Source organism: Tachysurus fulvidraco, chromosome 5 (assembly GCF_022655615.1).
Source record: "Tachysurus fulvidraco isolate hzauxx_2018 chromosome 5, HZAU_PFXX_2.0, whole genome shotgun sequence".
Taxonomy (NCBI): domain Eukaryota; kingdom Metazoa; phylum Chordata; class Actinopteri; order Siluriformes; family Bagridae; genus Tachysurus; species Tachysurus fulvidraco.
Window position 1 is genome coordinate 12,192,498 of NC_062522.1, and position 55,392 is coordinate 12,247,889.

Genomic DNA, 55,392 nt, shown 5'->3' on the forward strand with positions numbered 1-55,392 from the left:
TCAAGGCAGGATACACCCTGGACGGAGTGCCAACCCATCGCAGGGCACATACACTCTCATTCACTCACACACTCACACACTATGGACAATTTTCCAGAGATGCCAATCAACCTACCATGCATGTCTTTGGACCGGGGGAGGAAACCAGAGTACCCGGAGGAAACCCCCGAGACACGGGGAGAACATGCAAACTCCACACACACAAGGCGGAGGTGGGAATCGAACCCCCAACCCTGGAGGTGTGAGGCGAACGTGCTAACCACTAAGCTATGCTAACCTATATTTTATATATATATATATATATATATATATATATATATATATATATATATATATATATATATATATATATATAGTTTCTTTGTATTGCAAAAATATTTGGTGATGTGAAAAAATGTTTTTGTCATTAAGGTCTCAGTTTAAGTTAATTAAACTAGAACACAAGACAGTTTCTGAGATAGAGATAGAGAAAGAGAAACAAATATAGAGATAGAGAAAGAGAGACAAATATAGAGAGAAAGTGAGAGAGAGAGAGAGAGAGAGAGAGAGAGAGAGAGAGAGAGAGAGAGAGAGAGAGAGAGAGAGAGAGAGAGAGAGAGAGTCAGATGATGACCTCTGATGGCTTTTTGGTTTAAATAGTTGGCTGAGGGTTCGGTTAAGGAGCCTGTGTGCTGTATTCTGTTGCCTCAGGCAGTGTTTACCTTATCAGGATGGAATGTAAGGAAAATTACTCTAAGAATGATTCATTGTGCAGCTCTTCCATACTGGCCATAAAATAACATCACATTTTTAACACGGTTATTATTGCAGATGCTTATTCTTCCTACGCCATAACTCTTTGCATAATCATTGATCAATCACATTGTTCATAAGAAATGTTAAATGACTAAGTACCATCGCCTGGAGCAAACTGAGATCATTCCAGTTCCAAATTCAGAATTTAGAAGATAACTATATTAATTTTAAATGAGTACACCATCGGGCCTGATGTGTTCAACACCGAATACATCTAAATGATGTGGTCCACGTCTATATTACGTGGCACATGAAAAGAGACTTTCTTCTGAAATATAGACAACAGATATTTCCTGTTAATCAGCCAACTTATTTGTAGACATTCGCACACCTGAGCTCATTTCCTCAACTTTCCTCAACAGAAAAGGAAAATAGCAGACAAATGACGTGTATACAAATAGGAACACAATTCCTTTTTTTATTTATTATTATAGTCTTATTGACCAAACAGAATATAGTCCTTCATGCTTTCTGTTGGCTCACAACACTGGAGTTCATCAATTCACAGGTCAAAGGTTATGTCAGAACTTATCAGAAACTGTTATCAAAAACAAATGTCATTCACATTACGTATCCTTTCCCCTTTTAGGTCAATTTAGGTACATTTGTTCTGACTGTTGCTCGATCTGAGAAAGAAGAAAAGCAGAGTGTTCTGAAAAAAGTGAGTTCCATACTAGCACTGAATCAGAATCATTACTAGGGCCTCCATGGAGACTCACCCAAACACACAACAACACAAACAGATGAAGTAAGATATATATGAGGAAATAAAAGAAACAAAGCAAAAGTTGAGTTCATTAAAAAAGTTGTTTACACAAGAAACAAAGGTTAGTCTGCTCAGCAGGATCCCATCTTCCTATCCTATTATTCCTATCATCCGTTTTTTGGCTTAAATCGTTACCCATGGGCAAGTCAAAGATAAAATTGTTGTGCAGATAAAAGAATAGTTTACCGTGTAATTCTAACATAGAATAATGCACAGATGTTGTGAGGCTCAGAAGACAACAGTGTACGAGCTTCTCACCTCAGTATTAGCCAAAGGCCTTTTTTTGGGGGAAAAATTTTCCTAATACACTTTCCGAATGTCATCAAGTGAAGAACCATTTTATTGTGAAACATTTCTGTATCACGCCCCAAGCATGCTGTTGTGAAATTCAGTTGCATGCCTGGAACACGGTCACTCCTTGTTTTAAGGCCCACCTCTGTTTTAACAACTGAGCTGGCAGCTCACCCTGTGCTTTCTTTCAAAGATTAAAAAAAAAAAAAAAAGCTTAAGAAGAACTTTGAATGTATGCTTGAGAAGCCCTCCTTCAGGGCACAGCAATTCCTGAGCTTGGGTAACGAAATGCTTCCAAGTTCCACTGAGATCCACATTAATACACTGGCTTCTGTAACACACATATTTAAGAAAGAAAAATAAATACATAGTCCTTCTCCCTGCAGCTGGTTTATTGTATAATTTATAGAAGAAAGAAAATAAACTTTTGAAATGGACAATAATAAGATTTAAAGCACAGGTTCATAGTCCCAGATCCAACTTTAAACACTGCCGAATTAACATACAAACATAAGGTCTGCTTTATAATTATCTATTTTGGGGAAAAATTGGACAGTTGTGAAAATTGTGAAAAATCCCTTACAACTCAGCACAACCCTGTGTCCATATACCTCCACCTGGTTTCTACCCACCTCCCAAAGCATACTAGTAGGTGAACTAATGACTCTAAATAAATTGCCCAGAGGTGTGAATGAGCAATTTACAAAATTGTCTGTGTGTGTGTCTGTGTGATGGACTGGCATCTAATCCTGGGTGTGTTCCTTCCCAACACCCAGCATTTCAGGGATAGGTCATGAATCTACTGAGAACCACTGAGAATCCAAAAAGAAGTGTTAAAAAGAAATAGAAAAAAGAAAAACTAAATAGAATACAAATCCGAGAATGCGAGAGAAACAAAAGCACACAGATAACAAGGAGAACCTGCATTTAGTGCAAAAAAAAAAGACATTTTCCATATACTTATTTTCCCAATTATAACAAATTATAATTATTCAATTATAAGCAATTTCACCAAAGAATGAAGAGGAATGTGGTTTAAAGTTGATCTGACTCACTTCCCTGGAATCTATTTTATTACATTTACAACATTTGGCAGATGCTCTTATCCAGAGTGACTTACATTATCTAATATTTTTTTAAATATATATACACAACTAAGCAATTGAGGGTTAGGGGCCTTGCTCAGGGGCCCAACGATGGCAGCTTGGTGGACCTGGGATCAAATTTTCAACTGGTAGCCTAACACCTTAACCACTAGGCTACCACATGCCCCACATGTGGAATGTAGCATTATAAACATGAAGCAGATAAGAACATCAAGTAGTAACCTTAGTTAATTAGCTCGGCCAGGAACGTAGTGTATGCGTCTATAACGGCATTGTACATTAGAACACTAACAAGGTATTCTATTTAAATCAATCAAAATTTGTTTTGTTTAATAAAATGAACATTCATAGCCATCTTTCTTACCACAGGTATTTCCTCCGAAGATTGATGCTAGGAATTGATAACAAAAGAGTCAATTCTCCGGTCCCAGGCATTAGGAATCAAGAGTCGACTACAACAGTTATGGTTCTGTATACTACCAGAATAGAGTAATTTTTATATAAATATAGTACTTACTGAAGGAACTGAATAATAAATGAATTAATAAAAGACTTATAAGTTTAAAAATAGCCTTTTAGTATCAGTGGCCAGCTCCACCCATACTGTACATTCAACTGTTAAGGTCACAAGAATAATCCATCAGAATAATAGGTTTAAATTCAACAAAATGTTTTGATGTGTTTGAAGTGTTACATTATGCTGCATATATTCTTATTATTATTTACAGTGAGATCACACAAAGAACATGCTTTCGCTATTAACCTTTAGGACGCTGTACACCTTCAGCTTGTAAACTGATACTGTGGGAGGCTGCTGACAATATAGAGGCTTGTACAAAATCTGCTAGCAGTGTTCACATTAACAGTGGGCCATTGTGTAGATTCTCAAAATCAGATGAACAAGAGCTTAACGCATAACATGCAGCAGGCCAACCATTTCATATACTTCAATTCTTTTCAATTTTTATTCTTTTCAGATGCAAAACAAGGATAGCAGTCCTTCCTTTCGCACCCATAGAAAGTGCAAATAAACACAGGTAGATAAAAAGAATGCACATTATTACCCAGAGCTTGTATATATATATATATATATATATATATATATATATATATATATATATATATATATATATATATATATATATAAATGGAGCACTACATCCATAGAATTATCAGCTGATAATGACGGCTGTACATTTGTCATTAGAAAAACAGCTCAAATTTTATAAAGGTTAACAGTATATTGTCCAAATGATTTCCAATGATATGTAAAACAAAACCGATTGCTGAATTCACTGCATATATGTCACTGTTTTAACTCTGGATTGAACAACACTATGGGATGGTGTGCACACAGGCAGTGATAGCATCGTGGGATGCATTTTAGGATATCTGAGTGACTCTATAAAGACAGTGGAATGTAGCATCAGTTTCTGCATCAGCTGTACTCAGGGATTTGGGTTTAATCTGTTCACTTTTGTGAAGGAAAAACAAGCAGAACTGCATTTACAAAACCCAGGAAAAATTCCAGGGCATTGCTTGACTGTTAAAACTCCTACCATCAGGCTAATATGACATACACCTTCATGCTTCAGGGAGCCTGTAAGGAGTATTGCATTATTGAAGGGGCAGCAAATAGCAGGACTGATGACAGAATTGTTACAGAGTAAATGAAAAGAGAAAGAGACTCAAAGTCAGGTGCTAAATGATCTGCTGTATGAGAAGCTCCTCAATGTACAGTCATGACGGATTCACGTGGTATATGCCGCAGAGGGTAAAAAACACATTCTCACAATGTATTCCGTTTGTTTCTATACATTTATTCCTCTTATTCTTAAGTTCTGTTCGCTATGATGTTCAAACCTTCACGAAAACTCTGTGGTCATGTAAATATAGTTGAATTCTTCAGGAAACCTCCATGACAATTGCCAGGATGCAATCTCAGGAGCACAAACGCTGCCTCCCCCAAATGCACCTACTGCACCTAAGCAGACTTCTCCTAAAAAGACATTGGGGTAGTAAAAAAAAAAAAAATCTAGTACAACAATATTCTTTATTTTGAAAATCAAATCAATGTAGTTTTATAAGCATTTATTTAGAGCAAAGACAATATTTCCCCCCGATACATTTTTTCATAGACATTACACTTAAAACATAAAACTTACAATTTCCTTATTAAAAAGAACATTCTGACAAAATATACTGTATTGTCAAACATTCTAACAGAGAAAGCTAAACCATATTATAGTGGAAGTTATCAAATTGATTTGCTCTGTCGACATCTTTGGAGTTGCTTAGCTTGGAAAAATGTATAAAAACAGAATGAACATTATTAAGAACAGTTAAAAAATAATATTTTTAGAACTGACTTTTACATCGCTAAAAGCGTTAAGGAATTGAACTGGAATTTCCATTCAGAAACCGACGTTGCCTCTTGCTAAGCAGTAGCCCAGTTTGTTCTGGTTGCCAAGGGTTGACATGATGCCTACGTAGGCCTCGATGAGGATGGGCTGGCTCAGAATCATCACACCGTTGGCTTTCCCTGGGAGAGGATTTAGACTGTGGGCTTTCTGTGCTGCAGCAGCCAACTGATCCTTAAAACTCTGAAGCTATGAGGAGAAAGCAGATATCTGAAGTCATTAGGTTGTGTCTGACCTGAGACTTATCAAACGTAGCAAGGCAGCAATAACGTGATAGTGAGACGATTCAATTGCTAAATTTCAAACATCTTCAAACAGAATTTTAATACTATTATTTCTTGTAATGTATGAAATGATCCCAATTAAAATCATGGCCAAGAAAACTATGATAACATGTTCTCCATGTCTCATTATATAATGACACCTCTAAACACAGACCTCATGAAGAAAACTGGGACATGCAATGTTATGCCTGGAGAAAAAGCATTTAAAAGTGATGAAGTGGAACTGGGTTAAACAAGATAACATTGAATGCTGATTGTTCAGAGGTAAAATATCTTTTAAAAGATTGCTTGCTTAATCACAAATATTTCATCTTGTGTTAGAAGCTTTTTGTCGTCCTATGCTGTCCTCCTACTGTAGGGTTGGCTTTTGGATCAAACTCTGAAATTTAATTCAAATAACTTTAGCATTCATCACAGTGGCCCTCATTTACGTCTCACATTATGCATTCTAAGACTGTCTAATACACAAATAAATAATTGTTCTATTGTGACCAAACCCAGCTAAAAACACCTAGCTGTCTTTAGATGGTTGATGCTCTCTGCCTCATTTACCTCCCTCTTTCTCTCCGTGCTGCTCACCACCATGGGCGTGGTGGAATGTGAGGAATGGTATTGGGGCTGAAAGCTTTGACACCCTGCCTCTACAAATGAGCGGTTATGTGATCTGTGCAGTCACCTGCAAGGACACTGCAACTCCACCCATGTCCACCGTGACCTGCTAAAAGCTGCATCAGCTCTACAGGGCTTCACAGTCATGAGAAAGTCTGGCTCAAGGGTGTTTTTTATAGTTATGAAGATTTCTGCTTCATAAAGTGGTTGTAGTTGAACTGCTCAGAGAAAGAATACTGAAGAACCCTTAAAAGGTAGTTTCCTGTGCACTTTAAACACTGAAAAGGAAGCATCTAGACACTGAGTAAAGGTGAAATTGATGCAAATGTGCAGCAGATGTGTGTTTGTGTGCATATGTGTTGTGTTTATACTGATCCACAGGTTCTCTTTGCACTGAGGGACCCATTTAACTGTAAATAAACATCTACGCCCACAGATATAAGGCTCATCATTTAAATGTGGTACAGTAGAAATTTTTAGTCAAAACACAATTCAGACACAAACCCAGTTTTTTGGTTAAGTTAGATGTTAGACTGGTAATGAGGGTGTGTTGTGATTTCCACCATAGTAAACAATGCACAGGGTTAATACCCCTGACTAGGGTTCACGGACCATTTTACAAAGGTGCAATGTCAAAGGCTTAATTAATTTCTGAAACTATCATCATCAATATCACCATCATCATCATAATCCGTAATCATCATCAATAATGATAATGGTACTGAATGTTCTTTTAAAAGAAAAACAATAAGCTTTAATCACAATCCATAGAGCATCCATACACACATTAAGCGATTAAAATGTGGATATGGCTATGTTTATCTACCCATGCTATGCCCACAGTTTCTTGTAGGCTTCTGACATTAAATGATGTTAACAGAAGTCTCCTCACCTCACAGATTTTGGACACAGTCTCATTAGCATTGTGAACTGGGTGGTATGTCAGAGTAGTGTAGGGGTAGTCAGTGGCAAAAGGGTTCCAGCGTGATGTTACTGACGGCTCTCGGAGCTTGTCCCAAAACACACGCAGTCCCTCGCCCTCTCGCCTGAAACGATAAAACACAAATAGACAAATACATATTAATCAATTTATTTTATTTTATATTAACCACATAACCACTAGCAGCAGTGTGAATGTCTATCTCAGACTAAGGGAGTAAAGTGACAGATGATCATTCCCTTATCTCCTTCTCACCTCCATGTGAACATGATACGGAGGAATCTTGTGATCGCGGTCAGAGCTACAGTCGTCTCATATTCTAAAGCTGGGGATAGAATTTGCCATTCTGTTCTACTTCATGCACATTTTTCTGTACAGTAGCCATTTTTCATGTCTCACATTAACATTACTGTCCTGTAGGAGCTAGTCACAATGCATTGTCCCTTGTCCATCCACAGGCTTTTATCTGCAGTCCTGGCTGCTCTATCACATACTGTACGTATACCAGCCACAGTTTCTGAGTGGTTCAGTGCCAGTGCAGAATACATTTTTAATTCACACCACAATCTTTACTTTCTTCTCAATTCTTCTTCCATCATGTGGGACCCATGATCTGTGCTTCTAAACCCAACATTTTCCTTACCTATGACATCACGATGACTCGTGTGGCTGTGACTAGCAGTTGTGGTTATGTTAGCATGCTAAAATGCTATTTCTTTTACATGCAATGAAAAATGCAAGCTCCATTGTGTCAGCTCAGCTCCTGCCAGCTCCATGCTGTCTGCTTCAGGCTAATGAGATGATGGATCATGTGCAAGTTGGGTTTGGTCAGATCACTGTGCCCAAAAGAAAACCTGCATGCAAGCCACATGGGTACAGAGAAAACATGCAGAGAAACTCCAAACATTAACCTGAGTTAAGAATCTATCCTAACCTGGAGCCATGGGGCAGCAACGCTACCTTACATATTCTTCATCTTCTTATTCTATTTATATAATTATTGCTACTATGATAACCGTTATCATCCATCACAATGGACAGCCTATATAGAATCCTACAAAAAGGGCAAGCCCTTTTTTTATTTCATTTAATTTTGGCAGAACTACAATATAATGTTTAAAGTAAACACTAGTTTATGAAACACAATGCAAAAAATCCAAGTGCCCATCATTAGGAAGGCATTATCACGTTAGCCGCGCACTGATTCACACGCACTTGTGTTTTCAAATAGGTAAGCTTGACCTCTCGAACCCCTCTGTTCTCTTCCAACAAAGCTCAGTCACTGCCAAAATCAGCACCATTCCTCTTTAGGGCACCTCCTTTATGCATGAGCCAATCTAATGTTTACTAAGCTTAAAGGCAATTCCCAGTGTTCATCAGATTTTCTTTCACCCCCCCTTCTTTTCTTTTTGCCATTTTAAGTAAATAGATTTTAATGAAACGCCCAGGGGCCATGTCTTTATTTTCCAGGCTGATGAAACCCCAGAAGACAAGTGTGTGCCTGGCAGCAAACACTGAGCTTTAAACCTACTCCACATTCAGGCTTTGAAATGATCTTGGCATCCTTCCATTTTCACTAAGATCTTTCACAATGCTCTATTTACAGTCTGCCCATCAATCTCAGTTGGGGAGGCACTGATTTCAGTACATGGCTTTAGGATGCACTCCAGGATCGTTTACTGCGCTTATCTGACATGCTAATGCATTTGAAATGAATGTCTTTATAGCCTTATTACAAATACCGAAAAGGAAACGATCAGACACAACTGTGATAGAGAAGGTTTCCCTATACTGCATTTAAACTGCAGATATTCTGGAAAACAAGATGTTGAAGTGCATAACATGGATTACCGTAACTGCCAATAGAAACAATATATTTACCCTGATTCAGTGCATAAGTCATATTAAATGTAGGTATATTTATGATGCACATTTTTAATGTCTCTACAATGAACCAGTAATCAGAATAAAACAAAAAAAGTAGAACTAAGGACACAGAAAACTAGATAACAAAACAATCAAAACAATTCAGAGATGTAGCTATGACAAAACAGGAATACGCTGCCCTCTTTGCTGAGGTAAAACCTTTGCTACAGAACTTAACATATAAGTATGTAAATACACTCTGCTAGATGATAATATGGATGTTGGTCCGTCAGTGTTATGGACAACATAAAAATGAAAAATGTTAGCAATTGTGCTAAGAGAAAAACACGCTGGCTTGTGGGACGAGATGTAAAAAAAAAAAAAAAAAAAAAAAGAAGAGAAAAATCATGTATGTTTTAGGAAATACAGTGCTTTCAGAACATATACAGGACTTTTGTGTACCGATTTTGTTTACCTATTGTGTTTCGGGTTTCATCTATTTCCATCCTGTGGATCCTCGGTACAACGTGTATTCCGTCATGTTTTTTTTCGTCACTTGTTTTTAGCAAATCTTCGGTCAATAAATAAAGGGTTGTTTAGCTTTGCTCTGTGATTCATGTTTGGCTCAACCAACCAATAATTAGCAACCAACTTCTACAGAACACTAACTTTCTCCTGAATTTGTGTGAAGTCATAACTGACTCTTACAGGAAAGGTCTTGACTTGTCTCTACATGCACACAAAAAACCCTCACATGCAAATAAAGCCTTTTTGCTAGTTATTCTTATCAAAATGAAAGTAGTCATGCTGTGAAGCAGGCACAGTTGTCCTCCCACCTCTCCAACCCCTTCTGGCACTAAGCATTACACCTCTGCTGTGTTTTGAGGAAACTGACGTGCCCTTCGGCTTCAACTAAACCGCGCAGTGTTAGCGCTACAAAGCGCTCGCGAGCGGCTGCAGGAGCTCTCTGTTGTTTTTTTAAGCAGATCGATAGACACATTTGGCTACAGGGCTGTATCATCTCCTCCTCTCTAACCATCTCTCTTCTTCTACTCCGTGTCTCCTTCCTCTCCCTGTCACACAGTTTTTGCCCTTTTCCCACCCTGAGTCTGTGCTCATGTTTTAAACTGATGAGTGTAAAAGCTAACATCATCAATCTCAGCTTTCACTGTCAGATATTTGTCTCTCTAAAGCCACCACACACACACACACACACACACACACACACACACACACACACACACACACACACACACACACACATTAATACACTGCATGCACTAAATCTCTCTACAGGTGTAACAATGATTCAGAACATCATTATTCAAATTGTTTGCTTAACATTTTTGCATATTTAATTCATATTTATTCCACTTCCTCTCCATTATTATTATTACTATTATTATTATTATTATTATTATTATTATTATTATTATTATTATTATTATTATTATAATAAAATGTAAATAATAATAATAATAATAATAATAATAATCATCATCATAATAATCATAATAATAGTAATACTACTACTACTACTACTACTACTACTACTACTACTACTACTAATAATAATAATAATAATAATAATAAGTATTATTATTATTTTATTATTTATATAATAATTCTATAAAATAATAATAAAAATTATTATTATTATTGTTTGTTTTTTGTTGTTGTGATTGCAATTGCAGATATTAACACAAAATCAAGTAAACTCCACAGAGGAGCATTTTAATGTGCAATTTTCCGCAGATTTGAGACAAGACATGTGGTGTGACTTTAATACAACACACATTCAGCCAAACCATATCCTATTGACGTGCATCAAACACGAATACAGCTATTATAGAAGGTTATTACAGTACAATGTCACCAATTCAAGTAGATTTCTGGAAGTTAACCTGCAAGTTGCATCGCAATATTTAAATAAATAAATAAATTCAAAATAAAGATCTTTTAAGTAACTGCATTTGTTCCTTATGGTAAAGTATATAACAGATACCTGCTACACACTGGACATATACACAGTACTGTGTTAAACAACTTAAAATGATTATAACTGATACATTCCTACAGAGGGTTCATTTATGTAGAAAATGAAAAATAACAACAACAACAACAACAACAAACCATTGCTATTATGTCTTTAATAGACTTCACAAAAAGACACATCTGCCTCACCTCTTAGCTATAGTAAAATGTTTGCACTTATGGTTAACAAGGGACTGGTTCATTAATTTCTCTCCCCTTCACTGATTCACACGCTCTTTTGTTTTGAGTGTACACACAAAGCGAGCACTGCACCGGCTGATAAATCAGGACACACATGAAGACAGATTCGCTTTTCCAAATGCAGCGGGAGTGTGTTTGCTTTGGGAGGAGTTCTGCATGCACCTTGTGTGTGTGTGTGTGTGTGTGTGTGTGTGTGTGTGTGTGTGTGTGTGTGTGTGTGTGTGTGCATATGTGTGTAAGTGAGTGTGAGTGTGTGAATCAGAGAGTGTGTGTGTATGAGTGTGTGAATGAGTGTGTGTGTGAGTGTGTGTGTGTGTGTCTGAGCGAGTGAGTGTGTGTGTATGAGTGTGTGTGTGTCACTAACACACACACACTCATACACACACACTCACACACGAGTGTGTGTGTATGAGTGTGTGTGTGTCACTGACACACACACACTCATACACACACACTCACACACACTCACTCACTAACACACACACACACACACACACACACACACACACACACACACACACACACACACACACACACACACACACTATACATTATAGGAGGCAGTAGTCCAGCTGCTTACACAATGTTTTCAGAGCATGGACAATGTGTTTGTGTCAGTGACTCCACCCAGATGAGCTTGACCATGAAAAATAAAGAAAAGGTGAGGCACAAAGGCTGCACTTGGCGAAAAGGGCCTTAAACAATAAGTGTGCACTGGAAACAGGGGTGTAACCCTGATGGGGGTAGGGGTTATATTTTCAGTGCCAAGGTTTGTTTGTGTATATAAATGTAGATGCAGTAAGTGTGTGCATGTGTGTGGATGTCATCCTGCATAATCATGTGCTAAACACATGTTTGTCTAGTGAGAACCACATGTCATACTGATGTGTGCAAGAGAGATATGTGTGTGTGTGTGTGTGTGTGTGTGTGTGTCTATGTGTGTTTGTCTGTGAGTGTGTGTGTCTGTGTGTGTGGAAAGATCTCCAGATGATTACAGGTAAGCTATCCGAACAGGGCCAGTTGAGACAAGCAAGAGAAGGCTGGGCTGCAGTCACCAATGCTCTTACACACTCACTGTTTATGGTACAAAGCTGAGCTTTCACTGATCACTACACACACACACACACACACACACACACACACACACACACACACACACACACACACACACACACACACACACACACACACACACACACACACACACTACATCTCACACCCATTCTGACTCTCCTACTCCATTATTCTAAAAGATTAACCAACACAAAAGGAAAAGTTGGCGGGAGTGATCAGGAAAAAAGAGCTTTCTTTACTGTATATGGATGAATTATGAGCTTCCACAAGACATGTACAGGATGCTTCATAAAATCATATATCAGAGGACAAAATATAAATACTCGAGCCATAAAACAGAAGTAATGCTCATTTCATTGCCCGCCTTCTAGCATAAACACACACACACACACACACACACACACACACACACACACACACACACACACACACACACACACACACACACGGCTCACATTCCCCAGCATATTTTTAACTAAGCTTCACCACAGTGTCTGAAAATTCCTGCAGTGGTTGAGTGCACTCTGTGAGGATGAGGACTAGTAAGTCAACACATTAGATAAATATCAGCGGCCCGCTTCAGCTGTCATGGCAAGTGGCTCACACATCGAAGCACACAAATCCCCCTGATTGCTCAACGCAGCTTCAGAGCCAGCTTACAACCCGGCCGTTACAGCATGCCGTACATGAGCCAACGGCTGTGCACCACTGTCCACACGTGTGAAGTAGGCGACGAGAGGACGTCTTACAGAAGAGGAAGACAGACTGGAGAAAGGGAAAACGGAGCATGGGGATAAGAGGATGCGTGCAAGAGAGAGAAAAACAACCAAAATGATCAGATACTTAATCAAAATCATTATGAAGTAAGACACACACGTTCACGAGAGTGTGCAGGGTGAGAGACATTTCATACAATACCTTTCATACAAGATCCCCATCACTGAACATCACTTATATATGCAGGTGTATATATTCTATACATTCATTCATTTATTCATTCAGGGTTGCAGTGGATTCCAGGAACACTAGCCCCAGGCAGATATACCATACTGGATGGATTCATGGAAAAGGGTGTGCGCGCGCACACACACACACACACACACACACACACACACACACACACACACACACACACACACACACACACAAACACACACTTGCATTATGTATATATGACATAGCCAGTCAATTTCCATGCACATTTGTGGGGGTTAGGAAGGAAGCTGGAGAACCCAGAGGAAATCTATAAAGACACAGAGGAACATGTACAACTTCCTGTAAACAGATCAATGAAATACGATGATACCATCACAGCACATACTGCAATGATACTTCCCTATATTTTTGCATATTAATATTTGATTAAATGAAAATGTATCGTCATTGCGCAGAGTACAAATACAGGCCCAATGAAATGCAGTAATATATTTCTTTACAATGAACAGCCTTTAAATAAATAAATTAAAATAAAAAAAAAACCTTTGGACTATAAACAGAATGTGTAAAGGATCTGTTTAAAAATATGTGAAACTGGAACTTTCCCCTACAGTGTAACCTTTGCTAGCATGTTGACCCCTGTGCACAACACAGATGTACTTCAACACCGTGAAATGTATGACAAGCAGCTGCTTGCTGAAAAGAAGTGCTTAACAAATCCAAACACAAGAACGCTTAATCCCTGCCATTCCGAATCAGGAAGTCAACGCATTCAACACTGTGGGATCGTGCTTCGCTTTTGTTGCTTTTGCTTACGCTCCACCTCTACACTTTGTGTTTGAACAGTACAGATTTACTGTATGGCTGAGAGAAGTCTCAAAAAAATCAGGACAATTGGGATAATACCACAGACTGGTGAAGCAGCTGTGGATGTCAAACCTATAATAACGTAAATGTACGTAAAGGAGGACTGGTGGTCAGTGTGCAGCTGAGCTGTGATAAAGGGAGTACAGATAGAAACGTGTGAAACATCCCCATCTGCTGGTACCACAAAGAATGACATCTGTTTACTATTCAAACCTATTTCAACATCATGCACATACAAACACCTACCACAACTCACCTAACTGCTGTGTCTAAGATTGTTGTTGTTGTTTTTTATTTTTATTTTTTAATTGATATCGGATGCATCACTCCAGCCGTATCCAAACAGGACGTTCGGAAATGAAATTCCTTAAATCACCGTTTAAATAAACACCGCCTCATTTTTGACATCTTAATACGTTTACCTCATGGAGTGAAGTGAAAAGTGATAAGTTCTGCGTTAGTACATTTACATTTACATAATTTCTGCATCATGCTAGCACACTTGGGTCTAATGCTAATTCAAGCGTGTTAGAATTAGCAATCAGGTGCAGTGGTACTATCATAGGTCCATCTTTTGCATCTTTAGTATGTATCTTTTTAATCTTTAAAGGTATATCAGCATATAAATTCCTTTAAAGATACACTATATTTACATTTCCAGATAGATATTTATATCTGAGAGTGCGCTGGTACTGAAGGCTAAAACAATCAGCCCTCGGTTCTTAAACTCAGCTCCAGGATTTGTGAAGCACAGCGAGTATGTCTGATAATTCTAAACTTTTCTTCCAGTAATGGGAAACTCACCACTCACCATTATCAGTCATTCATGCCATTAACAATTACTTTACACACATGTGCCACTAACGATTACTTCACATATCTAATTACAAGAAAAGAGTTTTACCTCTACAGCTCCTCTGCACAGCCACAATATTACCATACACATTTAAAAATATGAGGCTGAAATTTTAATCATTTTATATTCAGAAAACTCTGTACTGAGGCCTTTATTGTCGCCACATATACATTACAGCAGAATTCTTTTCTGAGGAGGTTAGGGCCAGAACGCAGGGCCAACTCCATTGCTCAACTGGTTGGTGCTGCTTTTGTGTAGTGTCTGTTGTGTAGTGTCTTGTATTTTTTGTTTGCACTGTCTTTTCTCTCACACTGTTTGCAGCAGGTTGCACAGATGCACTTTATGTGGCTAAGACTAACTTACTTAAGTCCTTCACTCTGTGTTGTTCTATGTAGCTCTGTCTTTGTTCTATGTAGCTCCGTGGTCCTGGAGAAATGGTGTCTCATTTCAATTTGTACTGCATCAGCTACATGTGTTTGAAATGACAATAAATGCTTCTTGACTTGACTTGAAAATTGCGTAACAGTGGCAGCTTGGCAGTGATGGGGCTTGAGCCCTGACCTTCTGATCAACAACGCAGAGCCTTAACCACTTCAACCATTCAAAAAGAGTCCTTGCTAGCAAAGGTTTTAGTTCCCTTGTTATAACAAATGGTTTAATATGAACATATTTAACAAGAATATAACATTAAACCTTATAGACAAAAAGAAACTTTTCTCAGGAATCACTAATTAAGCCTTTAATGACCATAATGCCATCGTTTTAATAAGGAAATTGATCTAAGTAGCTAATCAACTCAGAATAGCTCTTATACACACCCTATGAACTCATTGTCCCCAAATATGGAAGCTTAAAAAGTTGGTGCCACGGTGTAGCAGCTTCAAACCTTTAACTCAAGGTAGTATGTCAGTGGTGATTAGTCTTATAGCTAATATGTGGAGCTGAGTCAAAGTTTTTATTTATTCTGTGCTAACACAAGTTACCTGGCAGGTTCATTTCAAATTTCATGTTTATTTCCCCACTATTGTGCCACTAATGCACACAAACTGAAGTTTAATAGTTTCTACATGATGAAGTCATATTACAGTATAAATCGTTTAGAAATAAGTGTTTACGTGTAACTAACTGAAGCATACAGTATTATACTATAATAGTCAAAGTTTAATACATAAGCTAACGAGTCAGAGTGTTGTATTACAGCACGCATGGCATCACACGACCTGATGCCATCTGCATTTAAAAATGAGGGGGAAAAATGACATATACAAACATCTTTTACTTTCCCCAAAGCTTCCCTCTGAATGTAGCAAATGCAGTTTGAATTCCTTGTCAGGAATAAAAGACAACGCGAGTGATGTGCAGTGTACCTGAGTAATTATCTCGTCTAGACAGCTAGAGAGAAAAGCACTTAAAAAAAAAAAAAACACACACACATCTCCAGCTCCCGCAACTCATCCACACTCGACTCTCTCCACCTCACCGCACAGAAAATATTTTCTTAGAAACAACAGGGCTCACACCAAACCACAATGAACTACTTCTCCGGCTTATCAAAATGGCTCCAGGGCCTTGAAAGATTTGTAGCAAAGTCTCCAGTAGAAACCAAAAGCCACACAATGACTAGTGTACGATGGAGCTGTAACCCCAACTTAACCACAGCACATTGCAGTAAACAAATAACATTATGAACTGTAGCATTACGTTATTTCTTTCAGCTGTTTTAGTCACTCAAGAGTAGGTCTGCCTCTGTGAGTCATGGGAAGAGCTTATAACAAGAAGACAAGGAGCAAGAGTTTAGCTTCTAGAATTTTGTTACCCTCCTTCCCAAAATGCCGGAATGTGATTCACGGTCACCCAACATGGGCTGTTATAGAGTGAACATTTACACTCATCCACCCATTTCTCTCTGTCTCACACACTCAAACACACACACACACACACACACACACACACACACACACACACACACACACACACACACACACACACACACACACACTTACATGGGCTGTTATAGAGTGAACATTCACACTCATCCACCCATTTCTCTCTGTCTCACACACTCAAACACACACACACACACACACACACACACACACACACACACACACACACACACACACACACACACACACACACACACACAAACACAAACACACACACACACTTACATGGGCTGTTATAGAGTGAACATTCACACTCATCCACCCATTTCTCTCTGTCTCACACACTCAAACACACACACACACACACACACACACACACACACACACACACACACACACACACACACACACACACACACACACACACACACACACACTTACATGGGCTGTTATAGAGTGAACATTCACACTCATCCACCAATTTCTCTCTGTCTCACACACTCAAACACACACACACACACACACACACACACACACACACACACACACACACACACACACACACACACACACACACACACACACACACACACACGGGCTGTTATAGAGTGAACATTCACACTCATCCACCCATTTCTCTCTGTCTCACACACTCAAACACACTCAAACACACTCAAACACACTCAAACACACTCAAACACACTCACACACACTCACACACACACACACACACACACACACTTACATGAGTTGTTATAGAGTGAACATTCACACTCATTCACCCATTTCTCTCTGTCTCACACACTCAAAAACACACACACACATACACACTTACTCACTGACACACTCACACAATCAAACAAACATTCACTGATGACACACACACACACACACACACACACACACACACACACACACACACTCACTCACCCACACACACACACACACACACACACACACACACACACACACACACACACACACTCACTAACTCATGACACACACTCACACACACTTACTCACTGACACACTCACACACACTCACTCACCCACACACACATACACACACTCACTAATTCAAACACACAACCGCTCCCTATAAAACTATGCATGCTGGCTTCGTTATTAAACTCTACCTTAATATGAGTCAATCATTAAATAAAACATTTAATGGCCCACAGCTATAGAAATGATTCATTGCGCCACAAAATTTAAACAGGGTCACATCAGGTTGGAAACAACAACAAAAACAATTTAAAGACATTTAAAATAAAGAGATACCAACTCAGATACAAGCAAGAGGATGATAATTATTATTATTATTATTACTTTTTTAAATAGAAAGATGTCAGAAAAGTTCATAGGGCATCTGGGTGAGATTAAAGGTGCACATCATGACTGGGATCCTGCAAGCCATAACAAAAAAAGTCACATAAGCAGAGCATATTTACTTTCATGCGGGCACGAGGACATCAGATATGAACGTGTGGAACAAAGAAAGAGCACGTTCATTACCATGAACACACAGCGTTCATTCATCCATGTTTTATCTATCTGCTCAGGGTGGTGGTGCTGGTGGATTCATATCTAATTAAAGAAAAACAATCCCTTCACATTTAAAAAACCGAACCAGATATTTGGAGCATACGGTCATGCGAAAAAATTAGGGCACCCCATGAAAGCCTGTGCTTTTTAATAATGAAAAATACAGGGGCTTTTTATGATTAATTTAACAATAGTGGAAGACTTAAGTAATATAAGTAAACAACAAAAAAGTTATTTTCTCTGTAAATGATCTGTAAATGATCTGTAAATGATCTGTAAAATGTTGTTTAAAAAAAAATCTAATTTGTTGTGAGGAATAAGTAATGACACCCCCTCATTTATTTGTACTTAAAATGGATAAAATGACCTACAGGTGTATCACATCAGAAGCAAATTATTAGAACATTGTTCCAGAGCATTTTGAAGAAGGCTTGTCTTATTTATACCTCAGATATTTAGTTCGGTTTGCTCTTAATTGTTGAAGTGAGAGGTATCACCATGGTGAGATCCTAAGGGCTCTCTGAGGCCTTCAGAAAGAAGATTGTTGATAATAATGAGTCTGATAAGGGATATAAATGATCTCAAAAGAATTTGTAATCAGACATTCCACTGTCTGAAAATCATTTACAACTGGAGAACATTTAAAACAACTGCCAACATGGCCAGGTCGGGCCGTCCAAGCAAATTCACCCCAAGATCAGACCACAAGATTCTTAAAAAAGTCTCCAAATATATCTGTAATATCTGAATGTTTCATTCATTTTTGGGCATTTTTCATTTTCATTCATTTTTGGATTATTTGGACACCATAACAGAGGACATGTTTGGCATAAACCAAATACAGCATTTCAGCAAAAGAAGCTCAAACCAACTGTGAAACATGGAGGTAGAAGTGTTCTGGTTTGAGGATGCTTTGCTGCAGCAGGACCAGACCAGACCATCATCACAGAATGCATTATGAATTTTAAATTGTATAAGAAGGTGCTTGAGGAACATGTGAGAACATCTGTCAAAAAAAACTGAAGCTGAAGCTGGAACTGGACCTTACAACATGACAAAAACAAACCAGTAAATCCACCAAGGACAAGTAAAAGACAGTGAATTCTGGAATGGCCAAGTTAAAGCCCAGATCTAAATCCTATGAGATCCTGAGTGGTGAATTGAAATGGACTGTGCATTCAAGGAACCCCTCAAACACAAACTGTTACTGTATATTAGGCTACAAGAAACATCTCATTGAGGTTATCTCAGCCAAAAGGGGAAACACTAGCTATTACTGCACAGGGTGTCCTACTGTAACTTTTCCTCAGCTGAAATATTCAGTTTGTTGATTTCTTTTGTTTAACAAGTGAAAAAAGTGATTATTTGTTGTTTATGTGCAATTTCATAACTATCATCTACAGGTGCAAATTAAAACTAGATCAGAAACTGGCATGTTGACATTTCTTAATAAAGAACTGAATATTTAATGGGGTGTCCTAATCCTTTCATATGACTGCATTCTTTATTAGGACAACTGGCCATTCAATGTAATTATCCAATCATGTTGCAGCAGTGTAGTGCATAAAACTGTGCAGATAGAGGGCAAAAGCTTTAGATAACAGTCACATGACACCTGAGAAGGAGTAAAAATCTTATCTCAATGACTTTGAACATCAAAGTTGTTGCATGGCTGATTGGGTATATCAAATTTGCTGAACCCCTGTTATTTTTTATGCATAACAGTCTCTAGCGTTTACACAGAATGATGTAAACATTCCATCCATCCATCCATCTATCTATCCTTATTCCTTGACCTACTGAAACACTACCTGGTTTCCCGCAGAAAATCTGTTAGTTAAGGCGTTAGGGTTCGGCGGCGCTTGTTTGTGAGATAGACCACAGACTCTGTACTACATTTAACAATTATTTATTTAACACTAAATATAAAAATTAAATAACATATAATAATAAATAAGAAAGTGCAAAACAACATTCAAATTTTATCAGCTGGCTAGTTATCCTGTAGACCGGGCATCACCAAATGGCGGACCGCGGTCTGAATCCGGATCGAGTGATGGGTCTGCCCGGACCCGTTAAAATTCTAATATTATCATATTAAGCATCTCCTTAACATAATCTAATATTATAAGATTATATAAGCTCTTTGATATTAATAAAAAGATAAATCTTTCGTTCAATTACGACAGGAGCGTCATCAAAAGCCAAGCCATCTGTTCCATACTCCAGAGCAGAAGGTGGCAGTAATGCACCTAATTACGCTGGCAGGACAATTAAGATTCAACCAGCTGGCAGGACAGTTACATGTCCATTTCTCTCACTAGGAACGGAAAATGGAAAGGGAGTAAGGAGAGGTGGAAAGGAGAGAGGAAAAAGGGAGCTGCTCAAAGCTCTGCACTTTTCTTTTATTCAGTAAATTCTGCCCTCTTCTATTTTACCTGAAATGTTCTTTTGCCTAAGGTTCCTGTGCTATTAATGTAGTTAATGTTTAAAAAAGGGGCAGCTCAAAAGACTTTTGTTTAATTTTTATTACACTTATATTTTATTCAAAAGATTCTGAATGTTTTACATTACATGAAATATAGGCCCTAAGTTCAGGCTGCACAAAGCTGTGTTTGCACTTTTTATTTATTTTATTCAGAAGAAATTCAGTGTCTGTTGTCTGTTACTTGACATGTAGTAAAGACAACTACAGGATTGTTTTCCATTCAAGTGCCATACAAGTTCAGACTTGGAAAACACTTGAAATTTAACAATAAATTATATAGAAATGTGTGCGTTATTGATTTTATTAACATGAGGGTTCACTATTTTAAGTGACAATATAAGATTCAGACCTTTGCTGGGAGGAAATTTTAGCAACTGGACCTCTTTAAATTTTAATTGAATACCCCTGCTCTAGACAGTGACGGACCACGTCTTTCCCTCATTTCGGCTGTGTGGCAACCCTGGTAACCCTGTATGGATTGTAGCCAGCACTAAGGGTTAGTTCAATTCTGCTTTCTTTGGAAACGATTTCAGCATCATCAATGGGTCCAGGGGTAGTGTGAAGAGCGAGTAAATCAGAACGTGATTGGCTGGAGTAGACGGTGGGCGAAGTCCACCTATTTGTGGATTCTTGTGCACGTCTTGACGTTAGAAATGTTTCAAATTCACAAATGCACAGAACACAATCCACAAATGTGTGCAGTGATTCACAAATGCACAGAACGCGATACACAAATGAGCAGGAAGCAATTCGCAAATAAATACAATTTATAAATATTTTTTTATTTGCAAATCCCATTTTATTTATTTGTGAATTTCATTTCTTTTTGTGAAATTTGTAAAAATATTTGTGAAACTCTTTATATTTATTTGTGGATCATAGTGTATTTATTCAGAATAACGAAACAATTCTGACCCCATACGTCCGCGCTATTCTCCGAGATGCACTTGACGGCCTTTTGTGTAGCGGAATTTTTTATTTTTTTTTGGACAACCTAGTTAAGGCGGTAGGGCTTCCGATTTAGGCGGGCCGTCTTAACTGAAAAGCGCTGCGGGAAACCTGCACTATTTTGGAATAAAAACACTGTCAATAATAATCGTACGTAATTCAAAGAATTTGTGTGTAAATTTTTGGATCCCAAAATGTACGGCCACGACAGTTTACAGATACGAGAATTTGTGTGTTTGTTCAAATACAACTCCAAAATGTACGACTATGACAGTTTACACACACAACGCTTGTTTTCACAACACCTCTTTTTCACACACAAAAACGGTCTGCGAAACAACTGTCAAAAATACGTCATCACGTTCACAGGCATTACCATCCGAGGGAAGATGAATCGATTCCACGAAGTGCGTATGCGCCCGCCCTCTTTTGAACCACTGGCGAAATGGCGGATCAGCAGCCAAGCGCTCACTCATCGTCAGTGTTGTATAAAGTATTAGAAAGCAATACTTGAGTAAAAGTACAAGTATCATACTAGAAAAAGACTTTGGTAGAAGTGAAAGTCACCTTTTAGAATAGGCTACTACTCAAGTAAAGGCTTAAAGTATCTGATATTTAGTGTACTTAAGTATCAAAAGTCATTTTCTGATATTAAATGTACTTAAGTATTTGAAGTAAAAGTAAAATTTCAGTGATTTTCGGTAGGTATAAATTCAGGGACGGTTCTAGGGTTTCATCTTTAGGGGTTTTAGCCCTCAGTGAGAATTTAAAACAAGAAGAGTTTTGTATTATATATTATATGACTACATAGTAAGCCAAAAGTTATGGTATTATTAAATGGCAAAAGTGGACACCAAAATTTTATGCATGATGTAATGATGCCAGTCTTGAATCAAATCAGTTCATGTCTGTGTGTATTCTCTACAAACAGTGTGTCCAATGAATGCAGTCATTAATAAACAAATATTCACAAAGACCGAATCAATAAATGTTATTTTTATTTAGTATTGTATGGATTGTTTGCATTAACATTTTGTTTGTGCTACAACTCTGGTAATAAGAAAAGTGAAATTTCACTGCTTTTGGTTGCTGTATTTGCAGCTTTCCGATTAACGTTATACATTAAAGCCTCCAGCTCTGACTGCGCGTGCACGCTGCGCGTACCTGTGCTTCTCCGTACAGCGTGCGGAGCGTAATGCAATCTAGGAGTAGTGATTCACCAAACCTCTCTTATTGCAGTCACACACATTTCTTCTGATTCTATTTTGTAGTAACGAAGATGCTTAGTGGAAATATAACGGAGTAAAAGTATACATTTTATCTAGGAAATGTAGTGGAGTAAAAGTGAAAGTTGACATAAATTTAAATAGCGAAGTAAAGTACAGATACGTGACATTTCTACTTAAGTACAGTAACGAAGTGTTTTTACTCCGTTACATTACAACACTGCTCATCGTCTCAGGTAAGTTGTTTTTTCCTTCCAAATTCAGACATGTTTAAGGGTTAGTTATCACTAATAACAGAGAGGAGTAATATTACAGAGATAGGTTAACTATAGCGTGCAGTCTGTAGCATGATGAGATAGGCCTACATAAAAGAATTAGCAATTTTAAGTGTTAACTTACTAACAGCTGTGTACATGCACTGGAATACACAGGTCATGCAATATGTGTTCACTGCTTAAGTGTTAAAGTCATATTTTATTGTTTATCAGGTTCCATTAGGTGACATCTTGCACTCAGCCCTGAATCTGGTGTCGATGTTGACCGACACCTTAAGTGTTGGACAACAGAAAATGGCGAACCAGTCCAATATCAGTGGACAGTCAGCACAAGTAAGAAGGTCCAAGTCAAATGGGCAGTCAGTGCAGCAGGAAATGGCTAGATGTGAGGTGTGTGTCTTTTATGTAAGCCTATCTCATCACACTACAGACTGCAGTGATGACCTCCTAAACAGCTGTATTCTTTAAGCACCTAATGTAACCTTACTCTGAGAGCTAATCTTACTTACTATAGTTAACCTATATCTGTAATATTACTCCTCTCTGTTATTAGTGATAACTAAACCTTAACCATGTCCGAATTTGGAAGGAAAAAACTTACCCGAGACGATGAGTGAGCGCTTGGCTGCTGATCCGCCATTTCGGAGCCAGTGGTTTAAAAGAGGGCATGCGCATTTTGTGGAATCGATTCATCTTCCCTCAGATAGTAATGCCTGTGAACGTGATGACGTATTTTTGACAGTTGTTTCGCAGACCGTTTTCGTGTGTGAAAAAGAGGTGTTGTGAAAACAAGCGTTGTGTGTGTAAACTGTCATAGTCGTACATTTTGGAGTTGTATTTGAACAAACACACAAATTCTCGTATCTGTAAACTGTCGTGGCCGTACATTTTGGGATCCAACTCCGCAAAATTAAAATTTACACACAAATGCTTTGAATTACGTACGATTATTATTGACAGTGTTTTTATTCCATACACTATTAGGATGTACTCATTCATAGAGACACATCTGTAATTGATAGCACATCTGTATGTCTGTGGCCCCATCATTCACATGACAATCAACGTCACAGAGATCACACTTTTCCTAATTAGAATGTTTGATGTAAAAATTAACTGTAGCTCGATAGACAGATAGAGGTGGCAAGCTGAAGATACTGCGATTTGCATTGGGAGTGACAAAGATAGACAGGATTGGATATATGTTATATTAGTGGGACAGTGCAGGCAGGATGGCTTGGAGACAAAGTGAGAGAGAAGAGATTAAGAGGGTTTGGACATATACAGTACAAAGAAGGGATATGGGGTATATAGGAAGAAAAATGCTGAGGATGGGGCTGCTGGGCAAGAGGAGAAGAGTAAGGCCAGAGGGTGAGGGTTGTGGATGTGGTGAGGGAAAACATGCAGAGGAAGATGGTGTGATGGAGGAAGATGCAGAAGACAGGTTGTAATGGAGAAAAATGATCCGTGGTGTGCGAGCACTAAAGGGAGCAGCCGAAAGAAGCTCAAGAAGAAGAAGATAGATAGATAGATAGATAGATAGATAGATAGATAGATAGATAGATAGATAGATAGATAGATAGATAGATAGATACTGTAAATATAGACTTACAGGTTTAAAGATCCATGCTGACTAACATAGACTGCACTTTTCAGTAAGAATCAGAAAGCGGACACACTGGTAGCTTAATTACACATTTTTATGACAGATTGATAAATGATAAATGCATTATTGAGTACAATAAATAATTTATTCAAATATAGTTCTTGTCCTAGTGTACCTAGAATTCATCTGTAGCATCGCTAAGGGGAGCTAAAGGTCCAGTGTGGATAATATCAGAGAGTTATGATTACTGACATGATTGATCAGCGCAAAAGTGAGGATTTATCAGTCACACTGATTGGCCAGCTGTGAAATGTAGAGATGGGAGTGTCCAGATCATTACAGGAGATTTGTGTGAGTTTGGAGTATTGATTGTAGACCTGTCTGACAGCCGCATCCTTAAAGATTAGAGAGAAAGGTTTCGGGTATTTGTCATTGGTGCGTGCGCTTCGGTTTGTTAGAGGCTGTGGGAATGTGTCGTATATCTTCAGATATGTCTCAAATGTGCACTATTGACTTTTCAAAACATCTCACATCAATCACTTTGTTTTGAAGTAAACAGAAACCTCATGTCACTAAACGGCATCAATATCCATACATTTTGTCTCAACTCAAATGTATATATTCTAACCCTGACCTAATGGCTCCACCCCTTTTGAGCTCCTGTGGTGTAAAGTACACTGCACTTAACAGATCTGAAGTATACAGTGGTGCTTGAAGGTTTAGAAACCTTTAGAGGTTTCTAGATTTCTGCATAAATATGACCTAAAACATCAATTCATATCAGATGTTCAGATAAGACAAAGCTATTATACTTGGTCATACCAGGTACTTCAAGCAAAGTTTCCCCTACTCTGGCCACTCACCGATATCTAATATAGGATCATTTTCTTCATAAAATGAATGACAGAGTATAATACTTTGGTGTCATTGGTTTAATTGGGTTTCACGCTTGGGCTCTTAGTCAACTTTCAGGAATTGTATGAAAATCTGATGATGTTTATGTCATATTTATGAAGAATATAAAACTTTCAATCATCACTATATAATGTAAGACCTAGCTTTAAAGAAAAAGACTGAGACGGAAACAAGCAAATAGTAAATGAAAGAGCTAGAAAGTTATGAGAGATGAAAGGCAGGAAGGAAAGGAAGGAGGATAAAAGAGTGACTGCTTTGGCTTTTCTTCCTTGCAGCACTTTAGAGTGGTTTTCATTGCTGATTTTATTTATAATTGAATGTAATGTGTGAGGATAAAGGCCCTCTAGTAGCACCTATCTCTCTTAAGTGCTTTACGCTGCATTACACTTTGTTCATTGAATTAGCTTTGCTTGAGTTAGTGTCCCTTGTGCCTGCTTTAAAGAAATTTCCCATGAAAGGCTTACATTACTTTCTGCAACTAATCACATGCACTAGAGCGTGGCTGTGTATTCACCACACTTCTCCCTTATAACCTTCCTCCTTAATCATTTCCACATAATTCCCTTGCAGAAATAAGAGAAAAAACAACATTTGCCTCCTTATACAGTACTTTGCTGCCACTGTATAATGAAACAAGCCATTTTGCCGTCAGATGTAAAAGATTCACTGGGATATGCTTGATCTTGACCTCTCTTTTTGTTATGTCATGTGACATTGTGAAATGAACAAAAAAGCTTATTGCTATCAATTTAACTGGACAAACACATGCATGAATTTTCACAAACAAGTTTGTAGTTATATTTACTACAGTTATACAATTAAGACATAGACAACTTGCTAAAACTGTAGAATAAGTGTAATAAAAATAAACAAATTAAATGAATGCTGTGCAAAGTGATAATGGAAGACGTCTGGCTTCCAGATGGCCGTATTGTATTACTATACAAATACCTTTGTTCTTTTTTACAGATAACACCTTGAGTCAGAAGCCATTTCAGATTAACCCATTTCGTAACTTCTTGACATATTCTCAGGCTACATGTGATGGATAAGATATGCAGCTTGCAAGTGACTTTGTTATTTAGAAACACTGGCTTTTGAGCAAAGTGAGTTTTATTATCATTCCTCCATAAAACGTGCCTGAGTGCAAACATGTACAGTATAAAGTACATCAAGGGCTATTCAATTAGTTTGTCATGTAGGTTCATGAAAAACATCCCAAATAAGGGACTGGAGAGATCTGGGTTGCAATATGAGTGATGACACAACAAAAATATATATTTTATATATAATCATTTGGATTTTTGCACCATAGTCCTCCCAATTAATCTGTCTTTTTCACACTAGGCTACACGAAAGGCCGGAAGAAAATAATAGGCCGACAATTGAATAGCCCGGCAGTAGTTACTGTAGATACCCGATAGGACCATATGACAATATTGGATGGTTTAAATAGGGTGGCTGAAGAAAAGCTGAATAAAGTTGTGAAGTTGTGTAATAACAGATGATTAGAAACCAGTCAAATACAGTCTTACTGCATGACTTGGGAGGTTCTTCTCACCTCCCAAAAACATCCAAGTAGATGGATTGGCAACTTGGTGTGTGTGTGTGTGTGTGTGGGGGGGGGGGGGGGTGTTATCCTCTCTCCTACTCACTGTTCTTGGAATCTCACTCACTGTTACAGCAGCCAAGAGTAATTTTTTTTATATATTTGCATTTTATTACTCTTGGCTGCTGTAACAGTGAAATTTCCCCCATTGTGGGACGAATAAAGGTACATCTTATCTTATCTTGTCATCTTATGCTTTTAACTGGTATGTTTTTTTATTCCTTTGTTTATTCATTTGTTTATTCGTTCATTTATTCATCATTTATTCATTTGTACATTCATTCACTCATTCATTCATTCATTCATTCATTCATTCATTCACCTCACAAGGTTATCGATCCCGTTCAGAATTTTAATGTATTCCAAGAACAGTGAGTAGGAGACACCCACCCACCCACACACACACACCAAGTGGCCAATCCATCTACCTGGATGTTTTTGGGAGGTGAGAAGAAACCAGAGAACATGGAAGAAACACGAGAACAGACAAATCTCTACAGACAGTAACCTGAGCTCAGGATTAAACATGAGACTGTTAAAACCACTAGTGTACATCATTCATGTTAGTGTCTAGCAGAGGTTTTACATCTTTTAGTGAGGATGAAGAAAAATGGAAGAATTCCAAAATCAAAGCAATGACATTGAGTGCATTTAAAAATCAGCACGGTTCATGTTTCTGCTTAAGTGAAAACACATGAAAAAACACAGTAAAACAACACCAGTGATGAATATCATGCTCTTCAACACCCAATAAAGTACTCATAACACAAACTAGCAAAACTTTCCATAGCCAGATTCAATGCCAGGACATGAACTGTTGAATGATGCTGTCTGTTACTGGCAGTCATACGGCTTACAGTAATCAACACAAGTATTACTGAGTAATCCACCAAAGTATGTTTAGTAGAGCAGGACAGTTCATTGGTTTCCAAAAAGCCCTCCACATCTGTGCCACTGTGTTACCCTCAAATCACCTCTGCACATAATACACTTCCAAAACAGAAGTGTATAGAGAAACACAGTGTATAGAGAAACACAGCCCCAGTTTACTTTAGGATCAGATGCAAAAGGTGAGCAGAAGTTTATCAAATATGCAAGAGCAGAAAAAGTGTAAAAAAAGAGGTGTTTGAGCTTCTGTTTGTATTAGTACTTGAACAAGACCAGATGTGCTTCGTACAGCATGTGGTACTGTTCTAGTGCTTATCTAGCTTAGGTGTGTAAATATGGCAAGCGTTAAACCAACACGAAAATTGGCTGCTATGGCTGCTATGATGCACAAATTAGTTACTGTTTTAATGAATCCAATGAATTCGATTCTTACATCAGTGACCGCAGTCTTACACAACCAGACCTTACATCAGTGACCGCAGTCTCACACAACCAGACCTTCAAAATGACGGCAGATGTATGGACACCACAGTTGCTTTTATTGGCCAAGGACCACCCAAGAGGGTGTGTATATGTAATAATAATTATAATAATGATAATAATAATGTAAATGCATCTGACTGACATGTAAAGCATCCAATCACAGTTCGATTTGTTCAGCGGGCATGAAAATGTAAAATAAATGTTCCTACAAACAGACCGGCATGTAATCATAAACTGTTCATTTAGGAAAGTCATGCAAATTAATGAATCTATACCATGAACTTCAGATAATGAGCAAAATCCAGCATTTAGCTGATTCTCATTGCACTCATCACAGCTATAAACATGACAGATTCCTTCTTCCATGAGGGAAGCAGAGCGTCACGACGGCTTTGTTTCCAGGCGGACCATGCGGCAAACGTGCCTCCCAGACATCTTCTATAATCAAACTAATCAGATGATGACTTTTTGATGAATACATTTTATATGCCATAATCAGACTTTCATTCAACAGTTGATTGATGTGCGTGACGTCTGAGGCTGAATTGAGACTAATGACCATGTACCGTATGGTACATACTGTATGTAGAAGAAGCCTTTATTTTGTCGCAAAAACATAACAGCACAGTGGTAGCTTGGCAGTGCTGCCCTAACAAGAAATTTCGTTGAATGGACAGATAGATGCATCTCCTAGTAACCTAGTAACCCGAAAACATGAAGTCTCCACCATCTTCTGGGGTATAAAAACAATCCACTTCAATTGTTAATATAAAATACGCTAAGCCCCAGCACTGCTAAGCTGCGACTGTATAAAGGCTCCTATTTTGCGACAAAATAAAGGCTTCTTCTACATATGTACCGTACGGTACATATTCATTATCAGGGCATTACCATTCAGTACCATTATCAGGGCTCTTATCCCTCCTACTATTACTGACCCCTCTGTCTCTGTTCTGTGCTGTGTTGTTTTGGGTTGCTTCCAACCAGTAACGATTAGAGGATGTGGTGAGGCATATAAACCCCTCAGGTTCCCCCCGTGATACTGTTTCCCCCCATTGTTTAAAGAGGATTACCCTTGTATAGAGCAATTGTTCCTCAGTATTGTTAATAACAGCTTATCTTCTGGTGTAATTCCTATTTATTTTAAACATGCAGTAGTACAACCATACTGTATATTAAGAAACCTGGTCTAGACCACTCTTTACTAGCTAACTTTAGACCTATCTCCAGGCTGCCATTTCTTTCTGAGGTCTTAGAAAATATTGTCTATACACAACTGAAATCGTTTCTGGATGAAAATTACATCCTGGAGTCTGGCTTTAAAACACTGCATAGCACAGAGTCAGCCTTGTAAAGGGTTTTTAATGACATTCTCATTGCTTCTGATGCTGGTAATTTTGTCATCCTTGTCCTGCTGGACCTAACAGCTGTCTTTGATATAGCTGACCACCGCATTTTAATATCTCATCTAGTTCAACTTGTGGGTGTCCGTGCCCCTGTTTTAAAGTGGTTCAGTCCTACTTAACGAATAGGACTTTTTCTGTGGGTCTAGGTGGTCTAGAATCCTCCATTGCTCCCTTGTCCTACGGGGTTCCACAGGGCTCGGTTCTGGGGCAATTACTCTTTTCGCTTTATCTGCTTCCCCTGGGATCCATCCTTGGACACCATGGGATTTCCTTCCACTGTTATGCAGATGATACCCAAATCTACATACCGGTAAAGCAAAAGGAGGGTTCCTCTGTTGCACATCTCCTTTCATGTCTTGATGGCATTAAAGCTTGGATGGAAGTGAATATTCTCTATTTTAATTATAACCTGACAGAGGTGATGTTGTTTGGCCCAAGTGGCTCCGGTAAGTCCCCCCTGTTGACCTGGGTCCTTTGGAATCCTATGTTAGACCTGTGGTATCTAATTTAGCCTTTAAAATGGATGTTGATCTTAAATTGGATAGCAAAATTATGCATTGGTGAAGTCCAGCTTTTTTCACCGAAGGCGCCTGGCAAAAATAAAACCTCGTGTCCTGGCAACAATTTGAGAAGGTAATCCATGCCTTTATTACATCTCGACTGGATTACTGTAACACACTCTATATCGGTCTTAGCCAGTCTTCTCTGTCTCGCCTTCAATTAATCCAAAATTCTAGTGCGCATCTTTTGACTGGTTTGAAGGAAATATGACCATATAACACCAATTTTGGCCTCACTGGCTGTATTATAGGGTTCAGTTTAAAGTGCTTTTATTTATTTTATTTTTTTTAATCTTTAAATAGTCAGACCCCGACATACCTTACGGAACTGCTTCACCCCTACAGTCCTGCCCGTTCGCATAGGTCAGCTGATCAATAGCTTCTTGACACCAAAAGGTCAAAGTGGAAGCAAAGAGGAGACCGAACCTTCTCTGTTGCTGCTCCTAGGCTATGGAACTTGCCTCTGTACATCGACAGGCACCCACTGTTTCCTTATTTAAAAACACATTTCTATTCCCTGATTTTTGTTTAATTCTGAATTATTGCTGTTATTATTTTATTTTGTTACTATTTAATTCTTTGTATTTTATGATGTACAGAACTTTGTGTTCAGCTTTGTCTTTTTTTTGTTTTAAAAGTGCTTTATAAATAATAATAATAATAATAATAATAATTATTATTATTATTATTATTATTATTGTTATCCATTTCTTAATATTTAATAAAATATTTTTTTCTAGCTTTGAAGAAGAGACTAGAAGTAAATGTATAAATTGTGCATTGTGTTACACAAAGGGATAATCTACAGAACCGACAGAATCCACAGACGTTTTGTGTTTCTTGATCTAAAGCAAGTGGTGGTTTATAGTAGTCATATACAAGGGAAATATGGTATGATTGCTGACTTCAAAACAAGTGTGGAAAATAGGATCAGAATCAGAGCCTATTGTGTGTTCATGTCTTTTGTCTCTATATGATGTGACCCTAAGCTTAAAGCTTCAACCATAATGGAATCCTAATGCTAACAAGTTACTGATAAACATGTGATGGGGTCTAAAGAAGAAGGAGATGCTACATTGCAATCTGAGAAAGATACTCACGTGAGTAGGGAGCGAGGAGGGAAAATAAAAGCACCCTCGGTGATCCGATCAATGAGATTAAGTGGAATTCTCTGAATCTGCTCGCAGTTTAGCATGATGAAATCGTATTTGCTGATGAGGAGAGACCTCTCAGTGATCAACACCAATCGCTCTTTTTCATTGTTCCAGTGATCAATCCTGGGGAACAAAGAAACATACAGAATACATATTTAAGCTAATTCAGTAATAAATACATAAATAACTCTTGAGTACTCTCTTTAGTAATGTGATGTGATGGTCTTTACTGGTCTACATTCACACAACCAAAATTCATTCATTTTCTACCGCTTGTCCGAACTTCTTGGGTCACGGGGAGCCTGTGCCTATCTCAGGCATCATCGGGCATCAAGGCAGGATACACCCTGGACGGAATTCCAACCCATCGCAGGGCACACATTCACACACTTATTCACTCACGCAATCATACACTACGGACAATTTTCCAAAGATGCCAAATCAACCTACCATGCATGTCTCTGGCCGGGGGGAGGAAACCGGAGTACCCGGAGGAAACCCCCGAGGCACAGGGAGAACATGCAAACTCCACACACACAAGGCGGTGGCGGGAATCGAACCCCCAACCCTGGAGGTGTGAGGTGAAACGTGCTAACCACTAAGCCCCCACATCCAAAATTCTTCATCAAAATACAAAGACACTGAGGAAAAAAGTTAAATTAAAAAATGACAGATTAGGGATGAAGGTGTCGGTGACAGCACTGGGAGTATGAAACCCTGTGACAGATGAGTCGTGTTTCAATCTATTCAGATTTCTGGGATTACTTAGCATATATTTGCTGAACACATCTTCAGGGAACTTCGGGATAAATTCAGTGCAAACAGAGTAATTACATCTCAAACTGTGACACAAAGAAAACTAAGCCACTGCACATCAAGTCTGACTAAAATACACAGTTGAAAACAATGTTATTATAGGAAAGCACACAGATGACCACTGTGTGATTCTTAGAAATTAGGACCATCTGATGCTGTGGGTTTTCCCTGGGAATTTTAACATGACTGCTCAAGAGGTTTACATGAAACTGTAATTCAGCAGTCAGGGTGGTGTATTCTGACAGTAAGTTATTTTGAGGTAAGACAAATATACAAAACCTCTCAATTATGTACATACTCTAAAAGCTTCAATATTTCATGACATGCCTTCAGGAAAACCTCATCAAATATTTACGGTGCATTTTTAGTTCCCAGAACACAAAAGTAAGAGTTCAGAAGATGAAACACTGATACATAAACCCTGGATGTGACTGAACTTTGTGAAACAACGATAAAGTTAAAAGAAGAAAAAAAAATAGTGTGTTCTTGTCTCATTTCCTGGCTGTCACAGCTATAAGCCGGAGAAGAGAAAATAAAAGAGAAATTTAAAAGCTGTTTTCTAATGGAAATTAATTTCATCTTTTTTTACTGGGGTGTGTGTTACTCTAAAGGATGTCAGTGACTTGTTCTAGATCCAGATAGATGTACAATGAGAGGAAGAAAACGAGTGAGACACACATCCAAGTCTCATATTTGGCACCAGAGTCTGATTCACCCTGGATGGGACGCCGACCTGTTACAAGGCAGTCATTTATACCTTTAACAAAGCCAAACTATCTACCTTCATAGTTTTGGACAGTGAAAAGAAACTAGAGACCCGGGTGGAAATCTACATGAACATAGAAGAAGAATATGTGAAACTCCACACAGACAGTAACCAGAGCTCAGGGTAGAATCAGTGAACCTGTCAAAACCCTCTGTGTCAACATGTCACTCGATTTCCTCATATATTACTACAATATTTTATTTACTGTTTTTTAGTAAATTACTAAGGCATATCAAGTGATATCCCCTAATGTTATACAAACGATATCCCCTAACATCATACAAACGATGTTCCCTAATGGAAGTGGCCTCTTTTAGCAGCATAATGCTCCCTGACATACTGCAAACACTGTGTGGGAATGACTGGAGGAACATGACAGTGAACATGAGCTCAATTTGGAACATGAGTTCCAAATTCTCAAAGATCTCAATCCGTTCGAGCATCTGTGGGATGTGCTGGACAAACAAGTCTAACCCATGCTCCCAACTTACAGGATCTGTTGATAAAATCTTGATGCCAGATACCACAGCACACCTTCAGAGGTCTTGTGGAGTCCTTGCCTCGACGGGCCACAGCTGTTTTTCGGCTCAAGTAAGATGGTTTTAATGTTATGGCTGATAGGTGTGTGTGTGTATCTATTGGGCTGGGGAAAATGCAATATATTATTCATACTCATGTGGCAAGCTCTTAAAAGAATTTCCTGAAAGCTTGTGTCCAGTGATAGAAGCTGACATCCGCCTGCACATTTAGCAGAACCTCCCTCAGCAGCTCCGCTTTACTGTATATTTCTCTTTAATAATTTCCTGCACATCTGCGTTATGTACAGAAACGCATGACGGAATGATGAAATGTCAGCTGCAACCCTGCAGCTTGGAATATTGTGTAAGATAAGTTCAATATTACTGCTTGGCGAGTGTGTTAGTTTTGCATTGTCGCCACATTATATGACACAGTTTGTGTGTGGGCTTGGAGAAATGTGTCAGAGGTTATTGGGTAAAAGGAAATCTTTAGCTCTAAAGTGTTCAGAATGATTTGTTTACCATTTCCATAGAGGCTTCCTCCTTGTCACATAGTCACCTGCACAAGTTTAAAAAGATGATGCAATCGCTATATCTGAAGTTGCAAGAATAACACAGTCTCTAAAGTACACTGGGCGGTTTAAAGTCATAAGGTTTATACTTTCTGTACTTCATTTAGCTTGACGAATTCTTATGAAAATTTTCCAACAAAGGTCTCACCAAACCAACCTCAATGAAGGGGTTCTAGATAACACACATAAAATACTGAACAGGAAGTTCTTTCTAAAACAGTTAACGATGTCTTTCAAATAGGAACATGGGTGCAATTGTACAATCTTATTTTGAAAAAATACAGCAGATAAACTCTTAACTAGCACCTAATACCATACTGCAAAAAAGCATACTGATGATCTACACAATAAAATTCCAATCAGTTAAAGGCAAAGCAATAACACTGTGAAGCAATTATACCAGGGTGTGGTGGCATACATACTGAGCATAGAGTATACAAAACTCATATTTTATAATGACAGGTTTTGCTCTTTTATTAATAATAACAAAAGAAGAACATACTCAACCAGCAGCCAAACGCTCAGGACAGGACCGTCCACCTTCGGGTCTACCAGCGATTTGACGTCTTCAATTGCATTGTCTAGAGTCCCAGGCTAAACCAATAAACCAAAAACAAATATCGTCAGTTAATGCGGTGAGAAGGTGTACTTGGCGATTAGGACCACCCTATTAGGTCTGTTCACTGATAAGCTGTTACTGTTAATGCTTCTAATATTTCATGAAAAATAGGATTGTCTATGGGACACAAAACATTATACTAGGATAAACAACACGAACTCACTTCATGCATAACTAACTGGATTTTAGATTTTAAATAAATAATTAACACAGGACATTATCGTTGTGTAATTATGTAGTATTTTTATATCTATAACACTGATAAACATTATTTTATGAATCACTTTTTTGTAAATATTTTGTGTTTTTGTGACTTTAACAAAAAATGCTAAACAGAAACCTGGGAGGTGTTGAATTTGAAATTGCTGTGCGTATTTTTTTATTTTTATTTTTTTACTTCAGACAATTCTGTTACTGCAAAATGGCTATGAACCATGTCTGGGTTAGTTGCCAGGCAAACAGGATTTGATTACCAAATTCTGCGAGGTCGACGTGGAGAAACACCAGGTAGCTAGATGTAAGTAGGTGGTGCTTGTGTGTGTGTGAGTGTGTGTGTGAGTGTGTGAACGATAAAGGAAGGAAGGTACTGTAAGCTCTTTGGACTTACAGACACATGACTAACTATATTTACTATGGGTGGGTAGTGGATCACTTCATTGTTAGACCTGAGTGAACTTTACCTAAACAACACACATAAAGCTTTGCTTTACTGATCTCCTGCAAAAAACTGTACAGTTTGTAATTTTATCTAATAAACAAGATCCTTTATATTACCCGAAGGACAAAGAATCTCTTGAGCTTGAACTGGTTCACTGCTGTGTTCCACCTTTCTCCTGGATCTGCATTGGTGGTTGTGGTGGTGGTGCTGGATGCTGGTGGCAATGTCTTCTCTTCAGTCTTATTGCTGTGAGTGACAGCTGAAGATGGGGCACTGGGGTGGGATTGAAGGTCCTCGGGGACTGCGTTAGGTGAATCAGCTTCATGCTGCTCAAGCTTCACAGATTTAAACGTCTCCTCGTCTCTTTCTGACATTGCGATGCTTATTTACCCAGGGTGAGTCTGAAGATCTAAAAACAAACTGGTATGGAAGTAGACAAACAAAGAGACAGAAAGATAGAAACAGAGACAAACAAACAGAGATGGACAGATAGAGATAAACAGATGCACAGTAACAGACAGACACAAACACACAGACACACACAAACACAGACAAAGGCACGCACACACACACACACACACACACACACACACACACACACACACACACACACAGGAAGACAAGCAGTAAGCTTGGTATCACATGGGCTCCAGTTGTAACATTTAAAACAAACTTTTCAGCTGCCGACTTTAAAACATTTTTTTTTTACATTTTTAAATAATTATTCATCATTGTATAATTTCCGTTGTTTGTTCTTTAATGTTTTAGCATTTTATTTAAATACGACATTTCCTAGAGAAGCAGTTTTAAAGGAATTGTGAAATCCGTGCAAAAGCTTCAGAACTTCTGCACAAAGAACACATGGATTAAATAATAAGTGAAAGCTTTTCAAAGACCTCAATCCAATATTGTAACTAACAGAAAAATGAAACAACATCTTCTTCCGTTGTTGTTCAGCACACGATCTGTCACTTCTACACACGTACACACTCTGGGGCTTTAAACACGTTTAACTGCAAGATCTAGAACCAAAACGCAAGAGACTCGATTCTGGTGAGTCTTTAAATAAAAGCCATAAAAAAGTAAACACTTACCGGCCTCTGGCTCCAGAAGTTTTATCGATACAACACAGTAACAGGTGCAATAGATTTCTCTTCCTTTTTCCGGGTTGTTTAAGCAGTGGGCGTGGCCAAATAAAGAAATACATGTCTGTCACAACTCTATATGTCTAGTCTCTGACTCTATATGTCCAGTCTATAACTCTATATGTCTAGTAAACTCTATATGTCTAGTTTGTAACTCTATTTGTCTAGTCTATAACTCTATATGTCTAGTAAACTCTATATGTCTAGTTTGTAACTCTATTTGTCTAGTCTATAACTCTATATGTCTAGTAAACTCTATATGTCTAGTTTGTAACTCTAGTCTATAACTCTCTATGTCTAGTAAACTCTATATGTCTAGTTTGTAATTCTATATGTCTAGTCTATAACTCTATATGTCTAGTAAACTCTAGTTTGTAACTCTATATTATCTATAACCTCTTTGTCTAGACTATAACTCTATGTCTAGTAAACTCTATATGTCTAGTTTGTAACTCTATATGTCTAGTCTATAACTCTATATGTCTAGTAAACTCTAGTTTGTAACTCTATATGTCTAGTCTATACCTCTATATGTCTAGACTATAACTCTATGTCTAGTAAACTCTATATGTCTAGTTTGTAACTCTATATGTCTAGTCTATAACTCTATATGTCTAGTCTATAACTCTATATGTCTAGTTAACTCTATATGTCTAGTTTGTAACTCTATATGTCTAGACTATAACTCTATATGTCTAGTAAACTCTATATGTCTAGTCTATAACTCTATATGTCTAGTCTATAACTCTATATGTCTAGTTAACTCTATATGTCTAGTTTGTAACTCTATATGTCTAGACTATAACTCTATATGTCTAGTAAACTCTATACATTATGTCTAGTCTGTAACTCTATATGTCTAGTCTATAACTCTATATGTCTAGTCTATAACTCTATATGTCTAGTCTGTAACTCTATATGTCTAGTCAACTCTACAGTATATGTTTAGTCTGTAACTCTATATGTCTAGTCTGTAACTCTATATGTCTAGTCAACTCTATTGCCTAGTATATAACTCGATATGTCTAGTCTGTAACTCGATATATCTAGTCTATAACTATATGTGTCTAGTTGACTCTATATGTCTAGTCTGTAATTCTATATGTCTAGTCTGTAACTCTATATGTCTAGTCTATAACTCTATATGTCTAGTCTATAACTCTATATGTCTAGTCTGCAACTCTATATGTCTAGTTTGTAACTCTATATGTCTAGTCTGTACCTTTATATGTCTAGTCAACTCTATATGTCTAGTCAACTCTATATGTCCAGTCTATAACTCTATACTTTATGTCTAGTCAACTCTATATGTCTAGTCTGTAACTCTATACTGTATGTCTAGTTTGTAACTCTATATGTCTAGTCAACTCTACAGTATATGTTTAGTCTGTAACTCTATATGTCTAGTCTGTAACTCTATATGTCTAGTCAACTCTATATGCCTAGTATATAACTCTATATGTCTACTCTGTAACTCTATATGTCTAGTCTATAACTCTATGTGTCTAGTTAACTCTATATGTCTAGTCTGTAACTCTATATGTCTAATCTGTAACTTAATATGTCTAGTCTATAACTCTATGTGTCTAGTTAACTCTATATGTCTAGTCTGTAACTCTATATGTCTAATCTGTAACTTAATATGTCTAGTCTGTAACCCTATATGTCTAGTGTATAACTCTATATGTCTAGTCTATAACTCTATATGTCTAGTCTGTAACTCTATATGTCTAGTCTATAACTCTATATGTCGAGTTAACTCTATATGTCTAGTTAACTCTATATGTCTAGTCTAGTCTCAGATGTCTATAATGCAAATATGCATTGTGACCTACAGTATACATATGCACATTACTGTATATACATCTAAAAAACAAACAGCCAGGACATTTACAAAACACAGTAAATTAACAGGTTATTTGCTTTAATATGATGATAAATAGAATGTATATAATGAGTGTGATTTATTTTGTAAAGGGAAAATATAATGAGATATACTGATGTAATATAATGGTTACTGTACAGTGATAACTGAAATAATGATTCAATAGTAAATCTGCTATGCTACTACGTAGGGTGTGTGGTAAACTAGTGGTTAAGGTGTTGGGCTACCAATCGGAAGGTTGTGAGCTCCATCCCAGGTGCCCCTGTTGGGCTCCTGAGCAAGGCTCCTTAACCTTCAATTTCTCAGTGGTATTAAAAAAATTAGATTAGAAGTTTCTCTGAATAAGGGCATCTGCCAAATGCTGTAAATGCAATGAAGTTTTCATAGTTTTTCTTAAAGAGTTGTCTTTTTTTTATAAAAAGAATATTTCATGTATTCTTTTATTTTATTAATTTTCAATTAGTGCTTTATTTTGGTCAGGGTTGTAGTGGATACGGGGAAAGTCCCAGAACACTATACATGAAGTGATAATACACAATAAATAGGAAGTTAATCCATTGCAGGGGCACAATGCACATACATATTCAAATATACAACCTTTTTAACATATTCAGTTCACCTAGCAGGATGTTTTTAGAGGTAGGGGGTCATTGGAGAACCTGGAGGAAACCTGCACAGACACAGCTTATGTCTGAGCAGGAAATCCTGGCGCTCTGAAGCAGCAACACATACAGCTTATGTGGGAGGTTAGTTCATGAAAATGTTACCAAATCTGTTTTATTTCTTTTTTTTCTTCTTTTTTTTGAAATTCGATTAGGTATTGCATACACATTTGTCATACTCTCATACCTTAATATAGGAAGCATGCATATGCTTAACTGTGGTCACTTGTCTTGTCACACCACATTATGGATGCACACTCTCACATACATACTGTATCAGTCACCCAGAGTGACATTTTGTCTATAAACCTGAGCATATCACACCCATACTCTTAAATGTGAACAAACTAAAATGAAACTCATAGTACATCGATGACCAATGAGATAAATCTGATCACCAGTAAATTCAATCCCCATCACATATATGATGGATTACATTTACTATTAAAAAGAAAAAGAAAAAAAGGAAGAATCCGTGAAAGAGCTCAGCCTTCCACAGCCACTAGCCAGAAAATGGGGATATGGAACTTGAATGGTTAAGACACCATGCTTTTTAGACATGCTGGCTGCAATCGCATTGCTTCGGTTACTCCTATTTAACACCTTTGTTCCAGCACATTCATGCTTTTCTATAAATAAGCAAACCTTCACCTTGCAAATAAATACACTTTAGCTGTCAATCGACTGAGTGGGATGTTGTGGATTGTTCCATTAAAATTATGGCATATCCTTACTACATTAAATGCAAAGCTTTAATCTTTTAGGTGTCAGTTTCTATTCCTGCTAATCGCCTGTGATGTGACACGTCCTACAGCTGCGTGAGAGAAAGAGCTATTCACACATACTGCATGGCTATTTAAAAAAAACACCAAAGAATTGAGAATCCATCTCAATCAAAGGTATATTAAGCACAGCTTCAGAATAAAGCTTATTTTAAAAGGATTCTTCCTTCAGTGCCCACATATGATGCTTTCAGACACTATTTTCAGAGGCTGCAAAGAGCTAATACCCTGAATATCATCTTGTGGAAGGCTTGTTGGGCTTGTGCCCAGTCCGCAGGCACCTCTTATTAGTCTGTAAGCTTCAATACTCAATATTATGTTAATAGTGCTCTTTTGTGGCAAGGCTTCTAATACACTAATAGAGCAATCTATCAAACTGATGCAACTCATGGTTTTCTAGGAAGATGGCCTGACAAATATTTTTTATGTCCCTACAGGATGTATACAATATGCACACCTGGATAAGAAACTGCTTTACACCCAGTAAACTAAAATGATTGCCTTTGCATTTTATAATAATTCATCTCCAATTTCATAATCAAAAGAAAATAGATTTAGGATGCATTGTCTCTCTGAGGAAAACTTTCATCTATAACAGGGGGTTGCTCTACCCGTAATTGTCTGAAGAGGCTTTGTGGAGCTACACCTAACTTTTGTTTTTATCAGTGTGCAGTGTTCACATAACCTCATATGTGGTTAGAGCTGTTTACAACATCTCAGCATGCATGGTCTCAATTAAAGATTGATGCGAAAGTGCATATTTTTCAGCTGCTCCCTGTTCGAGGTCCCCACCATGGATCACATGGCTTGTGTGTTAGATTTGGCGCAGTGCTGGAAGAAGTCACTTTGTTGTCTCATACTGTAGCTCCAGGCTTCGATCCTGATCTCAGGATACCTCTCGTGAGGAATTTCTGTCTATGTTCACAATATGTTTGTGTGGTTTCCTCCCTTTCAGTTACTGAAACTGGGTAACTGACTGACTTTCACTTATTTTGAACCACTGTTGCGTCAGTCAGCTGAATGATCTGGTCTTTATCAGCAATCATTTGAAGACTTTGGCAGGAAGGAATTAGTGTTGGGTCCATGGTGAACTCAGAATTTGTGCCGACCCATTAGTTCCTTAGGAGCTCTCAGTTGCACTGTTATAAACTGTTGTAGAAATGGCATTATTTACATTTACCTTAATTACTGTCCAGTGCCACCCAAATGAGGATGAGGTTCTCTTCTGAGCCTGGTTCCTCCCTGGATATATAGTATTTTAATTTTTAAATTTATATTATTTAATTAATTTTAAACTTTAATTGTATGTATTTATTTATTTTCATTCTTCTTATTTTTTGTCTGTTTCTATACTTCTACAAAGCTGCTTTGAGTCAAGCTCTATACAAATAAATTGAATTGAATTGAAATTGATTATTAAGTGTATAAGCTATAAATGAATATCACAAAATATTCCTATATTTATCTACCAACTAAAATGCAAGTCTCACATATTCAACTCTAACATATTCAAATACCCAAAAGTCTTACAATTATCACCACACTGGAGTTCAATTGTTAATCGATTGTTTTATTTAAAGTATAAATTTCTCAAACCGATACCAACTATAATAGCGCGTAAAAGTAACAAAAATAAAGAGGCATCTCACTAATTGCAGAAGTCACAAAATAAAAAGATTTGTTTCCTTTTTTCCTCCAGTCTTGTAAAACAGGATAAAAATGTAATCCATTCATACATTCAACCAACTTTGTCCTGCTTTGTACTTTTAAAGGTTACATGATGTGAAGTTTAGGACCATTGTAAGCATGGTAAGAATACACCCTAGATGAAACACCAGTCAAGCACAGGCCATTAGACGTAATCATTTTAACCCACGAGCTCAGGACTGTACCGGGGGAAACCAAGCAGTTTATTTTAAAGTGGCTCCTGTACAATAATTCCACAGCGTATCTATTTTAACTCACTGCACGCACATCTGAATAAGTATAATCAAAGCAGTGAAGCTGACGCTCACAGAAATGTTAATAATCCTGTTGTGCGGATTAAATATCGAGCCCCAGGGTATGTGTCAAAGATCATTCATTTGTGCTGAACCTCAATGAAAAAACTTTCTCAATTATGATTCACTTCTTCAGTTCATTATCAATCCAATAAATTGAACATTACAAAATTACATTTTGTTAAGCTGATCCATGCTTCTTCCCAGCCAGCAGACATCGGAAACACTTTTCACAAATGAATTTGCTCATAAAACTACAGAATGTTGAATTTTGACTGTATAAAATGTCAGGTCACTTTTACTATGCAAATATCAATCAGTAAAACTGGATTAAGTACAGTAATGCCCTAACAGCCTTGTAGAATCATGATGAAGTAATAATCTCTGCAGCTTTTCATTTGCCTTCTCTGATTAGCTCTTAGGCTCAAAAATGTAATGGGATTCTTAAATAATTTTTAACACAAAGTGAGAACATACTGTAAAACAATTTGTAATAACTCTGTCTCTGTCTCATCTCACCATTTATTTTATTTTATCAGCATTTCACTGATCTGAAATCGACCTATAGGATAATTTCAATCAGTATCATATAAAATTAGTCAGAACGATGTTTGCTTTCTGTGTGAGATGTTTTTACCTTTGTTAGGATAACCTTACACAGAATTTTACTGGTTGAAGATAATGGCTAAACAAACAAACAAACAAACAAACAAACAACAACAATAATAATAATAATAATAATAATAATAATAATAATAATAATAATAATAATAATAATAATAATAATCTTTCTTTATGTCACCTCCTTTCAAAGGCTACAATATACATTTCCATGAAGACCAACTAGTAACTGCTCAGGTACCAAATGTTTAACAAACTGAGCATGATGTAGACCTGTTAAGGATTTTCCAGATCCCTTAAGGATTGTATGTTCCCAATTCCTGTATTTAACAATTACCAATTTTTAATTATCTTAATTATGCCCTAGAGTCTTAGAATCTATGAGATTCCATCTAGTATGTTATAAGCGTTCGACAGATTGTCCATCTGGAGAAACAATTACAGGATCTACACAGAACACTATAACACATTGTTTTCTCCAAGGAGAATTCCCTTATCATGGTAAGAATCCAGTAGATCAGTAGATCCTTTCAGCACTGAAACCGCTCTGGGTGTCCAGGGGTATGCTTTATGAAATCATGTTCTCCTTCTTCGGCAGATTATGAGTCATAAATGAATGATAAATGTAGGATTTACATGGATCTAATCACACACACAGATGCAGGAGGAGTTTATGTTAAAGTTCAAAATAAAGGTCATGCTGAGTGCTTTTACTGTATGTACAAAGCTTACTCACTCACTTTAGGTGCCTGCTTTATCCAAGTTGGTGGTCAGAGTAAATCTGGAAGATCTTCAGGGAAAACACTGGCCATGAGGCAGTAATTAGATGCTAGTTCGTCACACACATTCACACCAGGTGTGAGGAAAGTGTAGGATCCAGAGGAAACCTACAGTATACGGACACCGTAAGATCGGTGAGGCCACATTCCTTCCTGCTTCATGACCATACCACTGTCAGGGATTCAAATATTAACCAAACGTGAACAATACAGAAAATGTAAACCTTAGACACCAACACATCAACTATGACATGAACCTTAAGGGAAAAGACATACATAGACTAGATCAAGTGTGTCCAATCTTATCCACAAAGAGCCAGTGTGGATGCAGGTTTTCTTTCCAGTAATGCAGGAGTCAAAAGGACATTTGCAGACCTTTGCAGGTCAAAAGGTGCCAGTGCAAAACAAGGAAGAATGACCATATCCTCCCTCTCCTAACCAGTTAATATTCACATTAATATAGAGACATTTTAATCATCCTGGCAGTGAGGTCGGATTAGATGCACGATGACTAATTGATCAGTCAATTAAAAAACACTCAACAATGACAAAATTCATCCCATATATACAATAAATACTTGCTATTTAATGGGTAAATTCCCTAGATTCAAGCAGGCTCAAACACCAGACGATTTAGGAGCTGCTCTCTAAGCACAGACACACAATTCTGCTGAGGTAAGGCTTTCTGAAAGATCGCATTACAACGTGTTTCAGCATTTCTCCTCAGAGAGAGAGAGAGTGGGTACAGTACAGTCATCCAGCCTGGCAGTGATTAATGAACTAAAACAGAACAGGCTGCTGCTTTACTGAAATATTTCTTAGAACTTATGTCCATGATAAACCATAAACTGTCAACACAATTGCAAAATATTTCCAGTAATCCACTATGTTTCTTTATTTTATTATTCATCCTGTCAATGTTTGTAAGGCATGTGTACTGTAGCATGTACTTTGCTGCTAAATGAATGGCTACATACTGGTATTATTATATTACTGTCACGAAACTTTGTCAAATGATCAAAAATTCAAATGCTACAATGTTCATTTACGATATGAATTCTGAATTTTTTATTTATTATTATTTTTTTTTACAATTTCATTCTTTAGAAGATTTTTGAACAATGCAGCTATAGCACTGAAACCACCTAGCTAATATTATGTAGGTCTTCCTTGTGCTGACAGAATATTGTTGCTGTGAAGGTGTGTACTTGGTCTGCAACAATTCTTTAGGTAAATGGTCAAAGTAACATCCACATTAAGGTCAGGTTTCCCGGCAGAACATCGCTCAGAGCATCACACTGCATCTTCTAACTTGCTGTCTTCCCATAATGCATCCAGGTGGTATTTCTTCCCAAAGCACACATCCGGCCTTATGCAAAAAAAAAAATAATAATAATAATAACAATGATAATCAGACCAGGCCACTTTCACTGGTCCAGTTCTGATGCTTCCATGACCTATAGATGCTTCTAGCAGTGAACAGAGATCCATAAAACCACTTTCACTGCTCTGTGGTTAAGCTGCAATGCTGTATGTGTTTTAAAACCATATCCAGCATTAACTTTTTCAGCAAATTGTGCTACAGTAACACTTCTGTTGGATCTGACCAGAACAGCTAGCCTTCTCTCCCCATGTGCATCAGTGTGCCCCAGACACCCATGTTCTTGTATATATTGTATATATTGTATATCTTCTATACATTGTGAAAGGTGTTCAGATGCTTACACTTGCCCATATTTCCAGCTTTCAGCACATCAACTTTAAGAACTGAATGTTCAATTTGCTGCCTAATATATCCCACCCCCTGACTGGTGCCATTGTAATGAGATAATTGTGGTTTTAATGTAATGGCTGATCAATATACACTCTAACAACACAGTAAAAACCTCTACTGAAGTGCTGACATTAAATTTTGCATGATTTACAGACCATGACCCAAGATATAATATCAGAGAGTAAAGCAGGCACATCCATGCTTAAACCAAGTAAAATAGCCATTTTTGTTGAATAGTAGCAATTCGTTTACAATATAACAGAAATTAAATAAAATCACTCTATCATTTCTATTCTGTTTCACATGTGCTGTAGACTACACAAGTCCTCCAGCCACTTGACCAGTGAAACGCTCCAATCCCTGAGGGATGTCTTCAGAATAAAAGTCAATATCTGCACCTTCTGACAGCTTCTACTCAGTCAGCTGGTCTGTCCAGAAAGATTAACGATGTATCATGGAAAATGTAGGTTCACAATTAGAAAAATTGATCACAGTGTGTATATAAATATATCAAAAATAAATTCTTTGGGAATCTTTAAAACCTGCTAATAACTTTGTTTCATGTCTGTCTGCATTACACCAGTTGGCTTTATAATCTGTCCATAATTTATTCTGTACACATGTCATTTTTACCCAACGTCAGAACCTCAACTACATACAAGAAACAAAGACTCTAAACAATGCATTATGCTGTTATTTAAAGAACAGCCTAATAGCCGTAAAGATTAGAAAACCTTGACATGTTTCTTATTAATTCACTCTTTCTATGCAGAGAGCTATTGAAAAGCTCGATGAAAGACAATGTTCCTTAAATGTAGGGCATACTTTCAACAAGCAAATTTTCTATTTCTATGTGCTACTGGATCTGGGCTGAAAACTACAAGCAAAAACAGGCCATATCAGTAAACAGAACTGGGAATAGTGTTAGAATCATTAAGCCATGTAGCATACCGTTCTTTCTGGACACAAGGTGGCAGTATTCCATCAGAATTAACATACAGAGCATGTAGGCATCTCAGACTCTCAGGCATCTGCCTCTGAAATCCCTCAGTAAGAACATTGACTCTCGTTGACCTCAATGAATCAAAGCATTGCCATGATGATGTGCTTTGATTTGTCGGGAGGCTGCTGTGGGCGGCGTAGGTAGGTCAAAGCAATCCATGCGCAGAGCATAACTTTTCATCCTAAATTCAAAAGCTTGGATGACATATAGACTACTACAGGCTCTGGTGATAAGCCTGCTCTGCTCAGGAAGGATAAAACCAGGATGGGGGAAATGTCAATGTATATTTAACTGGTTTATTACAACTCAGGGCTGTTGCCTTTTAAATACACAGCATCATTTGTATAGTGGAATTTGCTGGAAAAACATTTCCATATTTTGAACTATTGCTTCAAATGTTTAAATGTTTAAAACTCATATTATATAATATACATTTCAATTATTTCATGTAATGTTTTTAAATGAATCATTTCCTCAGATTTTAAGTCATTTATACTGAATTTAAATGTTAGATTTGTTAAAGTTTAGATTTAATATATACGTAAGCCCTACAATTGTAAAATTGTAAAATTGTGGTATGCAACGAGGATTAAATAATTTCAAATAATTTATGCTTTTAAAATTACTATTTTTTCAACATCTTAACCATAATTACTCATAGGAAATAGGTAATATATGGTAACACTTGGACATATAAGAGTGTACATTTTACATGTTCACACCTGTTTGTATCAGCAACTAATTATATTTCCTCCTTCTGTATTAATTAGATTTAATTTAAGAGGTCTTTTTACGATCTTAATCACTTTCATCACTGACTCGGGCAAAGCTTGACTTTGATTAGTTACCCAGTGGATTCTGTGGACTACTGGACTCGGTCGACTTTCCTTTGTTTTATGCATCTTAATAAAAATCTCTAAATCATGTCATGGTCATTACTGTGGGTAGTTTGTAGAGGTTAACTCTCTTGGTAAAGAACGGGACTATAATGGCTGCTGTTGTATACATGTATAAAATTTGTACAGATTGTACCTTGTAAAAGAAAATATAACTGAACAATACAGTTGTTAACTGTGCAAAGCTGTGGTCTTAATTAATATGCAAACATTTATCTTCTTTGCAATTACTCATACTTCACAACTTGTTTATAATCAGCAGAGTTGATGCACTATTTGCTTCATATGTTTGTTCATAGAAAGAAAAGAAAATCCCCTGGAATAACACTGGAAACTGACTGGTAACTGGGTTTATTTGTGTTGGCCTGGTGCAAATTGGTTCACTGGTTAGGTGATTAGCTGATATGAACTTACTCACATTGTTGGTTAGAAGCAAAATCTGGGTAGGAATTGATGCCATAATTTATTTTCCCTGGCAATCAGAACAACGCAAAACAGCTAATTATGGGCATATATACTGTATGTGAAAGGGGGCAGATAGCTCTTTCCTCTGAGTGTGTTAATTTGCCCTATTGGCTGGTTTCGCACATCTCTGAGAAACACTTTAATCTTCACACTTCCAGGTAGTTAGATGTGGTGTGAATGGGGAGAGCTGGCTGGTGAAGGAGAATTGGCAGAATACCAAATTATAGATAAAATTAAGGAAAAATAATACAAAAATGTACTAGTCTCCACAGCTTGTATAAAAATGTTAAGAATAACTAAACTCATACCGAGCAATGCACAAACTTCCACTTTTATCTCTGATCCCATCTCTAATCTATTTTACAGTTGTGTAGTCCAGTCTTATTACCCTGAAGCTGCTTTCTTATTGCTTTGTCTTAATGCAAGCTCTGGAGTCACTCTGAGAAATAAGAGATTTTCCACCACTTCTCTAAGGATAACTGAGAATTCTGCTTCATTTCTGTATGACTTCGACAAGTAATTTTTCCATTTGTCTCCATTTATGGCAAAAACAAATATGTGTCAGAGAGCAGAAAGTTTTTAAGCCAATTTTTGTGAGATTTTATGTGTTTGTAGGGACTAGCATAGTGGTCAAGTGTCCTACTGTAGGTCCACCAAGCTCCCACAGCTGGGCCCCTGAGCAAGGCCCTTAATCCTCAGTTGCTCAGTTGATCAGTTGATTATATCTCATCAAATGAGATATAAATCTAAGTTGCTCTGGATAAGGGCATCTGCCAAATGCTGGAGATGTTGTGTGTGTGTGTGTGTGTGTGTGTGTGTGTGTGTGTGTGTGTGTGTGTGTGTGTGTGTGTGTGTGTGTGTGTGTGTGTGTGTGTGTGCATGTGTGTGTGTCTGTGTGTTGCTCTCATGTTGCTGTGGTAAACTGTTCACACATGCAATTAAAACAAGCAGAATGCAAAACATACAAATAATAAATCAAGCTGTACTGAGATTAAAGGTACTGAGCTGAACTACTGTATGTTGGTAGTCTGTTTATTCCCCTCAATATTAAAACCTCATTTTTTCCCTTGCACTACATTTACAGAGGGATTTTATGGGCAGACACTGTCCTCCTGTTTCACACCAGTCTTCTGTAAATAAATGAGCTATTCAAAAGCTTAATTACAAAGAAAAATTACTTCCCCTGGTGCTTTTTGTATGAGTCAGTGGTTACATCCATCTAAGACATCTAAGAATTCCTCCAAACCACATTACGCCAGCGTGCAATCATAGACCTCTGGGATTAACAGAGAACATTTGCTTATTTGCCACTGACTATAAGATTACACTGTGTTTTCTGCTTGGCTGCATGCCTGTTCTCCACTTCCCTGGGCCAGTATTCAGCGTGTTTGAGCACTGAGGTGGTTCAATTGCTGACTTACTGGCCAACAGGGACATAATCAAACACACTGCTCCCCTCATTCACGCTACAACACAAGGGTGTGCACAACTCAGAACAGGGAATGAAATGTAGAAGTGTGTAGTGTCTCGACTACAGAGCATTCAGAATCATGCTGCTCATCTGATCCATAAGTTCTCTCATATGACTCTCAGATGTCACTGAAGCAAGAACCAAGCTGAAAACTCTGCCATCAGACTGTGCTTCAGAACATAAACACGTGTGATATTAGCATGTAGATACGGTGAGATTCAGTGTTCTCAAACTGAGAAGTAGTACATGTGCACAAATTGCTTACTCAAGTAATGGGTTCCATTGCTCAATTTATAAAAGATAAAGTTAAAGCACAGTTTTAAATGTTTATTTTCCCTAAAGCACAAAAGAACACAATTAATTAATTGGAAATTTCTAGAGAAAAACAAAGGAATATGTGTAAGCAGTAACTAAAGCCATGAATGGAAAAAATACAGAAAATTGTAATCAATGTGTAATTGAAATGATTTTCCCTTTATGGAGTAAATTGCATTTAGGTAAGTCATAATGGATATTTTCAACATGGCACTTAAAACTTGTGTTATTATTTACATGGCTTATTTTGTGTGATAGCCTATGCGGGTTAGAAACATGCTTATCAACACGGTATATGCAGCATTTTCTTTCCTGAAGTAAAATACTTTTAATCCAACATACGAGACTAACAGATAATCAGTCCATATGGATGTTTTAAATATAGTTAATAAATCAAGAGAAAGTGCCCGGGTGTGTGAATAACCTGGCAAAAGATTGAATGATATCATGTATATTTGAAGATATAATATAATGCAGGGATTACAAAAATATTACAGTATTAGGCAAGTAAAGTTTGAATTCCCTTGTAAAAGAAAAAAGAAGACCCAGGGCAAGATTAAGATCCATGTACTGGATATTTATTGCAAAATATCCTAATCCAAAAGATTAAGGCTCAAAAATCAAAGTGAAAAATCGATATAAAAGAAGTGACCCAAAGTCCAGGCACAGGCCAAGACATAAGTGTTAACAGACAAATCCAAGGGATAGTTACAAAATGTGAGAACTGGTAAGCAAGTCAAAGTTATATTAGGACAATCGAGGCAGAATGTAATAATCAAATGCAATTTAATTCAATTTTATTTGTGTAGCAATTTTAACAATTGACTTTTACTCACAGTAGCTTTACAGGAATATAGAAGTTCAGAATAATGAGACTGTTATTAAATAATGTCCTTTCACAACTGTATATAGTCAAGTGGACTTGTGTAATTATGAGCTTGTGAGCATGATTTTGGAGTATGATTATGAGTATGAGCATCAGCTTGATTTCTGGAATCATTATAGTTTAAACACAAGTTCTTTCCTGCTGTAGACATCATGGCAACAGCAGTTCAAAGCCACTGCCATGGTCTCCAAGGGGTACTATCCACAACAATTATAACAGTGTTGTACTGTTCATCCATCCATTTGTTTTCTGTACTGCTTTTAATACACAGGGTCACAGGGATCCCAAGGGACTTAGGGTGCAAGGCGGGGGCCAACTTGGCAGCGTGTTAACCCATTGTTAGCCCACAATTTCACATGCACTGTTACACTTTATATAGAATTTTGAGAACCCAATTAACCTACAACACGTGTTTGGTCTGGGGACAAATCCGGTGTACCCAGAGGCAAGGTCCATACACACAAGGCAGAGGCATGAATCAAAGCTTCAGCTCTGAAGGTACGAGGCAGACATGCTAACCACCACTGAGTCCCCTGTGTATTGTATTGTACTGCAGAATGTAAAACTGCCGTATATTGCAATGTGTTGTAACAATTTTTTGTACTGTATTGTACAGTATTATAATATTACACTGTATTACTGTATTGTATAATATTGTACTCTTTGGTCAATGTACTGTCCTGTAATATGTGTGATACAACACCAAGTTGGAATATTCCTGTTGTCTCTGTTCCTTCCCAAAGGACTGAAGACATATTGAAAAATGTTTACAGCATGATAACACATCTTTGTAATGGTCTGCACTGTAATTTTACTGCTCACAATGTTACTTTTTCAGTTTGATTGTGTAGTTACAAACTAGATCACATCAAACAGCATTATTCTTGATCTGGAGAACCCTGTGTCCTGCACTTTTTATTGTTTATCTTCTATCACTAACAACCTTCTTACAGGTTCAGTATTTACCTCCGTGTTGCTGTACATACTTTTGTAGTTACTCTGGATAATCAAGGTCATGGAGGTGTGATGTGGTCCAATGCAATGCAGAGAGACATGACAACCCTGAATTATTTTCTAATAAGAACAGATCCTGAAGTATTTTATTCCTTGTATATTTTATTCCCAGAATATCATGACTGCTAACATTACCACCCCCAAACCACCCCCTTTTTACCTATTAAAGAATGGCACAACATTTAACGTTGTGCATTCTTCAAAAACATTTATATAAGTTAATATTTATTTATGCACTGTCCCTTTTCTTTATCACTTTTTCCATCTTCATCTGATATCACAAACCATATACACACAAATCAGGAGAGGTTAGGGTTAGGATTAATGTGTTAGGGTTAGGGTTAGTTTTGAGCTAACCCTAGTTTTGAGCATTTACAGTATGCTTGAGGGTTTTTCTGACAGACTCTACATTTTTGAATATGCAATCGCTGGCAACAAAAACATAATAAGGTCTGCTATTATAGATGAACAAAGTTTAATCAGCTAACAGTCGAATAGACTACATGGTAACAGGATGTTATGTTTTCCCAAAGGTCATGTCCTCCTTCTCCAGCAAATATTTGTTAACATGCTGTACCAGAGTCACTTAGGAGAGGTGGAGAACACTACAGACTCTCCTTTCCAAGAAAACTAAATAGGAGAGTTATTATAACATGTCATCATGACAGGGTTTTGGAAACTGATGAAACATTGATCTGCTTATAACAGATGGTTTAGCAAATCCTAACATGTCTCATGAAATACAATCCACCCGAACACACAAACACACACAGGCTCTGACATAGCCTCCCATCCCATCCCTGCAAGGACAGCATTACATTTTAAAACAGAATTAATAGTTTGGCCACTTCACCAGCAAATTGAATATGTCCACTCCCTGTCTGTTTTCCTGATGCATTTGGGTGCCAGAAATTGAGTCTCTACATTCTCCATTTGTAGATTGTGTACCAAACTCTTGACATACCTACTAGGTGACCTAGTTCAGCTACAGAACACATTGTCTGGTGCAACAGAGGAAGAGTTGTATAATTAGTTAATATAATTAATTGAAATTGGATTTCATCTGGAGGCAGTTTGGTTTGACTGATGGGAAATCATAAGGCAAGATTGTTCCGAGGCAGGTTAGTTGAGCATGGGCAACTGAGGAAAGGAGAATGTGTTGGTCATCACTCTGTTTTCCCCCTCTGGGATATAGTGGAGTATAGGGATGCAGTAGCAGGAAAGTGTGAGATACCGGCACTGGGGTGATTGGCTTGACACGCTTGTCAGATCGTGTTCTCAGTCTCCCCAAGCAATAAGAAATGACATGTCTCAAGCCTTTTTTGTAAGCAGGTTTGTAAAATTTGTGAGTTAATTTAATAACTTGAAGTATTAAAAATCACCAAATAGATTATAAACTAATATCAAGGAATTAATTGAGTCAAGTAGAAGCCTGACATCTGATGCAGTCAAATCTTTACTTTCTAACATTCTATGATTATAACGTGTTTCATGTTTGTAGTTCTGACTTATCTCAAACACAATCTTGCTTATTTAATCCCTTATGAGTATACTACTTTCTTACGTTATACTTGCAATTTCCAAGCATTTCAACATAACACATGCAACTACACAAAGTAATGAGTATTATCATGTTGAAATAAGGATATAATGCATAGAGTATATGGATAAATACTGTTCTAATTGTATTTAAAGAATTTTAGAATATTAAACCATAATAATTTTTGTGCCAGGGACTCCACCATTAGCAGACAAACCTTCTGAGCACAGATTTATTTTATGAAATATTAAAACATTTTTTAGTTTGAACATTTTATTGCAGCTATTGAGGTTTTTATTCCTAAACATTCTATTGACAGAAATCATTAGTTGCAAGTTGATATTATTTTCATTTATTAAGGTTTGGATTACACTCATTTAATTAAAGTAACGGTCAAGTAAGATAAGAACTATAATAATGGATTAACATTTAAACAACTGTAATTTTTATTAAATTAAAAAAAAAAAAAATCAGATACACTGGCAAAGACTCAGTGACCCCTGGGGTTCTCTTTGAAATAGACAACCTCACAGATGAAACTTTCATTAAAAAGTATTGTTTCTACATCGGGGCACGGTGGCTTAGTGGTTAGCACGTTTGCTCCACACCTCCAGGGTCGGGGTTCAATTCCGGCCTCCGCCTTGTGTGGAGTTTGCATGTTCTCCCCGTGCCTCGGGGTACTCCGGTTTCCTCCCCCGGTCCAAAGACATGCATGGTAGGTTGATTGGCATCTCTGGAAAATTGTCCGTAGTGTGTGTGATTGTGTGAGTGAATAAGAGTGTGTGTGTGCCCTGCGATGGGTTGGCACTCCGTCCAGGGTGTATCCTGCCTTGATGCCCGATGACGCCTGAGAAGTTCGTATAAGCGGTAGATAATGAATGAATGAATGAATGAATGAACGAATGTTTCTACATAGTTGGCTTGGATGAAGGGCTCCCCTACATCCTGTATCACAATATAAGTCCTACTTAATAAATTATTTTACATCATTTCAACTTCACATAATGGTTGAATCATAAGTCATCATAAGTATGTGGTGGTTTGGGAAAATCTGTCGAATGTTATCCAATTCTGGCAAACAACGAAAATTTTGACCTAACATATTTTTCCTATTTTGCCTAACATACTTTCATACCATAACTTCAAGAAACCAACATGAAAATGTTTTTACTTAATGGAGAAGATTTAAACTTTGCCTACATTGCAAAGATCATGCTGTGTACAGCTGTAGTGGATGTCTAATAAACATGCTGGTCTTTCAGGAAATGTCTAAAACCTAGAAGCGTGGTCATCTCACAAAGTGAATGTCTTGTTTAGGAGTTTGTGAATAGCATGCTGTGGTGACTCAAACAGTAAACAAATCAGTTTTGTAATCAGGTTGTGAAAATCCTGAACCACAGCCGGAATGGAATCTATAATTAGTTTGGCATTACAATATTTTTTAATGTTTTAGAATCTGTAATGGAGCAATGACCAAATCTGAAGTCTCAAGTCTACCTGAAAAAACATCATTTTTTTTGTGATGTTCTGAGTTATATTAATCCTGACTTAAAAGCTGAGCTCTGAGAGGAAGATTTAATACTCATGCCCACAATTAGCACTGTCTAATATAAGTGAAGATAATTTTGGTCAGTATAAATAAATAAAAAAACAAAAAAAAAAACACAGCATGTACCTTGATATAAGAATATTTGAGGTAATCTGCTAACTCATATAAGTTTGCCTTCTATGGGAATATATATGCAATGAAGGGGACAAAAATATGCTGAAATGCCCGCTCTATTTATTGCCATGCTTCCAGCAGGTTCAGGGAGAGAGTTTCTTGTTATATTGCAACAAATCTCATAAGGTTTGAGACTCACTTGTAGACCATATGACCTGTAAATGAAAAAAGAAACTTTGCTGTTATCCAGGTCTCCCCTTTGAGACAAGTCATTTTTAACTCTATTTTGGTCAGCAGGAATACTGTGTAAAGAATTGCATAGAGTTAATAGAGGTGTTATAGCAGGGTTTCTGTGCATAACCCCTTCATTACAAAGCTCACTGCACATTTGAGAGGTGGTGCTGGAGTCACAAGCTCAGTGGTGTAGAATTCACAAGCTCAGTGGAAAAAATTGATATAGCAAAAGTGGGTCATATTCTCCATCAGGTGGCCGAGTTCATGACACCAC

General features: G+C 37.5%; 1 protein-coding gene across 1 annotated transcript; it reads right to left on the reverse strand.

The window, feature by feature from the left end:
• Nucleotides 1-4,992: 4,992 nt before the first annotated feature.
• On the reverse strand, nucleotides 4,993-37,197 carry tprg1 (tumor protein p63 regulated 1). The gene is made up of 6 exons (XM_047813884.1): nucleotides 37,078-37,197; nucleotides 36,100-36,403; nucleotides 35,209-35,300; nucleotides 31,981-32,157; nucleotides 7,164-7,317; nucleotides 4,993-5,567 (listed from the first exon to the last, which is right to left on the reverse strand). Exons 2-6 carry the CDS (start codon nucleotides 36,355-36,357, stop codon nucleotides 5,373-5,375), a joined length of 876 nt encoding a protein of 291 aa, XP_047669840.1. The 5' UTR covers nucleotides 36,358-36,403; nucleotides 37,078-37,197; the 3' UTR covers nucleotides 4,993-5,372.
• Nucleotides 37,198-55,392: the final 18,195 nt, after the last annotated feature.

Bases quoted from the DNA above. Each gene is read 5' to 3' on its own strand.
- tprg1 (XM_047813884.1), bottom strand. From the start codon at position 36,357: ATGTCAGAAAGAGACGAGGAGACGTTTAAATCTGTGAAGCTTGAGCAG. The intron at 7,318-31,980 runs GTGAGTATCTTT...TTATCGTTTCAG, and splicing joins CCTCCTCGCTCCCTACTCAC to GCGAGAGGGCGAGGGACTGC. The intron at 5,568-7,163 runs GTGAGGAGACTT...TTCTCCTCATAG, and splicing joins CTGTGTCCAAAATCTGTGAG to CTTCAGAGTTTTAAGGATCA.